Source organism: Podarcis muralis, chromosome 17, assembly GCF_964188315.1.
Source record: "Podarcis muralis chromosome 17, rPodMur119.hap1.1, whole genome shotgun sequence".
NCBI classification, from domain to species: Eukaryota; Metazoa; Chordata; class Lepidosauria; order Squamata; family Lacertidae; genus Podarcis; species Podarcis muralis.
Window position 1 is genome coordinate 11,891,562 of NC_135671.1, and position 71,892 is coordinate 11,963,453.

The following is a 71,892-nucleotide window of genomic DNA, read 5'->3' on the forward strand; positions in this document are numbered from 1 at the left end:
AAAAAATCAGCAAAGAGGATGGTGAGTTTCACATGGGGGAGAAAAATATTCACAAAACCTGCACCTTATTCTGACTCAGCACTCATCTTAATGTCTTTTGTTACTGTGTACACAATAATATTTGTAAGCCTGTTACCTCATCAGGACATTTATATGCCATAGGTAATAAATGGCTCTTGCTTTCAGAGCAGGTAGGCATGAATACTTGTTGAATCCCTGGTAAGCATGCAGTGAAGGGTCCATTTAGTGTTTTTCCTGGAGCAAGGGGAGCTAAACTGTCAGGGACTGGGCAAAGGAGGAATGGTAGAGACCGTCTCCTCATCCTGACCCTTCCAGGGAGGAAGAAGTGGAAGACAGTATAGATTTAAAATGGGAGTTTGCGGGAGGTCACAGTTCAGAGGCAGATGAGGGGGAAAGTTGGGAAATCATGGGAGATCCAGAGCAGCAGCTGGCTGACATGTTGTCATTAGAAAGCATCCCAGATCTTCCATCTCCCAAAACCCGGCGAGCGTTAAAAGTAGGAGAGCAAAGAGCTCAAAGACAGAGGACACGTAGCAGCACCTATAGAGGAAATGATGAGAATGATGGTGAATGAGGAAGTGGGAGAGATGGGGGGTGGAGATTCACTTGGGACAAAGCCATTATCCAAGAGGCTGAGTTCTATAACCTCTCTCTGTAAAGTCTGAAATAAAAAAGGATGGTAAGAAACTTTTCCTTGCTTTATACTTTCCTGGACAACCAGCCGGGAGCCACTGAGAGCATCCTGACATAAACCATGAAACACCATTCTTCAAATAATGTCATCAGGTTAGTGCTGCTGATATCACTCTTCAGAAACAATGCAAGAAAAATTTCACAACTGGTGGAATCTGAGCTACCTTTTAGGAAGATAGTAGGATCTAAAGGAGATGTAGCGCTAATTTCTAAACACAGAGAGAAAGGTAAAGTATTTGGGTCCAGATTCTCTTGAATTAATTCATGTTTTCAGTTCGCACAGCTGAAATAATTGGTGTCTGATTTGTTTGGGCAGATGGGACATTGCTGTTTCTTTCTTTTAACCAGCCAAAGAGGTGGCACTGTCTATCAGCTTCCTTCTCCTTAGTCTAATGTTGCACTTCTAGAACTCAGCAGAGAGGAGGAAGATGGGGACAAGACCAGAATTATTTGGCTCTGTCTAGCATTGGCTCCCACACTGGCTTTTTTTTTGTTTGTTTGTTCCCTGCCTTCTGCCCTATCCATCACAATGGGTACAGCCACCATTGGCTGCAATATTCTACCACCATAATTTTTCTTATATGAATTCTTCTTCCCACGGAAGTATCTGTAGCACAAGACAGAAATGCTAATACACCACAGGACTTTAAAGCTTGCTCTCTCTACCCAAGCTGTCAAAACTTAACTTGAATCTTTTGCACTTTGGCACCAGTGATGCTTTTTGTCCTGCTATAGTTTGGACTTACTGGAAGAAAAGCAAAATAAACAACAACACTGGCATCCACCAGTCTGTGCTAAACTCTTGGCAACAAACTGAGCTGTGATGAAGTAGCTACAGATGACATCACTGTTAAGTGGATCAAATGGGATGAATTCTTTCCAGATCCTTCTTGGCATATGTTTTATGAGATGGAATTGAAGGTTGTAGAGTTGTAGAGTATATCTGAGACAGGGCTAGTAGGTTTGCTATCAAAATGCTTGGTACACAGTGTCCAGGCTGGTGTGTTTCTATCTTTAGATGGTATGAAATAATCACCTTCATCATTCCACCTGTATTCCACCTGGCTTTAGCAGATGAAGGGATCGGAAGCACATCCCACTTGATAGGCTCTGCTGAAAGACATCAGAACTGTTTCCATTCAAGCAGGTCATTATAGGAACTGGGCAGCTTTAAGAGCTGGGGTCAAGCTTTGCTTTTCCCACCTTCCCTTTTGCATTGTATTTTTTAGTTTGTAAGCCTGAAAGCAGGGACTGTCTTGTTTGTACTGACCTTATTAAGCTGGGGTTTTTTTTCCAGCTGAAGAGCCTGGTAAAAATGCTTTTAAACAACAACAACAACAACAACAACAACAACAACAACAACAACAACAACAACAACACTATTGATGTAATGCTTTACAGAGTAACATAAGTTAATTATAGGTCCCTGCCTCGAGTTTGTACGCCTGAGCACAGGGACAATCTTTTTTGTACTTATTTGTACTATCTTATTATGGGACGTGGGTGGCACTGTGGTCTAAACCACTGAGCCTCTTGGGCTTGCTGATCAGAAGGTTGGTTCAAATCCCTGTGATGGGGTGAGCTCCCATTGCTCTGTCCCAGCTTCTACCAACCTAGCAGTCCAAAAGCATGCCAGTGCAAGTAGGTAAATAGGTACCAATGTGGGGAGGAAGGTAAATGGCATTTCCATGCTCTCTGGCTTCCGTCACCATGTCCCACTGTGGCAGAAGCAGTTTAGTCATGCTGGCCACATGACCTGGAAAGCTGTCTATGGACAAACACCGGCTCCCTCGGCCTGAAAGCAAGATGAGCGCTACAACCCCATAGTCATCTTTGACTGGACTTAACCATCCAGGGGTCCTTTACCTTTTTTTAAAAAAAAAACCTGATCTTATTAAGCTGGTCTCCAAGCCCTCTGTTTACACTTCATGAAAACTGTGGTGCAGTGGTTAGAGTGTCAGACTAGGACCTTGGAGACCCAGGTTCAAGTCCCCACTCAGCTATGAATCTCCCTGGGTGACCTTGGGTCAGCCACTGCCTCTTCATCTCAACTACCTCACAGCATTGTTGTGGGGATTAAACGAGGAAGTAGAGAACTGTGTTAGCCACCATGAGCCACCTTAAAGCGAAAGGTAGAGTATAAACGCAATAAATAAAAAATAAAAGAAATGAAGACATAAAGATTTTCAGTAATTCCATCCTGATTCTGGAACCTGATCCATTATTTAAATATGAAACTGCAGTTTCTCATATATGGCACATAATATTGTTATGATGTGCTTTTCCCCCTTTTTGGAGGGGTGTAAGCTGTATGCCTGAGCCCCCTTCTAATTCCTGGATACAGCATGGATCCAATTCCTGTAAAAAGCCAGGCTAGCTTCCTGGTGAGGTAATGGCCCTCGAATTATGAGCTATAAAGGCAACAACGGAAGTGGATCTTGGCAGTATGGCAAATGAGTGGACCCGCTTCCCTCAACTCATTGGTAGTTAGAAAGACAAATTAGCTGAAGTGTGTGTTACCTAGAAACCATTGAAACAGGACTGCAGGCTAGGCAGTTGGGAGAGACAGAACCATGCCTGATTTCTGCAGGAATCAAAGGCTATGGCTATGGGAGAAGCAAGGCCTTATTGAAGTGTTAATGCTGAGAGCCCTTCCTTTGTAGGCTCAGGTTGTATATCTGTGTAAATAAACCATATATCATAAAGACGCCACAGTCTCCACTGTCCCTATTTCGAGGAAACTCAATCCTGGTTAAGCACCTGGGACCCCTGGAATCTCACACATCTCAGAGTTTGGGGTATGTGTGCAACAATGTGCAATAAAGCAAGAACGATTGCATCAAATAGAGACAGGGGCAGAGAAATAGCTGCGGGCGCTCTGTTGCTTGTAATACAGCCATTATGTAGACCCATATAAACTTCTGTAACAACTGTAGAACCAATATGTTGGCCAGAAATATAGGTGTTCTGGAAACTGCGTATTGCAAATGTGGGAGGAGGCATACCCACCCTCACTAAATCATTCCTCTGGGAGCTAAGTGCCAAGCAGCAAAATCGCACAGCAGCTGATGGGTACACAACTCAGCAGCAAGGATTACAGCACCTTGGATAGCTCCATATGGGAGCTTTTAGCTGCAGTTCGGCTGCACTACTTGGCTGGCTCATATGCTCCCTGCAATCAGGATCAACCTGTCATACTACACAGACACAAACCCTATATGTCCTTACTACCAGGGCCCATAGAGCCATCCAGCCTTCATCCTGGGGTCCAAGTTTGCAAGCCTTTATCAAATTAATTTTCCTGGTGCCTCTCTTTCCTGATAAGCATTTTCAGTCCTTTTTAAATATAACATATCTTGATGGATGGCACACAGTACTGATAATGGCCTAGTTCTTATAAAGAGGTAAGGTGGTAATGGGAGGGTAAAGGGAGAAAACTTATTTGCAGCAGCTACTCTTTCTTGCTTTTACAAAGAGCTTCTTTTTCTTTCTCTCTGTATCTGCTCTGCATTCCATGCAATATTTTTTGGACACCTGGAGCAATGTGCCATATCTTTCCTCAGTTTTTACACATCTGGACAATCTGTCTGGTTTCACTTTGCCATTGCAAACCATCCTATGAATAAGTAGCATCATTTGAAGCTGTCAGAGAGGCTACTAGTGGGCGGCATATGAAATATGCTAGCAGATATTGACAAAACATTAAGACGGGGCTGGATCAATTTGGATGTGCATTGATTCATGCAAAAATATTTCTAAAGGTCCATATGACCTTTCCAAGCATCTCAGTATAAAGGAGATAACTGGCTTTAAATAGACTTTTATCGTTTTGTTTAAAGTAGACCTGCAGTGGCATAAGGAAAGGTGAGACGGCTCAATAACATTCCCTAGTTGTTCACCTGGACAGTTACAGTTAGTTACATTGTATTTTCCATTGAAAGAAAACTGAAATGGTCTCAATGCAAATACAGTCATACCTCTGGTTGCGAACATGATCCGTGTGGGAAGCACATTTGCAACACACAGCCTGAAGCGCATGTCTGCGCATGCGCGTGATGTCATTTTGTGCTTCTGCGCATGCGTGAGCGCCAAAACCCAGAAGTAACCTATTCCAGTACTTCCAGGTTCGGCGTGGTCCGCAACCCGAAAACGCACAACCCACAGCATTCATAACCCGAGGTATGACTGTATACTATTAAAACCATATATCAGAAAAGGCAGCTTACGCACTTCGTTGGTGAAAAATCTGTATACATGAAGCAGAGATGAAATGAACTAAGTGATATTGTCTGTTGGTAAAGACATCACTTATCCTATTTTGCACCATCTTCTTTTCTGGAGCACAAGAGGGGCAGGGAATGGCATGAACTGATTGTCTCCTGTGTAAACTCTGGCTAAATAAATTAGAGACCCAAAAGAGCACAGTAGACAATGCTCTTGGTTGTAATTACTGTATTCATAGCCTGCCTTTTCTCCAAAAAGCTCAAGGTGGTGTGTGTGATTCTCTCTCCACCCCCAATTTAATTCCCACAGTTATTAGCCAATTAGTAGCACAAAGTATGTCACTGCTCCCCAAGCCGGGTTTACTCTTCAAAATAACAGGTGGATGTAGGACTTGCAAAGCAGGTGTTGGCTCTCCACTCTCTGTGTCGCTGCCTGGGCTCCTGGCAAGAGGAGGGAAGGTAGCCAGTTCCAACTGGGATACTCACAGAGATTGCCTTCACCTGGCATTCTATTCCATTTTTATGACACTTGCCTAACCGTAAATTTCTGCATTACACTTGAGCTTTCACACAGCATAAAAACTGTTTTCATAAATATAGCAGAAGACAGTGCTAATTTAGCAGTCCTTTCTGTGTTCTTTGCTTCCAGAGGACAAAAACACTCACCAGTTTTCAAATAACATGGAAATGAGTATTAAAATTGTGCCATACCCTGCTTTTACTTCATATGAAAGCTCAAACAGAGCACAGAAATCAACGGTTAGGGAAACATCAGGAAAACAGAATAAAGTGCCGTGTGAATGCAGCCATAGCAGCCACGAATCCTCCTGACCTGTGGAGGCTGGTGGTACTGGAAAGCTAGCTTGGTGCCACCGGCTTCCAGATCAGCTTTTTCTTGGGGTGGCATTATTTATTTTTTATTTATAAAAGAATTTCTAAACCACCAAATCTATCTCTATCTATCTATCATCTATCTATCTATCTATCTATCTATCTATCTATCATCTATCTATCATCTATCTATCTATCTATCTATCTATCTATCTATCTATCTATCTATCATCTATCTATCTATCATCTATCTATCTATCTATCTATCTATCTATCTATCATCTATCTATCTATCTATCTATCTATCTATCTATCATCTATCTATCTATCATCATCTATCTATCTATCTATCATCTATCATCTATCTATCTATCTCTATCATCTATCTATCTATATCTATCTATCTATCTATCTATCTATCTATCATCTATCTATCTATCTATCTATCATCTATCTATCTATCTATCTATCTATCTATCAATCTATCTATCTATCATCTATCTATCTATCTATCTATCTATCTATCTCTATCATCTATCTATCTATATCTATCTATCTATCTATCTATCTATCTATCTATCTATCATCTATCTATCTATCTATCTATCAATCTATCTATCTATCATCTATCTATCTATCTATCTATCTATCTATCTATCTATCTATCATCTATCATCTATCTATCTATCATCTACCTACCTACCTACCTACCTACCTACCTACCTACCTACCTACCTATCTATCTACCTATCTATAATCATCATCTATCCAGAGCTTTTTTCAGCCAAAACTCACTGGAACGCAGTTCCGGCACCTCTCATTTGGGCGCCATTGCCATTCTAAGAGAACAAGGTAGTGTTCATTGTGAGTTCTGACACTTCTTTGTCTAGAGAAATAGCACTGTACTCTGTCTCTGCCTGCCTGCCTGCCTGCCTGCCTACCTACCTATCATTCACCCCAGTTTCCGATAACATGTTGATCTTCGGCCTGCCCCCTGTCTTACCAACTGCTGGTAGCCTGAACTTGGCAGGCTGCCTATCCAAAGTATTTTATCACCCTGGGTCTCAGCACCAGAAAACTGAGGAGCAAACCCAGTTTCCCAGCATCTCTGCTGGCAACAACACCCGTACTCACTGCTCTTCCCCCCTTTCCCCGCAGCATATTATTTAAGCATGTAGCAGCATGTTTGGTTCCCATTTGTCAGCTATATGTAAGAATAAGCCCTGAGTCGCAGTGTTTTGACTGATACTGCTATGATGTATTGCCATACCTATCAGTGTCAAACGGCTGCCTAGCTCGCCTTCCCTTCAAGCCACAGTCCCCCCCCCCCCTTACTGCAGTACACACAAGCCTAGTACAAGAGGAGCTGAATTTTAAAACAGAAGGCAGGCTGTGGTGCGGAGACCATACTGTGAAGTGGAAAAGGTTTTCCCCAAAACAAGCATACCAGAACAATGTGTTCCTCAAAGTAGCAAATAATTACTGTTCTATAACTCTCACAAAGTGCCCACCATTATGATGGCTGAAGTGCATATCTGACTTGTATACTGCAAGGACCCTGAGTGTGTGCAAAAGGCATTCTGCTCACAATTACAAGGTATACACACTCTGCAGAGTTCCCAACAATGAATTCCAGGCCACTCAGCTTCATGTTTGGAGGGTAGATTTTGCTCTCTCACTGCAACTGAGTGTCCAAGAGAGCCAGTGTGGTGTAAGAGCAGTAGACTTGTAATCTGGTGAACTGGGTTCACGTCTCCGCTCCTCCACATGCAGCTGCTGGGTGACCTTGGGCTAGTCACACTTCTTTGAAATGTCTCAGCCCCACTCACCTCACAGAGTGTTTGTTGTGGGGGAGGAAGGGAAAGGAGTTTGTGAGACACTTTGAGACTCCTTCAGGTAGTGATAAAGAGGGATATCAAATCCAAACTCTTCTTCTTCTTCCTCCGAGTGCTGTGTTTCTGCAGCCAATCAAAAGCAGCACCTTGGTTTTTGAACTGTTTCAGGAGTCAAACGGATTCCTGGAATGGATTAAGTTCGACAACCAAGGTATGACAATACCGTGAACTGAAATAAACAGAAAAGCTAAGGTTTTGCCAGATATCTTGTCATAAAGATAGAAGGCTGCTTAGAATAACTTATGATCAAATTTTGGAGCCTGTGGCCTTCTCCAGATGTTGTTGACTTCAGCTCCCATCAACTCCAGCCTGCATGGCCAATGGATGGTGGGAGTTGTAGTCTTTAAATCAGGGTTTGGGAACCTGTGTCCCAATGGTCAGGGAGAATGGGAATTGTAGTCTAACAAAATCTGGAGGGATACAGGTTTTCCAACCCTGCTTTAACCAAAAGATTTAAATCAATCTTTGGATCTTTCTTACAAAATATTTCCTTTCAAAATACATCACCGGCAAGAGTCCTGGATGAAATTGCTTGTGCCAGGTCTTCAAGCAGCTTGACATGAGTTGATAAAGTCTTTCAGAGCTTTGGTTTATGCACAGAAACATCATCATAAGAACACCTTCCATTTGAGGGAGGGGAAAAAGGGGGGAAAGCAAAACAGAAGTGCAGTCATGTGCAGCAAAACACAGACGTTTCATTAAAGAAAAGGCAGGCACATTATTACAATTTAGCTGTAATTTGTCATAGAGCTTAGAGAGCTAAGTTAATATTCTTAGCACAGAGCACATTTCTTTGTCACAGTAGTGTGGAGGGATGCTGATGTTCCTCTTTTCTTGCAAGAAGAAAAATGTTTCAGAGCTGTTTTCCTATATGTTATCACGGTTGTGTCCTAACCTTCCTCCAAGGGACTCATTTATCTGCCCAGCACTCCCAAAGGGTAGGTAAGTGTGAGAGATGTGGACTGGACCAGGACCACTGTTTCTAGACTGGAATTTGCACCTGAATCTTCCAAAGCACAGGTCTGCTACATCACAATTGCCGTTCCAAAGGTTCTCCTGCAAATCAAGTGAGGACATTGTGCTTGGAGATTCAGCTTACAGAGAGGGAAAGGGAATTTAAGGCAAATTGCAGGGTCAGTTCTAAATGGTGTGAGGCCAGGGCTTCAGGAACCCTGCCCCCCCCTGCAATGGAGCTATCAACCTTACTTTGCATGGAAAGCAGTGTGTGAGGATTCTGTTTGCTCACCATATTTTTTCCATATGAAGAGGATGTGGATGCCTGGCTCAAGGGCCAATCAAAATCCCGGAGCCAGCACTGGCCAATGAGAAAGTGGCCCCAAATTTGTCCCTGCTTTTGATGACAAGCTTATAAGAAGTAAGCCTTGAGATATAAGATCTATATATTATCAATAGGATAAGGTTTATAATTCAATTCATGAAAAAGAAATGACGCAGTCTTCAGCATAAACGGAGGTGAAAGTTACAGCAGTATTCTCTGTCCAGCTTCTGCTGCTGGCCTTGTAGAACGTCAACCAAATATATGAACAGATAAATCTGGGGAACATTGCAGCACTTTGTTTTCTCGTGGCAGGAGATGCAAAGCAAAGTAGCAAAAAGGGCAGGGTTGGGAGGGGGCGGGAAGATCATTTTATTGGCTTATAATTCAGCAAGGTTTTTTATAGTTCAAATCTAAGTGATACCAGAGAAAGAACAGAAGCCTCGCTCTCCCTCTCCCTCCCTCTCTCTCTCATTCATATATGTGTGTGTGTATCACAGAGTATATATACTGTAAAATAATAATGATGTTAATAATACTAATTCTGCAGAGGCATGTCTAACCTTCTGAAGTTAAAATATAATATATGTGTCAGCTTTCATTCTTAAAGTTTGCTAGAGGTAACACCAGTAAGTGTTTTACTAACCAAATGGTAAATTGGCATGGAGGCAGAACACTAGAACTGGTAAAGTATAAAAGCTCTATAATCAAATGCTGAATTCAGTACATACAAGGGCATTTAATTTTGAAATCTACAAAATCTAGATTTAATGATGCTTTGAATAGTGGGACACATGTTAATATCTTGCCACCAAATATATGAATTCTGAATCCACCCGTTTGTAAAGATTGTATGAATTCGACTTTTTGAGATATAAGAAATTGTGTGATGTATGCATCTATATCTCTAGACAGACGGACAGACAGACAGACAGACAGACACACACACACACACACACACACACACACACACACACACTACAGTGGTACCTCTAGATACGAACGGGATCCGTTCCAGAGCTCCGTTTGCATCTAGAGGTAAATGTAACTAGCGACGGCACGTCTGCGCACACTTGCGTCTCTTTTTGCCACTTCTGCACATGCGCATGACGTCATTTTGAGCGTCTGTGCATGTGCAAGCGCCGAAACCCGGAAGTAACGCGCTCCGTTACTTCCGGGTTGCTGAGGAGCACAACTCAAACACGCTCAACTCGAAGCATATTTAGCCCGAGGTATGACTGTATTCAACACTCATAAAATACAAAAATAGGTTTTCAACAACAGCAAACTAAATAAAACATAAATAAAAACCAACAACACTGTTGTTGTCTTCATTGTTCATCTAAAAGTTGAGAGAGAGAGCACTAAATGAGGGCATTCCAGCTGTCCTGCTCATCTACTGTCAGAGTCCAATGCTGAGCAGGACATCATGTCAGAGGCTACAGTGTCACTGGTTGGGTACTGAACCAGGTTTCTGCCTCTGACCCTGATGGTGGTGACCAGGGGACTTCAGAACCTGAACTGGGCAGAAACCTGCTGAACTGGATCCCATAACACCAGGGTCGATAGAACCAGAACCAGACTCATGAGTCTAAGAAAGTAGGTACCTCCCAAATACCTCACTGGTCCAATGATACAGGAAGCAGGCCATAGAATGAAGAAGCAGGTCATGTGCAGGCTAGATGTATGGCCCTTTCTCTAGTTCTCCAAAAAGAGGATGAAGCATTAGAGTGTTAGAGTCTTGAAAGACATCAGTTCAACTTCAGCGAGTTGCTCATAAGAGCTGTCCTTGGTGCTACTATATGCCTTGTCCCACGGGCTCCTCCTAGGAAGCAGCACAACATAGCCACAAAAAGGCCCTGTCTCATATACCCACTAACCTTGCTCCAGACAGAGGAGGAACACAGAACAGAGTCACCCCCAAAAATCTCAGTGGGTGGGGAGAATCATGCCGGAGCCAGCCGGCCTTTCAATTTTGGAGCCAAACCAATAACAGCTCAATAGGTGATGACCATCACTTTGAATTGGGCTCAGAAACAAATTGGAAAGCAGTAGAGGTTGAATAATATTGGAATAATATATGCTATGAATAATGGGCCCTCAACAAGGCTCTGACAGCAGCATCCTACACCAACCTCAGTTCCTGAATGTTCTTCAAATACAGTTTTTTGAATGGCAAGTTATAATTCCTGAGATTTCCTCTTCAATTAAAAGATACTTGCCCTGTCTGTCTATGCATTGGGCCCCTCTAGAGGAGGAATCCAGTACCAAATCTGGTCTTATTTTTACAGTGTAAAGTGTATGCAGTGTAAAGGGATTGTGCCAAGATTAATCAGACCTTTTGGGAATTGCTTTGCCAGATTTTGGCTGTTTCCTTCATCATCACCATAAGTTGCAATGATGTCATCCTTAAGCATACAGCACAAGGACACAAATGGGTTGCAAATATTTTGCAGCACCCTGTCCTGAGCATGCACAGCTATAACATCCCACCAACCTCTCTGCCTCTCTTAGCTATTCCAAGTCAACCACCTTGGTCTCAAGGAAACAAACTTGTTCCTGGAGAGCCAGGAGTTCATTGCACCTTGGACATACCCACGGCTTCTGTCCAACAGGGAGATAGTTGTACATGTGACAGACAGTGCAAAACAGTGAAAAGCATTTACCCTACCCCCCACTAGCATTCTACCTGCATAATTGTTTCTGTAGTTTAAGTTGCTTTATTGAGAGCTTGGTTGTGATGGCCTGGGATTCCGAGTCTGAGAGCGAACCGGAGGAATCCCAGCCGGCACAGGAGTCCCCGCCTCCAGGGCCGGCCGAACTGGGGCAAGGCCTAGATGCTGAGGAGCCTGCACCTGTGCCAGATCCTCAAGAGCAGGCACCAGGTGAAACCATTCTGGCCCCAGAGGTGCTGGAGGACTCAGTGCCTACAGGTGAGCCTCCCCCGGGACCCAGTAACCCTTCGGCCTCTCCTGAACTGCAGAGGCTTAGGGCAGAGAGGCGAAGGGAACTGGTTTCTCCCAGGAGGAGTGCTCGCCTTAAGGCCAAGAGAGGCGGGGCTTCTGGGGGCCGGGAACGCCCCCGGCCTTAGAAGAAGATAAAGGTCAGGCAGCCTGGTCCCAGGTTGCGGGAGCAACGTCGTTGTGGAGTACCTGCTTTACCCAGTCCTAGATCTGCACTCCCAGTGTGCCTGTTCCTCGCCCGGCTTCCTGTTTCTGACTCTCCGGTGTTCCTGTTCCTCGCCTGGCTTCCTGCTTCTGCCCTACCAGTGTTCCTGTTCCTCGCCTGGACTCCTGCTTCTGCCCTACCAGTGTTCCTGTTCCCCGCCTGGCTTCCTGCTTCTGCCCTACCAGCGTTCCTGTTTCCCCGCCCGGCTCCCTGCCTCGGACCTCGCGTCTCATCTAGTGATCGTCTACCCTGCTAGAGACTCTGGACTGAACTTGGGCTATGGTAATAGTACCTTTCCCCCCTGGGACCAGCACATTGGTTTTGCTTTAGGTCAAGGGAGAGTGGTGTGCCCCAGCTTTGTTGCCCTGCTGCTGAACTTGAACATCTGCTTAACTCTCCTTCACCCTTTGTCAGATGGAGCTAAGGCATTTCATCAGCTAAGACTCCCTATAGCTCATGGAGGAAGCTCCCCTTGCTAGGTTGCTCTAAATTTATTTGCCTGGCTAATTCCTCGCTAGGTCAGGACGTGTGGGGGAATGAGCAATGGGTGCTGATTGAATGGGGAATAGTCAATGATTTTTGAGTCACCTGGCAGTTGACTCCAAGGGGGGATAGGATTTCTTTCCTTACTGAGAAGGGCTCCTGTTTAAAAACTTTTAATACTGCTTCTATTTTGTTTACTGGCAACAATATTCTAGCTCGAATAGAGTAGGCTGAGTAGACTAGCTGTGGCCATGTGGCATTCTTGGATCAGACAGATATCTTTTGTGACACACACACACACACACACCCTCCAGTAACACCCTGAACTTCATAATTATGAGCATTCTACGGGACCATGAAAATAATGTAATGTACTCATACACAAATATTTTCAAAAAAGCTTTTGGTTTGCACATTGCTTGAGACCCAGAGCAATTTGCAGTCCTCTCGGTGATTGCAGCACAACATCCTTGTCAGCAGTTTAACAAAAGGAAGACTTCATACGGTCAGCAACACAATGCCTGCAGTTCACAGCATTTCTTGTGTGTAATGTCTGCTAATTAATTTCTTCAGTTAATTGAAAAGATTGTCAACATAAAGCCAAGAGTTCGTGTGTGAGTTGAAGATTGGTGCCAAGATCTGCCTTAAATCAATTACAAAACTCTCCACACCATTAGAATAAAAGGAAGAACAGAAATCGCTGTCACATAGGGTTTTTTTTTAATAAGACTCTTTCAATGCTGCATTTTAAAGTGTACGCTTGAAAGGTACAATGCAAGCTTATACGTATTTACTCAGAAATAAGCTCCATTGAGTTCAAAGAGTTTGAAGTGTGCCACAAACCCTCATGTGCTTACAAGGTAGTTCTAGAACATTAAGGGAGGGTTCACCCCTCCTTGTAGTGAAATACAGTTCAATTACAATCTTAGAGGTCAGCCAACCTCCCACTCAGACACCACGATGACTGATGGGTTCTTATTGCCTATAACTAGCCAATTGGAGTGTTTTATCATTAAGGTCCCATCTGGACTATATATTTAAAGCAGTATCATACCAGTTTAAAGAGTCATGGTGTCCATCAAATAATCCTGGGTGCTACAGTTGTTTGGAGAGTTGTTTGGAGACCACTATTTTCCCCAGAGAGCCACAGTTCCCAGAGTGGTTTAGCTGTCAACCCCTCTTTCCAGGGAACTCCTGAGAACTGTGGAGGGAATAGGGGTCTTAACACCATTAATAAACTACAGTCTCCAGGATTCTTCAAGGGAATCTGTAACTGTTTAAAGTGGTATGATACCGCTTTAAATGTATAGTGTGGAAAGAGCCTGCTGGTAAGTTATGATCCTGTTACGATCTCTCCTACAAAGATGTTCTTTTTGAGCAATACCAAATAAATGGTATGTTTCACTGTTAATTGCTTTACACTTTCAACATACATTGCTTGATCCCCATAAATGTTGTCAAGTCATGAAGCTATTGATCTTTAATAAGGACTTTATTAACATTTCCTATCTTTAACATCTCCTAGGGTGTTTAATAAAGACTGTAGCATCAGTTCTCATCAGCATCCATGCAGCCAGGGAAACTCAAGAGAAGAGAGTGCATGGATGCTGCAACACTGATGAGAATTTGTATTTGGGCCCAGACTAATTATGAAGGGAGTATACTTCTTCGTAGCAGGGATGCGGGTGGCGCTGTGGGTTAAACCACAGAGCCTAGGGCTTGCCGATCAGAAGGTTGGCGATTCGAATCCCCGCGACGGGGTGAGCTCCCGTTGCTTGGTCCCTGCTCCTGCCAACCTAGCAGTTCGAAAGCACGTCAAAGTGCAAGTAGATAAATAGGTACCGCTCTGGCGGGAAGGTAAACGGCGTTTCCGTGTGCTGCTCTGGTTCGCCAGAAGCGGCTTAGTCATGCTGGCCACATGACCCGGAAGCTGTATGCCAGCTCCCTCGGCCAATAAAGCGAGATGAGCGCCGCAACCCCAGAGTCAGCCACGACTGGACCTAATGGTCCTTTACCTTTATACTTCTTCGTAATTTTTGGACTCAGCTTCCAATTAGCCTGGAAGCTCCTTCCTGGTAAAATTTTGTACTCTAGACCTGCAAGTCCTGATCATTGACTGAATCACCAGTTGAATCTACACTTTAAAGAGAAAGGTGGGAATCTGCGCTTCTTAACAATATGAGCATACGTAACTCATGCTGTTATAGAATAGCACACTTTAGTTTTTAAGAGGTTTCCCCTTCACAGCAACCTAGGAGTGCAACCCCATAATGTTTTGTCCTTGGCAACAGATTCAGACCCTGGACCAGTTTGTACTAAGTTTGCCAAAAAAGTTTTTTTTGGGGGGGAGTTTAAAAGGAAGACTTGCATTAATTCAAGTCAATGATTTGGAAACATACAGGCCACAGTTTTTTGCTTGCTTGTTCTTTGCTGGCCGCCAGATATATTTTTAAATTATGACTGCCATGGTGGCTTGAAAGGCTTCTTAACTGAAGCTCACGCTGCCGCAGTTACTGTGTGCTGCGTCCTGCAAGTTGAAAGGAAAATGGAAAGCGTTGCTAGGTAGCTGCTTGGCATGCTTAGGTTTGTCCTTGGAATGGGTCTAGCCACTTGAAATTCAATCTGGAAGTAACTCTGAATGAAGAGCTGAGCAGCCCGAATGTTTTATGGATGCTCAACAAGCTGAATCCAGACTCCAGACTGGATCTCTGTTGGGTCCCTGGCAAGAGGTGCTAGGCTGAAAGGCTGAAAACTCTGTGGCATATTGAAGACAACTGGTGGCTCCAGGATCAAAACAAAAAACTCACTGACCTCCTAGACAGTTAGATATTATATGAATACCCCTAACAATTCTCCAGCAAGTTAAGGTTTTGCCAGGTTTTTCACTGGCTACTGCTCCTCTGCCTTGAATTGAATTATTTAATTGCAGGCATTCACAGGTGACGGTGCTTATATCCTTGCTGTGTGGAAGGCACTGTCTTCCAGTCAAAAGAGAAAGCCAGGCCACTTCTTTAGCTGGTAACCATAGTCAGCGGCGGAGCAAGGCGTTCGGGTGCCTGGGGTGGCATGTGTGCCCTGCACCTGGGGGCGGGGCCAACCAGGGTAGGACACTCTGTGGGGCCGCTGAGGAGTCTGCCTGCCTCATCCCATTCAGCTGCCCTACAGCTGAGGGGGAGGCAGCGGGAGGATCATTTGGGGAAGCACAGAGCCTGCGAGCACTCAAGCCATTGTGTCACTCCCAGGAGAGATGTGTGGCACGGGTGCACTGCAGGCCCCGTGATGAAGAAGAAGAAGAAGAAGAGGAGGAGGAGGAGGAGGAGGAGGAGGAGGAGGAGGAGGAGTTTGGATTTGATATCCCGCTTTATTACTACCCTAAGGAGTCTCAAAGTGGCTAACAATCTCCTTTCCCTCCCTCTCCCACAACAAACACTCTGTGAGGTGAGTGAGGCTGAGAGACTTTAGAGAAGTGTGACTAGCACAAGGTCACCCAGCAGCTGCATGTGGAGGAGCGGAGACGCGAACCCCGTTCCCCAGATTACGAGTCCACCGCTCTTAACCACTACACCACGTTGGCCACATTGGTGAGTGCTGCCCGGCATTTTGTCACCCCCCTCAGTGGTGACACCTGGGGCGGACTGCCCCCACCTCACCCCCTTCCTCCGCTCCTGATCATAGTGAAATAGGGAATATGTCCAAAGCAGAGCTCCATTGGTGCTGAGCCACTTCAGTTTCATCTCCTCCTGCTGCATGCTGGAATCAAATCTGCTAAGGGTCCCTCAACCCCTTTGAGCTGATTTTGAGATATAGAGGAGCTGCCAGGGAGAGTTCCATTCTGCTAGTGCAAGTCTCTTATGCTAGTGGAATAGGAGCATTGGAGACTGGCCTAGGGATGTTTGTATCCCCTTCTTACACCCCTGCCTCAAAAACATACTTACTTGACAGTAATTTGCATTGAAATCAACTATCTGCACAATCCTATGCACACCTACTTAGAAGTAAGTCCCACTGTGTCTCTAAGCAACTTTAGTATTTGAGGGGTGCAGACAGACATCCTATATCAGAGGACAGGGAAAGGAATAATCTCAGCTGGAAGGTGATGTAGGAGGTTGTGCTTTTGGTACAACATTTTTATTCTACTTCACATTATATCCTGGAAATCTAGGGCTGGCCCAACAGAAAGCAATTTAGGTAAAGCTTAAACTGTGACAGGAAAGACTGACATTTGCTTATAATTTCCATGGACAGTTCATATTTTGAAAACTCTCTCCATAATAAGGAGAAAGCAGAGCATGGGTGATGTTTGCTCACATGTTCAATGAGCAAACTGAATTGTGTGTCCAAAGTAAACATTCTTTGATCAGAGCTGCTTTCATTTGCAGGAACACATTTTTAAGGGCAAAGGGACAGAGTTCTTCTTCAAAAGCAGCAGAAATTTGCTAAAATGTGAGTGTAGGATAGAATTAGGGGGGAAAGGGGATGGGGTGCTGAGATTTTATTTATACTGGTGTTATCTTGTCTGTTAACCACACTCTGGAAAGCTGTACAGTGGTACCTCGGGTTAAGAACTTAATTTGTTCTGGAGGTCTGTTCTTAACCTGAAGCTGTTCTTAACATGAGGTACCACTTTAGCTAATGGGGCCTCCCACTGCCACTGCCGTGCAATTTCTGTTCTCATCCTGAAGCAAAGTTCTTAACCTGAGGTACTATTTCTGGGTTACTGGAGTCTGTAACCTGAAGCATTTGTAACCTGAAGTGTCTGTAACCTGAGGTACCACTGTAATTGCTTTATGGTAGCCTTTTCCAACCTTGTGCCCTCCATGTTTTTCAGGTTACAATACTGGTTGGGGATGCTGAGAATTATAGTCCAAAACTTCTGAAGGGCACCAGATTGCAGAAGGCATATTATGGGATAACAAGGAATTTGTGGCTAGATCTCAAGCTCTGTAGTTAATCACTAAAATAAAATGTCGCCAGGGTCCCAAGGATGATATTTTTCTTTTCTTTTTTATATATATAATTTTTATTAGTTTTTTTAACATATCATTTGCAACAGTAATTAAACATACTTTTACATCTTATTCAAATTTTTGACTTCCATCAATCCTGTCTGAAAATTTTCCAGTCTAATCTCTCAGTATGCATTTCTTATTTTCCCTATTACATTTCAAACTCATAACCAATAAATCTGTCTTTTTCTACTTTCTAACACTTTGCATATTTCTCCTTACAAAACGTCTTGTAGTCCTACTAGCATAATTTGTTGATTACAGTTGCTCTTCAAATAATTCATATACTTCTTCCAATCTTCTGTAAATCTCTAGTCCCGCAGGTTTCGAATCCTTCCTGTCATTTTGTCCAATCCAAGGACGATATTTTTCACCCTGAGATGTTGTACACTGCCACAGCGAGTGGCTGACTGAACTGTTCATAAGCTGGTAGGTTAAAAAGTCTCAGCTCTAAGTGTGAGAGTCTTCCAGATCTCAGTCCCAGAACTTGTTCTCAATGTCCTGTATAGCATACAAAATCATCCTAAGGGAGAGTTCACCTGAGCATGCTCAGAGGCCAGTTCTTGTGAGCTCTATGCATAGAAAGACTTTCAGGTGTGATGATGTGCTTAATAGGTAGAGATGGGTGAATGTGTCAGTTTTGGCTTCCCTCAGTTTCTCATTTTCCCATTTTTCAGTTCTCTACATTTTGGCATCAATTTGTGATGTATTAAAAATGTCCTTGTAAAAATTGGTCAGCATTTTAAAGTGAACTTCTACTAATAGACACCCATGTGTGCAATTTTGCCTAAGACAAACAGGTTTGCAGAGCAATTTCCCTAATATATTGCTTTTGTGTGTGTCATTTTTTATGAATACAGTATATGCATTCATATGCTCACTTTACCGTAGCAGATGGATTTTTCGTACACGTTACTTGGCTTGAGAACTGCATTGCAAAATTCACGTAAGGGCAAATGTCAAAGGATGCTTGTATTTCAGTTTGCATATTACTTGGGAAAGTGTGAATTGGGTAGGTTCACCTTTCAAAGTCAACTGCATCAAATTTCTCCTCCATCCCTACTTAGAGGGAAATCTTGAGCTCTCAACAGCAAGTTATTTATTCAATTTACAAATTGAACAATTTAATCTATTTAATTTACAAATAATTTGACTGCATTAATTGCTGCTCACAAGTTCCTCTTAGCAATAAATAAGGAGCAGAATTATTATTTTTTAAGCCTGGGTTGTTCCCTTAGGAAGCAACCACTTATTTTGTTTCCTTGTACAGTGAGGCATTCTCTCTCCTTGCTACATACAGACATCAAAGCCCTCCTCCAAGCTCAACCGAAGGCTCTGGTAGCTCTGGAAGAATGAGACGAAGGCCAGGCAACAGCGGGTTATGCTGTTGTGACTCTCTCCCCCCCTCCCCACTCCGCAGCCACTTGCCATGAGTGGAGAGCTTCTGGGCAAAGACAAGCCCTGAGAACTTCCACCCAATAACAAGATGAGGAGGCTTTTCCTGGATACAGTGCATTGTAGCAACCTGAAAAGGTGTGTTTGTGTATTGCAGAGAGAACAAACAAGCGAGGTGAGTGCATTGCTGCTCTTTTCGTCCCCGCTTCCCTGCTCAGTTGATCTTGAGACGTTTTCTAAATTATGCTTGATCTTTCCTTTCAAGGTGTAATATTATATGCGAGGCAGAGCTGTCAGTGTGGGGAGGACTGGCTTCAGAACTGCAACCTCCCTCTCTCCCTCTTTGTCGGAGTTCTTTCAAAAGGATTCATCAAACTTGTATGTGGGAAGAAGGGGGCAAGGGAGTCTTTTGTTTTGTTTCAGGAAAAGTGCCTGGGAGCAGCAAGACTGACATGTTCCTCAGCCATTTCTCTGTCTCTCACTTCAGGCAATAGCAACCCCAGGCATATCTGTAACTTCAACTGCTTAAACTAGTTTAAAGGAGCAGAGGCCCTTCTCTCTCTCTCTCTCTCTCTCTCTCTCTCTCTCTCTCTCTCTCTCTCTCTCTCTCTGCTTTCTTCCCTCCCTCCCCTTGCAAATCTGCTTTCCTGGAATAATTTAAAAACAACAACTCTTCAGCCATTTCCCCAACAGCATTGCCAGAGGTGAGAAGCAGCTCTTGTTCCACTGAAGTGGGAAGAAAGAACATGCCTCCACACTGCCCCATTTAGTTTCTGCAGGTGTTGCTTCTGCATAAGGAGGGGAACTAGGCAGTGGAACTATTTCAATGGGTCCAGGACAACAAGAAAGTGTTGGGCACTAAATTGGGGGTGGCAAATTTGTAACATCTAGCCCCCCTGCTCCAGTGGCTAGCAACCACTGCCATCACTACCAGTGTTTGAAGAGAGGCACATGGGTGTATGTGTGGATGCAAGGCCATCTAAGACCTTGTTTTTGGATATTAACAGCAGCTTGGTATCAGGCTACACAGTACCACTTCCAGGGTATGGCCTGCTGCAGGTACTGGGGTTATCTGCAAAGTATTGACTCAAAGTATTTCTCTTTCGGGTTACCCCTTCAGGGAGCCATAGGGCAAGACTACTCCCTAAAACTTTTGTTTCTTTTTGCCACAAACTCAGCAAAGCTGTGTCTCGAGTTAATTCAGATTGTGAATTAACATGATGACCTCCAAGTCAGAAGCACTTCTGCTGTAGTTTGTTACTAGTTTGGCTGGAGAAACACAGGTCCCTACCTACACCTCAAGCATTGAGGCATCATTGAGTATGGGGTGTATGTTCCTCATCCCATTCTATTCACATGTTTTGGTTTCAAAACAACAACAACATGTAAACTTGCTGGCTTGGAGACAGTGATTGGGTTTTTTCAAATGAGTATGCACACCTCAGGCAAGGATGCTTCTCTCAATTTCCATATCTATCTTCTGTAACTCCAGGCTCAAAATCCGTTACTGGCACATTTATTTATTTATGGAGGTGGGATGGGGGAGGGTGGCGCTTTCCAAATGAGTGTGATGGGAGATAACTTCTGAAATGTTAAATATCCTCAAAGAGTTTCTTAAAAACTATTGCCTTTGCATGGAGCTTGTTCCAATTTACCTATTTAGTAAATGATACTTTCTTCCTTTGGGACGCGGGTGGCGCTGTGGGTAAAAGCCTCAGCGCCTAGGGCTTGCCGATCAAAAGGTCGGCGGTTCGAATCCCCGCGGCAGGGTGTGCTCCCGTTGTTCGGTCCCAGCGCCTGCCAACCTAGCAGTTCGAAAGCACCCCCGGGTGCAAGTAGATAAATAGGGACCGCTTACTAGCGGGAAGGTAAACGGCATTTCCATGTGCGGCTCTGGCTTGCCAGAGCAGCGATGTCACGCTGGCCACGTGACCCGGAAGTGTCTCCGGACAGCGCTGGCCCCCGGCCTCTTGAGTGAGATGGGCGCACAACCCTAGAGTCTGTCAAGACTGGCCCGTACGGGCAGGGGTACCTTTACCTTACCTTTACCTTACTTTCTTCCTAGCATTAGAAAATAAGTAAGTAAGTAAGTAAGACTTGAAATAGAACCCTACTGGATCAGAACAAAGGACCATTTTGTGTAGCATCCTTACCCTATTCTCATAGTGGCCGATCATAGGCCTATGGGGAAGTCCACCAGAACAATTCCCAGAAACTGGTATATAGAGTCCTATCTGTTCCTGTACTGGAGATGGAATACAGCAGGGTTTCCCCAATGTGAGTTTCCAGCTGGTTTTGGACTACAACTCCCATCATCCCTAACTAGCAGGACCAGTGGTCAAGGATGATAGGAACTGTAGTCCAAAAACAGCTGGAGACCCGAGTTTGGGAAACCCTGTATACAGTCATCACGGCTACTAGCAAACTGTAGCTTCAGATGCCCTATGTTTAATGCACATAATATGAATAGGTCATGAAAAGATATATATCCAGTTCCATAGTATGCAAGGCCCAAAAAGTCAATGGAATTTTTTTCCTGGCAAGCAGTACAGCCAAATTATTCTGTGAACCGCCCTGAGACCCCCAGGTATAGGGTGGTATATAAATTTAATAAATAAATAAAATTAAAATAAATATACAAAATCTTACATATTTTCTCGGGAGGAAATTCCACTGATTTCACTGCAGCTTACTTCCAAGCACATCTGTTTAGGATTCCAAGCTTAGTTTTCCCCAAAGCTGGGAAGACTTGAAACAGGACTGTGAAGGAGCCCGTTCAAAATTAACAGTTAACAACGCAGGAAAAGGGACGCAGGTGGCGCTGTGGGTTAAACCACAGAGCCTAGGACTTGCTGATCAGAAGGTCAGCGGTTTGAATCCCCTGTGATGGGGTGAGCTCCTGTTGCTCGGTCCCTGCTCCTGCCAACCTAGCAGTTCGAAAGCACGTCAAAGTGCAAGTAGATAAATAGGTACCACTCTGGCGGGAAGGTAAACGGTGTTTCCGTGCGCTGCTCTGGTTCGCCAGAAGCGGCTTAGTCATGCTGGCCACATGACCCGGAAGCTGAATGCCGGCTCCCTCGGCCAATAAAGCGAGATGAGTGCCGCAACCCCAGAGTCGGTCACGACTGGACCTAATGGTCAGGGGTCCCTTTACCTTTAACGCAGGAAAGAGAGGAGGGTGTTTGTATAGAACCTAGCCTAGTGTACTTACTGTAGGTAAAATATACATTCCTCACTCTGCCCACACCCACCACAGGCCTTTTGTCCCTGAAGGCTTGCCCAGAAGGAAATGGAGCTATCACACTGAAAAAGTGTCCCTACTCTGCTCTAGAATAAAGTGAGGATTTCTAGTTCTCTGGTGTAGCAGAATCGAGTTCTCTTTACAGTTGTTTACTGCACTGCTTCAGGTTGTAGGATTTGTTTGGACTATGGGAATCTATGCCAGTCACTTCCAAAAGAACGATGGTCAGATCCTTACGGCAATTACAGATCCATCTCAAGCCAACTGGATTGCGATCCATGCCGAGACCTGCAATAGTAAGAGCACCCCTTTATTTTTTAAAAAAGCATCAGCCACTGCTGTGACTCACACCTTAATCTTCTCTCTTGGCCTCTGAAGGATAAAGTGCTATTTCTGTCCACACCAATAATTGCTGAACACATTCCTGTAATCCTTTTTACAGTACAGTATTTTACAGTACAGTACAGTATTTGCATGGGAAGGTTCAGAAAAAGGGGTTGGGGCTCCAACCATTCCTCCTCAGCCCAGTCCCTGACATCTAGTAATGAAGCAGTAACATTGCCTTTTGAAATTGTTCGGCTTTGCAACTAATTTTTAGATTAACACTTGGCTCCTCGTCTTGAACTCTCCACAAAGATAAGATAAGAGGAGAATATTGGCCAGGTATTAACATACAACCCTATACCTGTCTACTCAGAGTAAATGCTACTAAATTAAGTGCAATCCTATACAGGTCCACTCAAAAGTACTGGTGATTGTGCATAGGACTGAAGCCCAAGGTTCAAAGCACTCTCAGCCAAAAGGTTTGTTCTGTTGCCTTGGGCAAACCATTACAGTCTCTTTCAGGCATTGTGTTCTTGTTGTTGTTTAGTTGTTTAGTCATGTCCGACTCTTTGTGACCCCATGGACCAGAGCATGCCAGGCACTCCTGGATTCCACTGCCTCCCACAGTTTGGTCAAACTCATGCTGGTAGCTTCAAGAACACTGTCCAACCATCTCGTCTTCTGTCGTCCCCTTCTCCTTGTGCCCTACATCTTTCCCAGCATCAGGGTCTTTCCCAGGGAGTCTTCTCTTCTCATGAGGTGACCAAAGTATGGGAGCCTCAGCTTCAGGATCTATCCTTCCAGTGAGCACTCCTGGCTGATTTCCTTAAGAATGGAGAGGTTTGATCGTCTTGCAGTCCATGAGACTCTCAAGAGTCTCCTCCAGCACCATAATTCAAAAGCATCAATTCTTCGGCGATCAGCCTTCTTTATGCTCCAGCTCTCACTTCCATACATCACTACTGGGAAAACCATAGCTTTAATTATATGGACCTTCGTCGGCATTCAGGCATTGTACTCATATGTCAAAACAACATGTAAGTATTGATGAGCATGCTAAGCTCTGCCTGCTGTTGTCACCAGCCTCCCTAAGTTGGAGGATGAACTTCCAAAGTGGAGAGGTTATGGTACTTGTGGAAGGTCCCCTCACAATTGGAACCCTCTGCAAATACAACAAGCTCATAGAGGTGTAGAATTGAAAGGGACCTTGAGGTTCATTTAGTCCATCCCTGTGCAACACAGGGATCTTTTGTCCAATGTGGGGGTTGATTGCACAACCCTGAGATTAAGAGTCTCATGCTCTACTGACTGAGGAAATTCATCTTCCAGCTGACAGAGGACAACAGGAACGATGCTTGGCATACTTGGCCCCACTCTCCCAACTCACACGTTGCATTTCCACGTGAGTAGAATGCCCAATGCAGTATTTATTTATTTCATTCCACCTTTTGTCCATAGACCTTCATAGTGGCTCATGACATAAGCTAAAATAATTCACACTGTATGCTCAGTAATAATTAAAAATGAACCTTTTTAAAAAAAAATCTCATGAACCACTTTGAACTGCAGGTCTTTATTGATGATTTATTAATGAATCTGAATTTATGACAATAGTAATGCTTGCAATTGATACTGTTGCTTGATGTCTAGAAAAGCTCTATTTTTTCAGACGTGAAAAAATTAGCAGTTTTATTGATGCTGAAATGCATCTAAAAATGTGTGAATTAACTTGAAAGCCAAAAACAAAACCCCAAAAGATGCCCCTTCTTTAGGACAAAGTGTAAACCAACCTGCTGCCTCCCAGGTGTTGTTTAAATATAACTCCCAGCATCTCTGACCATTGGCCAAGTCGGCTGGTGCTGATGAGATTAGTAGCCCCAAACATATTGAGGTCTGGTGTAGACACACTTCTAATTCAACTTACTTGACTTTTTGTTACAAAAAACAAAGCAATCGTTCTTCAATCTGGAGAGAGGGGGTTGTTTAGCCTTGCTTAGATTCTTGTCTCTCCAGAAAGCCCTGCAAAGCCGTCTTCTACCGAGGCTGAATATCACATCAGCATTTCTTGATGCACATCTCCAGACAGAATTTAGTAATAAAATGAGCAATACGACTCCTGTAGCTGAGAAAGGGAAGACAACATCTGTCTTTCAAGCACATTCTTGTTGCACCAGAATTCTCTCAAGCAAATAACAGGTGAAGCTTCAGTGACTCAGAACCTCCTTTGAGAACTAGTGTTGCAGTGGGGGGAAAAAATCACTTTCTGTTTTTGCAGCTGAGTTGGAATCTGCCTTGACAAAAATGCCAGCACCCACCCAGCACTCGTGGGAAAATGTGGCATGATCTCTTAGTGTAATCAAATGAAACTTTAACACACGGCATGATAAAAGTCTGTAATTTTATCAGGACAAGTTAGTTGCTGATTACTGTTGTAACAATTGTTTTCTCAAAATTTATCTTCTGTACCATCAAAATAAATAAAAACATTTTTTTTTTAAAAAAAAGCCTATTTATTTTCTTTCTCAAACAATGCTATTTCAAAAATGTTGATGGTAGTGGTGGTCTGGGGGGCATTTTGCTATCCTCCTGGTTGTTCTTTGCAGTAGGGTGATGGTGGGAGCATCCAACTTGAATAAATAAGGGTCAAACTGGAGCTGACACCATGCGGTTAGCAATGGCACAAATAGCCTTTGAAAAGTAAATTGGAGTGGTGGCGGGCACTACCTTGGCATGGGTGGTGCCTCAATCTTTTGCCCGCTCCCTTGTGGTCCTGATGGCATCCCGATCCAAGCTTGGCCTTGAGAAGGCTTGCTACAAAAGACTACAGTCTTTTGGAGAGCCAGTGTGGTATAGTGGTTAAGAGCGGTGGACTCGTAATCTGGTGAACCGGGTTCGCTTCCCCGCTCCTCCACATGCAGCTGCTGGGTGACCTTGGGCCAGTCACACTTCTTTGAAGTCTCTCAGCCTCACTCACCTCACAAAGTGTTTGTTGTGGGGGAGGAAGAGAAAGGAGATTGTTAGCCGCTTTGAGACTCCTTAGGGTAGTGATAAAGCGGGATATCAAATCCAAACTCTTCTTCTTCAGTTGCAAGTAGATATATGTGGAAGTAGAAGAGGAGCAACCACCCATAGTTTGCCCATATCTGTATGATTGTAAATGAAGGAATACATGACCTAAAATCTGCTCTCGCTGGAGCTGGAGGAGCTTATCTCCAGTGGTGTCACTGGTATCCTTCCCTCCTGATAAAAATAGCAAGTGGGGTGGGGAATTTTCATTGACTATGGCAGGGGGGAAGGGGTTAAACTTACTCTCCCCCCCCCCCGTGTCCCCAGTGCTGATTGAGCTGCTATTTACATTCTTTAAAAATGTACACATTCACCACATCAAACATCTAGCCTGGCCTTAATCTAATATCACTCAATTCATTTGAGGGGGGTTTTTTTAGTGCAGGAGTGGGAAACTCATATTGGCCCCAGGGCCACATTCCCACATGAGCAAACTTTCAGGGGCCATATGCTAGGGATAAGTGGCAAAAGTGAGTGGACCTCTCCATCTAAGCTAGGAAGATGCATTGTCACAGTTAAGCACTTAAGGGAGGAGTTGAGCAGAACCTGTGATGGGTGTGGCTTGGGAAAATTTAATGGCCTAAGGAGAGCCTCAAAGGTCAAAGAGACCCAGAGACTCCTCTCCCTGCTTTTAGTGCAAATATGGTAAGCTTAGGGTTTTGAGATTTGAGGACATCCACCTCCCATACAGGGACGTGGGTGGCGCTGTGGTCTAAACCACAGAGCCTAGGGCTTGCCGATCAGAAGGTTGGTGGTTTGAATCCCAGTGACAGGGTGAGCTCCCGTTGCTCGTTCCCTGCTCCTGCCAACCTAGCAGTTCGAAGGAATGTCAAAGTGCAAGTAGATAAATAGGTACCACTCCGGCGGGAAGGTAAATGGCGTTTCTGTGCACTGCTCTGGTTCGCTAGAAGTGGCTTAGTCATGACCCAGATGACCCAGAAGCTGTCTGCAGACAAATGTCGGCTCCCTTGGGCAGTAAAGCGAGATGAGCGCCGCATCTCCAGAGTTGTCCGTGACTGGACTTAATGGTCAGGGGTCCCTTTACCTTTACCTCCCATACATAGTAGTAAATCTGGTTATTTTACATTCAACAGGGTGCTGCAGCCAATCCCAGCTACCTGAGCTACCAGCATACTTGTATAACACATATTTGGCATGTCTGCACAATGTTACACCTAACATGTAATTAAAAACAAATAAATTTCTGGGATGTACTCTTAAAAACGGTCAATATTTTATTTGCCTTCTTTCTCTGAACAGTGCCAGTGCCAGAGGTTCAAAGATGTTGGAGTAGGTTCCTTATGTTTCAGCCAGACCAGAAGGGGAACGTGCCTCGAATGCGCCTCCTGCAAACCAACAGTCCTTTTGCCCAGAAGGTACAACCAGCAACCGCTGGGTGAACTTTTCTGCTCTTTCTCTTAGATAAGGCCTGCCCAGCAATAAGCAAGGGGAGAAAGAAAAGTCGTCCAGACAATCATTAGGAATCTCACACTTTTGATGGAGATGTCACTGCAAAAGAGGTGCCCAGAAAACTTACATCACAGCTATACATGCATCCTTTCAGAACAACATTGGCTTCAGTTGGCTGCTCAGGTTTTTGGCTTCAGGCTTAACTGAGTAGCAACTGCAAATCTTTTTTTCTTGCATTCATTTTTCAGTTGTGGGTGTCCCTCTTCTAGAATGCTCTCCCAGGGGAGACATGCTTGGCAGCCTCCACGCCCTTTCAGTACCAGGCAAAAACCATCTTATTTTCCCTAGCATTTCCCTTGCGTGGCGAGTTCCCACCTCCCCCCATCAGAAACAAATCACACAACACAGTATTTTAGGTTAATGGGCAAAAATAGGCCACAACTTTATTGATTACAGGTAATGAGTGGTATTGGCTTAGGCATTGGTCCTATCGTCTAACCGGCTTCAGCCTGATTGCTTGAAGACCGGGAAGGGTTAACCACCAGTAGGGGGAGTCCTGAGATGCACATCAACTAGGACTTCCCCCGGGGTCACCGCTCGGGGGCGTGCCTTGGGCCCTCACCTCCATAGGCTTCGGACAGGGCCACGCCCCCCAGAATCCTTTACTGGACTACCCTTCGAACTGGGGGAGGTGATGGCGCTTCCTCCCCCCTCTCATCTACATAACAATACCCCTACCAATGCCTAGAAGTGGCTTTGTAATGATTTGTTCAACTGATAGTAGGTTATTGCTTTTATCCTACTGTTTCACTTGTTGTTGTTGTTGTTGTTGTGCATTGATTTGCCTTGAATGGTTTATATATATGTTTATTATTTTGTCAGCCTCCCTGGGAAAGTTTTGTATTTAAGGGCAGGGTATAATGGTAGAAAATGAAACGGAAAAGCTGTTTTTAATAAAGGGGGGTGGAAGAAGAAAACATTGAGTGATATTCAGTTAAGTTTTACTCAGAGTGGACTTATTGAAATGAATGGATCTAACTTAGTATTTTGCTTGATTATAGTATTATTATTATTTTGGAATGGCAATGCGAAGGGATCAAAATGTAAGCTAAGAGTTCATTTCTTCTTAGAGTGTTAAAGCCGCTAGTTGGTGCAATTGCAAGAGTCACTCATGGTGGTTGAGCTAATTGACAGCTAATTAAGAGCTCCTGGGGGGAGCCAAAGAAGTTTCCTTCAGCCTGAGTTTCTTGAGTATAAAAGAATGTCCAGTATGTTCTAGTTGCAGTAATACATTCATTTATTTTTAGCAAAGCAGAGCAGATTAGGCTTCTGTCTGACTGCTAACCAGACGACTCTGTACGTTCTTATTTATAGCAATCTTACAGCTAGAGTTTTGTTCAGCCTACCCGCTTATAAAGTTTGCCAACTTATTCACTTTCTGGATTCAGCCTATTTTATCCAAGCCACTTCTACGAACAATTACCCCTAGGGGTTCACAGTTTTACCTGGTCTTTTGTATTCGGATACTGCCCTTCCTTGGAAAGTTCTAGCAGAAATAGCCATTAGGTAAGGGTTATAGCTCAGTGGCGCAGTAGGTTCCTGGTTACATCTGAGCATTTTCCTGGGAACCCTGGAGATCTGCTGAGCTAGATGAGCCATGTCTCATTCTGTACAAGGCAAGCTTCCCATCTGTAAAATGTTGCAGTCTATGTTTTCCTGCCTCTGGCACCAGCAGCACTGGCTTCAGCAGATACTGAAGCAAAGCCAGGACATGGACATTGTAATGATGTTAGAAGAATGAATAAGCTCAACTAAACAGTTAGTGGGGTTGGGGAGCTCATCATGGGTTTGTTTTTGGGTTTTTTGCCCCCCTGCTCTTTGGAACTTTTGCTCTCCGAGCAACTTATGTGGGGCTCCCAGTGGTCTCCCATCCAGGCACTGATTAGGTCCACAGCTGCTCAGCTTCAATGACGCCACAGCCCTGCAACATGCTTTACAATGTTCTCTGACCATTCACTCGGCTCCAATAAAGTTCTATTGGCTGCAGAGAAGCTGCAGTCTAAAAAAAACAAGCTAGTTTAAAGCAGTGTGTTTTAAACCCAAGGGGCATCACTGTGCTGGCTTCGCTCCCCAGTAGACAATAGCCTTAAGAAAGAAGAGGCACTGGGTCATTTTAGCCAGGACAGCGAACATAATTTTATTAAGAGAGTTAAAAACCAAGCATGAATGTTTGTAGCCAGATGAAATAATAATCAGAGGCAGCGATTGCCAGTTGACCTACTCTGGATAGTTCCACTGCTATTAATAATTGACTATAAACAATAAAATCTCTCCCCTTATTAAAATGAGACAACTGCAGAATAGCCTGTTATTGCGTAACGTCTTAATTGTACTTAAGACATGAGAGCCTCAAAGGGAACATCATTTTATCAGCATCCCTTTAAAATATCTGGACTGGAATATTATGACACATACACACAAAATAATCTTTGTCCATTGTTAAAGGACTAGGAACTGCTTTTGAAAGCTGACTTAGCTGATCCATTGCAAATGTGTTGTCTGATTATAAAAGCACATATTTAAATTACAATTCTTTTAGAAACAGGCCAACAATTTTACCTTAACATCAGTGATTTGTTTGTAGAATCTACTGGTTTACCAGAGGTTTCCACCCAAGGTGAGCACTATAAGAAATATTTTTATTTGTTTGTTAAATTTGCTATTAAAAAATAAAGAAGGGAAAAGGAAAAGGAAAAATAACAAAAAACTTCAGCTCACATGAAATAACCACCAGCACATCCATCTTAAATTAAAACATATACATTTATATAATCCATCCAGATGTGTGAAGAGTAAGGGCAGTGAGGTCCTCAGACCATTATGTAATAGACAGTGGCTGTTTATCTTTATTAGCTCTTAGTATAAGTCTGGATCACAAACATTTTAAAATAATAAATAAATCTGATGTGAACTTTAAAGTGTGGAGCAGAGCCTCATAACCATGAGAAGGTCTTGACTCATCTCATTTTCATTTTTGGATGCGACCAGATAAATGGGGCAATTATCTTGAATATTTCAAGGTGGATGCAGTTCACTTACTAGCTGTAAGTGAGGCAGGAGTTGCTGAAGGAACAAGAAAATGTGGCATGATAATGTGGGGGTCTCTAGCTCATGCACAGTAAGGCAAGAGTATGCGATTTAGGATCCAAGCAAACTTAAGAGCATTCCCCATTGCCATAGCTGCTGTTCCTTCTGTTCCCCACCCACTTCCATAAGTTGACATGGTGGGCATCTGTGTCTCCTCAGGGGGAAAGATTTGACAGTTGCACATGCATAACCTACAGCAGCAATGTTCAACCAGTCAATGTTGTTTGTTGGTGTTTTGCGAATGAGGTGAGCTGTGTATGTTATTCCCCCTTAAAAATATATTGTCCTCCCGAAAAAAAGGTCAACAACTCTGTTCTCCCCCCAGAAAAGCTTAAGAACTCTTATTTTCCCCCAAAAGTTTAATAACTCTTCTCTCCCCAAGAAAAGCTCAACAACTCTGGTCAATTCTCAATGACAATAGGTAGATCACACTGCCAGTTTTTTTTTATACTGGGAGTAGATCACATTCTCTTGGGAGCTGGACGGGTCTGACTTACAGGATTTATCTTGGGAGGAGAGGGGCATTAATGAACTAGATAGTTACCAGTCAAATGGAATGAACAATTTTAAGGAGGTATCCAGTGTAAGAACTCGGCTCATAAATCAAAATTAATATGCATAGATTTTGAAAACATACAGCGAAAAAGATAAACCTAGACAAGATGCGACATGCCTGCCACTTGATTGCAGATTATAGTGTCTCCTAATGGGAAATATTTCTCATTAGTGCAGATTCATTTACTGTAGATATATTTCAGTGGAAAGAAGGCACAAATTGCAAAACACCATTTTCTTGTTGAGGTACATTTTTTTTACCATTGTTAAACAGAATGCTTTGCCTATGGAACATTTACTCTTCACTGCTTTGCAGCTAATAAGGAAACGAGCTTGATATTCATGACAATAAATTGAAATCCTTATTCCCCTAGTGTGTCTTTAATAGTGTTTTGGAAACCTATCTGGTTTTTAATTAGAGTCTGAGGAATTTATAATTGCTTTGCTGTCTGTGAAGCCAAGAAGTTGTTTCTTTCTAGAGATACAGAAAAGCTCCAGAGCCAATCAGCCTACAGATCCACCCTGCAACTGAAAACAAAGATATCGGAAATAACATAGTTGAACTTTTCCACAGGTTCATAATTCCATAAACCTGCCCCAAATCAAGGTCATGCAGAAGAGCAACAGCGTTTCAAAGCTGTTGGATCAATTGTATATTTATAAGATGTTCCAGCCTCAAGGGGTTTCAACAGGATTCCGTCTGCTGTGAAAGAACAAAGTCCAAAAATCGGTACACAGAGAATTTGTTTACTAGGGAAAGGACCATTCTTATTTCTGCCATGCAGAAATTGTAAATTTCACTTTGCGATAGTGAACAGTTGCTTGGATTGCAACGGAGAATAAGCCAAGCCACACATGAACTACAAGGACATGAGGCGAGACTTACCTCTTTACCTCCTTCAAATAGTATTAGATTAGAAAGGGTATATGACCTGCTTGTCATAGTTACTATAGAGCTCAACAGCCAGTTTGGGCGTCAGGAAATTGTGTGCATCCTTCTTCTCATTTGTGTTCTGTTGTCACCTAGACAACCTTAGGAAGATGTAAGCCTTCCTGACTTAACTAATGGCTCAACATTTTACCATATTTCATTCAAACCAAATGCGTGTAATACGGAGAATGGAATCCTTATCTTTGAATAAGCTTCCCTTGTTCGCTTTGCACAAGCTTCCCTTCTCGCCATCTCTACAGACTTGCAAGATTAGCTCCTGCCATAAGAGGTGGGCGGTCACCTTTTCCCAAAGGCTTTCGTTCTTCCAGGGCTGGATTCTTCATTCCAGGGGAATTCAGATTCAAGCTTCTACTTGGAATTCTGTGGTCGCAGTCCTATTCCCGCTTTTTGTTCTCTGGTCATGTCCTTGAAAAAGATGGAGAATTGTTGTCCGCCTCCTAGAGACTTTTAGACTCTATTAAACTGTTATTCAGGCAGGCATGTGGTACTCATACCTCCTCCACTCGCCTCCAACAGGGTGGAGTTTAGGGTTTTTTTAAATATAAAAAAGTATTGTTTTCTTTTATGTTTTGAATGAAGAGATCATACAGCTTGAATGCTTGCATCTATTGGACTAAATGCCTTGATAACACTTCCACTTCCTGCTTTTTAAAGAAAGTTTTTTTGGGGATTTTAAACAGGGATTTGTCCAAGGATGGGGAAAACCTTGCTTGACGCTGGATGCCCCACAGGAGAACATTTGCAGTGGAAGCCAAGAAAAATATGATATTTATTATATTTCTTACCCACCCTTCACCATAAGGTTCCAGGGTGGGTTACAATATTATAATTTTTATTTAAAAAAACCACTGTAAAATAGACAATGTTCTATGAAAATAAACATATATCTCTATATAAAGGTAAAGGTAAAGGTACCCCTGCCCGTACAGGCCAGTCTTGCCAGACTCTGGGGTTGTGCGCCCATCTCACTCAAGAGGCCGGGGGCCAGCGCTGTCCGCAGACACTTCCGGGTCACGTGGCCAGCGTGACATCGCTGCCCTGGCAAGCCAGAGCCGCACACGGAAACGCCGTTTACCTTCCCGCTAGTAAGCGGTCCCTATTTATCTACTTGCACCCGGAGGTGCTTTCGAACTGCTAGGTTGGCAGGCGCTGGGACCGAACAATGGGAGCGCACCCCGCCGCAGGGATTCGAACCGCCGACCTTTCGATCAGCAAGCCCTAGGCACTGAGGCTTTTACCCACAGCGCCACCCGTGTCCCATATCTCTATATAGAAGAAGGTTTATTTATGAGTCAATAAACGATATGCTTGCACTTCACAAGTGGTATTTCTGCAACAGATAGAATGTCTTTTGGGAGAACCTAATTGCAATGAAAGTATGAAAATGGTACATTTTTTTATTACAGCCAGCCTGATATTTTTGGTCAAACTACAGTGGTACCTCGGGTTAAGTACTTAATTCGTTCCGGAGGTCCGTTCTTAACCTGAAACTGTTCTTAACCTGAAGCACCACTTTAGCTAATGGGGCCTCCTGCTGCTGCCACGCCGCCGTAGAACGATTTCTGTTCTCATCCTGAAGCAAAGTTCTTAACCCGAGGTACTATTTCTGGGTTAGCAGAGTCTGTAACCTGAAGTGTATGCAACCTGAAGCGTATGTAACCCGAGGTACCACTGTAATAGCAAAATGGAAAGAAAACCCATCTCCAAACTGTGACCGAGCAGGAGAATTTTCTAAGAATTTCAGGGACTGAGGTGGGGGATTAGCTTACTTCACAGACAGTGAAGACTGTCAAGGACAGTATTCCCCCTCCTTAAAAGAATAATAAAAATGTGGAAAAGTCTTGCTGGTTGCTCATCACAGCCATCAAGACTCATCAACCTCACTGCCTTCTGGAGTTTCTTCCAGCCATGGTTTCTCTTCCTTTGCCAGTCTGGTCCTTGTGCAGTGGAGTTTCCATGGAGATTCCCGGCCCTCTGAAGGTACAGTAAGTCAGCCCTTATCCCTGAACATTCCTTAGAAATTTGCTCGCTACTCACAGAACTAGCTGTTCACAGAACCCAGTTGCAGGAATGTGTGCGATGCAAAAGGTCTTGCAAGTATGAGAAGAACCTCCAGTAATCGTTACGCATCGTTAAAAACTTGGAACTGTAAGGCTACTATATATTGGCAGCCAGGACAAAACACATGTGGCCAAAGGCATAAAAGTTTTTGCCTTCATTCCACAGATTAAGAAGGGGAAGTTTTGTGGTTGGCGGTTGAAAGTGGAACAAAAGAAACAGGAAAACTGCTGATTAATGATAAGGAATATTTATTCTATATATTGGAGACTTTAAACTCGAGTTCTCTCTCAGGGGCAATTTCTGAAGAATAGTTACAGCACATCATCCAGATGATATACTATAAGTATTTTTCAGCAGTGACCCCCCAAGGAAGGGAGTGTTAGAAATGTGCATAGCAACCAATCTATAGAATCAATATTTTATATGAGAAAGCAGTGATTCTCTCTCCCCTGTTCCTATGTGCCTGCTGCTGTAGAAACAACACTTTTGTTTTGGTTTTTATCCTCTCAGCTTAACCAACCTTGGAGGGTTGTTGTGAAGATTAAATATTGGGGGGGGGGCGCAAGAAAATAATGCAAGGTTCCTGCATTGCACAGGGTTGGACTAGATGACTCTCAATGACCCTTCCAATTCTACAATTTTTGGAATCCTTGGAAGAAAGGTGGGATGAAAAATTAAGGCGTATAAGTAACCATATTTTTATATTCTGCAACATGATGAGTCTTTAAGAGAACAAAGAGCTGTTAATTGGAAAGTAATATAAATAATTATGTTTTGAAGTCAGTTACAGTTGACTGCCTGGTGATTTTTAATATATTTGGTTAACCTATTTAATGAAAGGAAGCAAAGAGGCAGGAAATGTTGCTTGCTTAAAATTTGATTCTAGTGCTCCCTCCTGTGGCAAGGGGAATGCACGTGCTGTACTCTTAAAATAGATATGTGCAAGGCATAATTGGTGCAACAGTCAAAGCTGCTGCCAGTCACTTCACATAGTAGAAATTGGCAGATATTGTTTTCCTTCTCAAGCTTACATAGTGATGATGCTATAAATCTCCAAAATAAGGAGCTTAATTGTTAGTTATATGTGTACTATAGCAAAAACTGGGTTCATCAATCCTGAGCATGTAGCCAATGGAGAATGCAGATATTTGCATTGCGATGAGTGTCTTGCTCTGCATGGAAAACAATGTCATCAATACACAATGGATCGCTCAGTACTAATCTCCACTTTTGCTAATATTTGGGGGTTCAGGAAGGTAGACAGTCTGTGTGGCACACATAGCTGTGTCTTCTGACAGAGGAGAACAAATAGGAGGCTCAGGTGGAGTGGCTGGATGGCTGCTGCTGCTGCTCCATAACACCTGTCATTTGAGGCGATTGCCTCACTATGCCTAATGTTATGGCTGGCCCTGCATGGAAATTTAGGAGAAAAATACAGTGGTACCCCGGGTTAAGTACTTAATTCGTTCCGGAGGTCTGTTCTTAACCTGAAACTATTCTTAACCTGAAGCACCGCTTTAGCTAATGGGGCCTCCTGCTGCTGCCGTGCTGCCGGAGCCCGATTTCTGTTGTCATCCTGAAGCAAAGTTCTTAACCCGAGGTAATATTTCTGGGTTAGCAAAGTCTGTAACCTGAAGCGTATGTAACCTGAACCGTATGGAATCCAAGGTACCACTGTATTTAAGATAGAGAAATCATTTATCTCCTTGGTTTTGAATAAGTTTGTCTGTTTGTTTCAGTTGTTAAAGCAAATTCCTGTCACGGATGGTGACCAGTTAACGTTCCAGACTTACTGTAATGCTTTGTCCTGGCTATCTAAAAGCAGCTTGGAGACCAAAGTAAAAGGTAAGACATAATTCCAGGATTTATATTAGTCCTCTCTGTTTATTCAATTGCTCTTAAGCATTCCGTTAGTTTCAGTGTTAAATCTTGCAGTAGACACTATCTGCTGACACATTCGACAGAGGCCTCGCACGGCACAGTATTATCCTTGTAGAGTATGGTGGCATCTGATCTTGAGCTCTTATTTGCTGTCACAACAAATGTTAAGATACTGTCCCTAGCTGGGTAAGATAACAGCTGGAATATACTTAAGAAGCAGATATGCCTTTAGACTTTTTCCTTTCCTTCTTACCGCTGTTAAACATATAATAAGGTAAGGCTACTGAGAGATCCATTCATGTCATATCTAAGGAGGGAGGAGAAATCCATTTCAATTTGCATTTTAAGGGGAACCTGCCATATTCACACTTTCTGAAACGGTGCATGAACCAAAATGGAGCCATCCTTTGAACTTTGCACATCTCTGAATTTTGTACACAAAGTAATGTGCACAAATATGCATTTACTAGGGGAAAGCTTGCATAAAAATGCAGAAATAGATGAAAATAACACAAAATGCATTACATTATGCACTTTGCAAAAAATACGTATATTAGGCAGAACTACATCAAACCTGTGTACATAAGGAAAAAATTCACACTAAAACGCTGGTAAATTTTCAAGAGTTTTAAAAACAAATCACAATTGAATGTGGAAATATGGAGAACTGAACAAGACTGGGAAAATAAGAAACCGAGAGAAGCTTAAATTGACAGATTTATCCAACAGTCATTATGATGAATCTATATGATACCCAATCAAGGGTTAACGTTCTTGAGGAAATAATAACTGAGGAAATGATTAAGACTGATATTTCACTCACAAAACTAGTTTTTTTAAAAAAATAAAATAAAAGCCACCTATTGTATTCTCTGCATTGATTAGGAATGCAATTGCAGAACGTGCTATTAATGTATAAAACTCTGTCTGATGTGTGTTATCTCACAAGTCCTTACTGTTATCAGAACACCAGTAAAGAAGGTTGAAAACAATCTAAATATTTCAAGAGATTCATCTTGAAGCATCTTCCAGAATTGTGGCTTTAGCCATGACACCATCACAACTCAAATAAATGTGTTTGTCACCCATCAAAGGCAGCTAGCTATGATGGCTATGGTCCATCTCTACAAGAAGCAGGAAGTCTCAGTTGCTGTTGTGCCCAGATCCTTCTTACTGGCTTCCTATAGACATCTAGCTGGCTACTGTGAGAGCTGGATGCTAGGCTTGATGGGCCATTGGCCTGATCCAGTAGGCTCTTCTTATGTTCTAAGTACTTAAAGAATCTTCTACAGGGTTATCCTCTGGCCCAAACAAAAAAGCCAGATCAGAGACCATGCAGAATAGACCAAGCAAGCACTATATTATGACAAAAAAAATAAAGGAATGAATCGAATACACAGCAAGGCAGAGCCTTGGAAGAAAGAGCAAAGGAAAAAAGACCTATCTATTCAACAATGAAGATTTGTATAGGTGGTTGCACCCACATTGGTTGTAGCCCAATTCCCACCTCATTGTGGACACGTTTATGGCTTGGGACATCAAATCAGCAAATGCCCTGTGCTGCAAATGAGAATGAATGTATGGCTATTTCAGTACTGCAGTCTGTAACCTATTGGCAGACTAAGAGTCTGGGTAAGATATGGGCTTTGCCTTTGTAAATCAGCCGAACTCCAGTCAAGTCCAGGGAGGTTTGCTTGCTTGTGTGGGATGATTATACAGAAGCAGTCGTGTGTGGTAGTTTTGTCGTGTTGTCGGGGGATATTCTTCTACCCAGTATTTTGTTCTCCAGGGATCACTATCAATTTTCTCTGTAGTTTAGTATTCATGAAAAGTTGTGTCTTGTGTCTCTTGGAATGGAAAATGCCATTTACTTTTTGATGGCATCTGCATGTTTTCAGACACGGGCCCCATTTATTTCAATGGGACTTGCTTCCAGATGAGTGAGTAGAGATTGAAGCCACATGATTTTCTAGTTTACTTGCTTTTTGCATACTAATTCATTACTGGCTTGTAGTTCAGGGTTTACTCACTTTCTTATGTGTATTGCATTAGGTTGTTTTAGTCCATTCTGCTGTAGATTTAGATCAGGACTTTTATCAGAATGATTTTATACATCAACTATCTTTCCTGGGCATGGGGCTGGATCCTAAAATGGTATTCTTAGTTCATGAAATTATCTTCCTCTCTTCTCCCCTGTTGCCCTGTAAGGTGACTATATGTTCTACTTTACAGAGTTCCTCTTCAAGCTCCATGGAGGGTCTCCTCCTGTAGTTGGTTAATGATAAATTCTATTGGATTAGCCTTCTTGGGAAATCCAAGAAACAGGTTGAATAACATTATACTCAGGCATCACATTGCTGTAGGTATAAATCTGTTGCCCACGTTCAGCTGCTCTGCATTCAAAATGAAATTATTGATTCATTACCCAGGCTTGGAAGGAGTGAAGAAGTGCTGAAAGGTTTTGCTTTTGAAATACCTGATGGGATTAGCTGTCTCAATTGAAAAACCCAGGAATACCAGTTTTGAAGTGCAGAGTTCATTTGATTAATTAAAGCAATTACAGCACACAGTGCATTTCCTGCAGATTAATGGCCAGATGGGGGAAACTGATATTCTGGAATTTTGCTTTGTTTTGGGCTATTACCTCCAGCTGGCTGCTGGACAATCCTTTGCTGGAACGACTATTATTGCTATTAAATCATTTTGTTTAAAAACAACCAAACAGGAATAACTGCTCCTTTCTTCTCAAAACCCCAGCCCCAGGCACACACCCAATGCTTTACAGAAATGATATAGCTCTAGGGGCTTGGCCTTCTCTGTGAAACAAAAGACTGTAATCCAGTTCTTATCTCACAGCATTTTCTAAAATTATTTCGCCTACAGTCATGGGAGAAAGGAGCTTTGATTGAAAAATATGGATGTGAATTTCTTGAGAGTAACTTCAGTTGTGTGATTTCTATAGGTTATGACATGTAAAGCCCTAAGTGGCTTAGAACCGGGATATCTGAAGGATCATGTCTTTCCTTATAAGCCTACCCATCAAACTTCATTTGAGAGCCAGTGTGGTCCAATGACTACTTAGTGTGTTGGACTAGATGCTGGAAGACCAAATCCCCACTCAGCTACAAAGCTCATTGGGTGACCATGGGCCCACAATTGCTTCTCCACCTAACCTACCTTACAGAGTTGTTGTGAGTAGAAAGGGGTGGCTCTGTCATTAAAAAAAAAAAAGATTCAACAGATATACATCTTAGAAAAAGAGGAAAAACAAACAAACAAAACACACAGACTTATGGACATGGTAGGTATATGAGAGGAAAATAGCATAAATATAGATTTTACAGTACTCAGTATATAAATACTGTATTTTTCACTCCATAAGACTGACCATAAGACGCACCTAGTTTTTAGAGGAGGAAAGGGGGAAAACCCCGTTTTTGGGGGGATCAGCTCACAGTTCTGCAGCTTCTTTTGCAAAGGGGAAAAGCCGTTTTTTTGAGGATCAGTTCAAAGCTGTTGAGCTTACTTTGCAAACGGAAAAAATCCTGTTTTTATGGGGTTCAGCTCACAGTTCTGCAGCTTCTGTAGGAAAGGAAAGGGAGCCATTTCTACAATTTCCAGACAGATAATTTAATCAGCCAGTCACATGTCACTGGGGAAAGAAACAGCCTCCATCTGCAGAACATTCAACAGTGGAGGCCTGGGCAAGGGGGCGGGGCCAGAAACGGAGCCAGCGATCAACCACACATTCACTCCATAAGACGCACAGACATTTCCCCTTACTTTTTAGGTGGGGGAAAAGTGCATCTTATGGAGCAAAAAATACGGTAATTTGTGGGCATCCATCTGTCTTGGGAGACAGTGGAGGAGTGTGCCTTTTGGGGTGAGTTCAAGCTGTTGGACAGTTGCAGCGCCTGCTGTGGCTGTAGAGACTGATGTGGGAGAGATGTTTTGTTGCAGCTGGGGCAGATGAAGGTGTCCAGTTGTGCTGCTGCAGATGCATCACGGCGTTCCTTCTCTCTGCTCTCCTCCCAGCGGTCCTTTCTGCTCTGGCCACTACTTTGTTTACACAACTTTGCTGCCTGTCTCCAGGCACTGTTGTCATCTGCAAGGGATTCCCACATGGCAGGGTTGATGTTGCCAGCAATGCCACTGGGACTAGATGACCCTCGGGGTCCTTTTCAACTCTATGACTCGATGAGATGAGATATTCTAGCCAGACAAAAACCATCAAGGAGCAAAGCAGGGCCAACCAGGAGTGTGGCCTGGGAAGAGTCATGAGTGGCAGATACAAAGGGCATTTGACTCGTGAGCCTGAGGTTCCCCACTCCTGCCCAAGTAAATATGCCTAGTACAGTGGTACCTCGGGTTACAGACGCTTCAGGTTACAGACTCCGCTAACCCAGAAATAGTTGTTTAGTCATTTAGTCGTGTCCGACTCTTCGTGACCCCATGGACCAGAGCACGCCAGGCACTCCTGTCTTCCACTGCCTCCCGCAGTTTGGTCAGACTCATACTGGTAGCTTCGAGAACACTGCCCAACCATCTCGTCCTCTGCTGTCCCCTTCTCCTTGTGCCCTCAATCTTTCCCAACATCAGGGTCTTTTCCAGGGAGTCTTCTCTTCTCATGAGGTGGCCAAAGTATTGGAGCCTCAGCTTCAGGATCTGTCCTTCCAGTGACCAGAAATAGTACCTCGGGTTAAGAACTTTGCTTCAGGATGAGAACAGAAATCGCATGGCGGTGGTGCGGCGGCAGTGGGAGGCCCCATTAGCTAAAGTGGTACCTCAGGTTAAGAACAGTTTCAGGTTAAGAACGGACCTCCAGAACGAATTAAGTTCTTAACCCGAGGTACCACTATACTAGTTCCTCCTATACCATATATTCACTCAATTTTGGTGCATTTCTCCTCATATATTATATAATAAGAAGACACCTGGATCTTCCTAGCTAGGTCAGCGTTAGAGACTTATGAGTGGTTCACTTCATTCTAGAACATGTCTGTAGGGCTTTAAACTTTTGTGTACTAAAGCAGTGAGTCTGAAGGTATGAATGATATATTAAGGACCCCACATCACCATCATTGACAGGAAAACATATTAGTGAAGGAATGGTAGGGACTAGAATTCAGGATTTCTACTGTTTTCTTTTTAGCAAGGGTCGTTGCTGTGGGGCTTGCATGCTTTAGGGACCCATGACTGTGTTTGAAGCTGTTTGCTGCAGCTATTGATCCAGACGTGGCTGATAGATCAGACTAGGATGTTCTTAGTTATCAAATTGTTAACAGCCGCACTAGATGCTTGCTGGGAAAACATTAAGGGGAAGCGAGGATCCACCTCCATAATAACACTTTTGTAGTTTTGGGGGGCTGGATTCCGTGATTGTTTTCTTTTCTCTTGGAATAAGATGAAGCTTGCTTGGATTCTTGCAAATCTGTGACAATGAAATAGCAACAAAAACAGATAGCTACAGAGCCCCCAAGGGCCACGACAGATACTAATGAATCTTTCCTGCAGGCTGAAGAAGTATTCAGATGTGTAGCTAGCAGCTGACGTCCGAATAAAAATTCATCAGTCCGACTGTACTAACTCTGGTCACAGAATAATAGCATCAAAAATAGATTCATCAGTCACTGTTAGGCATTGCTTGATTCTATAGGGTGGCTATTTGAGAATCCCTGATAAGGTTCGTTGGCAAGGCCCAGCATTTCTGAGTAGGGCAGAGCATTAGTCCGCAGTATTTGCGACACAGCCTGGTATCTCTGACCAGCGTTGAAACGTGGGCTTGCATCATGAGACTTAAACCATGAAATTGACTCTTATATTCCAAATTAATAGGAATTTTGGATTACTGCCAGGCTTGCAAGGAGATTCACACTTCAATAATCTAGATATCCTCTGCTGAAGGCTGTTTTTCAATGAAGAAAACTGAGCTGTGGGGGAGAGAAAACGAAAAGAGAAGCTTGGGAGTATGGCAACATTTTAGCAATGTTGAAAGATTCGGGCAGCTGAATAAAGCAATTAATAGAAAGGATAGAATATTCCCGAGTAAACAGAGGGCTGATCGCACTGCATTTTAATTTCTCTTAGTTTCCATTGAAATCAATGGAGCTTACTTACACCATGGCTCACTTGGCCCAATGATCTCAATGGGAATGAAGTACAGTTTCCTTAGTTTGGATCCACCATTGTGTGTTAAAGTTACTTGCAAACCATTTTAAAATAAAATTTAAAAAAATGAATTCCTTTCTATCATGCTAGGGCCTTTGTTTCCCCAACCACTCTGGGCGGCTTTCAACAGAACATTAAAAACAGAATAAAACTTCAAACATTAAAAACTTCCCTAAACAGGGCTGCCTTCAGATATCTTCTAAAAGTTGGATAGTTGTTTATTTCCTTGACATCTGATGGGAGGGTGTTCCATAGGGTGGGTGCCACCACCGAAAAGGCCCTCTGCCTGGTTCCCTGTAACCTCACTTCTTGCAGTGAGGGAACCGCCAGAAGGCCCTCAGCGCTAGTCCTCAGTGTCCAGGCTGAATGATGGGGGTGGAGATGCTCCTTCAGGTACAGTATACTGGACCGAGGCCATTTAGGGTTTAAAGATCAGCTTGTCACCTTGCCAATATCAGCAATGCCATGCCTAGGGTGTGTTTTTTTCAGCCAGAACTCAGTTCTGGCAGCTCTCAGGTGGGTGCCTTTGCCATTCTAAGAGAATGAAGGAGATGTTCATTGTGAGTTCTGGCACCTCTTTTTCTAGTAAAATAGCACTGGTCGTGCCCACAGAAAAAGTGCCAGGTTTGAGCTCAAGAATAATCATAAACAGTTCTTGTATCTTTCGAGATCCTGCCCCTTAGCTCAATTAACTTGCTCCAACATGGGAAACTTGAGAAAAACCCCTTTGCAGATTGGCTTTGCTTAAGAACAAATCAATGGTTCTTAGAAACATCAGTTATTGACAGGATTTTGGGGCACATCTGGCTTTTAAAGCAGCCAATACCTTTTTGTTTGTTTTTACCACATGAGTGGTAAGCCCTTTTGTACAAATCAATAAATTACCGTCATTCCACTCTAATTCCCGTGATGCATGCAAACAATGCAATTATCCCAAATGAAGAGGATACAGCATCTGTGATTTCACCGAACTCATAAAAATGATAATGACGCACATCTAAAGATTTATTGATTTCCCAAGTGCACGCTTTTCTTTTTTTTCCTTAACAAAATTGGTGGGGCAGAGGGTGCTCCGGATTGTAAGTGTCATTGGTACACAGGAGTTTAGCTTTATAAAAGTGGCATTCTGATATTGTCACCAGAGAACAATATTGTGAATGCTAAGCTTGTATTTGCCTTGAGGCCAAAGTCAATTGTTCTTGAACCCTTTTTGGCTAAATCTCCTTTCTTCTGTCTGTGCGGTATTGGATAAATATACTTAAGAGAAGATTGTTTTCCTTGCTTCCTCAGACCAAAGTCCCATTAAATCCATGATTGAAGCCACTACCACAGAGGAGGGAGGAGATGCAGAGAGTGTCTGTGGGCTAGACCCAGGGCCAGCCCACCCATGAGGCAAGGTGAGGTGACCACCTCAGGCAGCAGGATCCATATGGGCAGTAGATCCAGTCTCCAAGAAATTATTCACCCACTGCCACTGCTGTACCTCCTTGTCCTGCTCCCAAAGCTGTGTCTACAGTGGCGTCTTGGTGAATAGGCAATTCCTGCTTAAACTGGTTACTTGCAGTTTCTGTGGTGGTGCTGTTTGGTTGCTTCAGATTCCATAGTGTGACGTGGAAAGGTCTTCAGAACCTGACTGCTGATGCCAGGTTGCTGGCTAACATCATTGTGCCCCATCTATGACTTCCTGCCCCATCTAAAACATGGGTAGGCAAACTATGGCCCGGAGGCCGAATCCGGCCCAATCACCTTCTAAATCCAGCCCGCGGATGGTCCAGGAATCAGCATGTTTTTACATGAGTAGAATGTGTCCTTTTATTTAAAATGCATCTTTGAGTTATTTGTGGGGCATAGGAATTCGTTCATTTCCTCCCACCCCAAAATATAGTCCGCCCCCCACCCCAAGGTCTGAGGGACAGTGGACCGGCCCCTTGCTGAAAAAGTTCGCTGACCCCTGATCTAAAATGTTCAGAGATCTAGACGGGCTTTTTAATCTGACCCAAGATTTCAGTCCTGTACCCACAAGATTTTGGCCTCCACTACTGCCTAGCAACTTGTTAGATGGAATCCGTGGCACAAAATCATCCTGTTCACTCTGTGATCCATGACTGGTTGGAATTCCCCATGTGCATAATCTTGGAAGGTGGAAGTATCAGTAATTTTGGGGAGAGGGGGACAACGATGGCAGGATTTTTTACTTCTCCAAAATGGCCAGTAATTCTAACTAATAATAAAAACGGGAGAAATATTTGGAGCAGATTTAGAAAATAACCTCCAGTTTGTTTTTCATCTCCCTTGCTTAGGACTATACCAAACATTATTATCTGGCATTGTTGGCAAGGAACAACTCAGGGGTTTGCTGCATGACTTATATCCTATGCAAAGTTGCAGTGCCGTTGATGAACTTTCTGCTACTTTCCTCAATGAAGTGGATAAAGACAATCAAGGTAATTTGCTGACTTTTTGAGAATATTGATTGAAGAAATGCGCATTCCAGGCTCCATGATGTGTAGGATACCATGTTAACAGAAAACTTAAATTGACTGAAAGAAGATCAAAAACAATGCATTTCTTTCATAAAGGATGTGACACAGCACCATCTTGTGGATTCTTCGTTATGTGGCAAACAGAAATGAGGGGGAGTTTGCAAAGAGAGACGTGGTTTCCAGGATTATTTTGCTTTTACATGACTCAACTGAAGTCAAGCTGTTCCTGTTAATTCCAATGAGACAATTAAGAATGTACTCACTTTCTCCCAACTGAAACCAATGGGGCTTAAAAGTGCTTAACTATGGCTAGATCGTGTTTATTATTTTAAAACCAAAGCATCGTATACCGTCACTGCTGGTTCTTTACATACATAAATTTGCAGTAAGTATTTATGTATGTAAATAAGGTAAAGGTACCCCTGCCCGTACGGGCCAGTCTTGACAGACTCTAGGGTTGTGCGCCCATCTCACTTAAGAGGCCGGGGTCCAGCGCTGTCCGGAGACACTTCCGGGTCACGTGGCCAGCGTGACAAAGCCGCATCTGGCGAGCCAGCGCAGCACACGGAAACGCCGTTTACCTTCCCGCTAGTAAGCGGTCCCTATTTATCTACTTGCACCCGAAGGTGCTTTCGAACTGCTGGGTTGGCAGGCGCTGGGACTGAGCAACGGGAGCGCACCCCGCTGCGGGGATTCGAACCGCCGACCTTTCGATCGGCAAGCCCTAGGCGCTGAGGCTTTTACCCACAGCGCCACCCGCGTCCCATGTATGTAAATACATACCTGGAAATTACTCTGTGATCCAGAGACTATTTTCTACGCAGAAACCCAGTGTGCAAACAGCTTTTCTGCATCCACAAGGACTTTCCTATTCATGACAATTCCAGATAGAAATATGTAACCATCCTCATTGCACTCATGTGCAGCTATTGCCCCTGGCAATTCAGTGAATAGGGAGTCCTGCTCTTCCTAGGAGTCGTTTCTCCAGCTCTGAATATCTGAAGAGCTTTGGATCAGAGCACATTTTAAAACCAACCTTCCCTAGTAGTAGAATATCCATGCTTTGGGAACTTCCAGACTGGGCTACAGTAATGTGCTCTGTGTGGGGCTGCCACTGACGAGTATTTAGTAACTTTAGTTACAGGATAGCACCCATTATCTTGCAGATAAATAGCATTAATGTAAGAAGAACATTTTCTCCTTAGGGTATATCTCTGAAGATATGTTTGTTGCCTGGGTTCTATCCTTTTCAGAAGAAATAGTCAAATCTACACTAGATTTTCCAATAATACCTCCAAATCTGACACAAACTGAGCATCCTACTTCTTATCTGAGTGTAAGTAGACATTATGATTTATTTTTAAGATTTCCCTTTTTTTAAAAAAAGTTGTCACTTTTCACTAATAATAATTTGTGGGAGTAAAGAAAGTGGTTACCAATCTATATTAAAGAATATGCACATGACATATTATACGTAACACGTAACAAGATTATATCTGTTGGACTTTTAATATTTCTGCATCTAACCAGCAATATGAGTACAGTCAACATCTCTTTCCAGAATTCTAATAAGTCCACATATTTGCAAAGCTCGTATCTGTTAAATACAGAGAACTGCAAAATGCCAAGGCTTAGCAGCCTTCTGAATGGCATTCTTATTGGTCTGGCTTTTGAAAGATCAAATTAATTCAGAAGGATGTGCGTGAGAGAGAGTGCAATTCTAAATCGTCTGCTTTTGATTTGTGTATCTATTTGAAGTACACTTAATCTGACCCAAGGGCTTGAGATGCAGTAGTCTAGAAATTGCAGGTAGGGCTATTTGCATGGAGAGCATATGGAACATGCCTCAAATCTTGTGGAAATCCCAGTACTATATCCATGTAGACTCTTGACCTGTTCCTAAGGAATCATAGCTTTTAAAGAGAACTCAGCGGAACATTCTGAAATAGCATTTTGGATACCATCTTGTTTTGTGATCCAAAGTGAGATGTTGCCAACCGTTTTGCCAAAAGCAGCCAACAGTTACTTCCATGAAGGGACAAAGTGCTTAGAAAGCTGCAGTGAGCCCACACATCTGGACCTGCCCAGACACACACCTGTTTCTCTCTTTGTCCCCATCATCTACTGTGTGAGGTTCCAGGAGCTGAGGAAGCCAGTAACTACATGCAGAGGCACCCATGCAATTTCATGAATGGGAGGAGCTGCACATTGTTTGGGCGGGGCCAGAAGCACAGCCCTTTTACAGTGGTACCTCAGGTTACAAACACTTTGGGTTACAAACACTTTGGGTTACAGACTCCGCTAACCCCGAAGTAGTACCTCAGGTAGGGCTGTCCTAAGCACATGCGGCGCTGGGGTGCAAAGATCCTCCCATCCCCCCCCCCAGCCCAGTGCAACAAACCAGTCCGAAGCGTCAGTATTGACGGCTGAGCAAAGCTGTGTGCCTCGTGGTGTGAACAGCATGCTCTCCACGGCTCTACACCAATCCCAGGCACGCAGGAGGGTGGAGCTGGCCGGCCAACCACCTCAGCAATTTGCTGGCTCCCTTGCCCCTGAACTCGTGGTGCAGAGCCACCAGCAGCAGAAGAACCTGCTGCGGTGCTCCAACGGGCAGGATCTTCCCCAGACTCCAACCCTCGGGCCCCAGACTCTCGGCCTGGCACCCCTGGGAGCCTGGCACCCGAGTGCTCTGCACTCCTGGTGCCAATGGTTAAGGCGGCCCCGACCTCAGGTTAAGAACTTTACCTCAGGATGAGAATGGAAATCATGCACCAGCAGCAGGAGGCCCCATTAACTTAAGTGGTACCTCAGGTTAAGAACGGTTTCAGGTTAAGAACAGACCTCCAGAACGAATTAAGTTTGTAACTGGAAGTACCACTGTACATCATTCTACATGCTCTGTCTTTTCACAGAGTGTGAAGGGAGCAAAAGAGAAATATACAAGGCTGTTAGATGCAAACCTGATAACTCCTCAGAAGTTTTTATAATATGGCTACTGTTTAGTTTAATGTGTTTCCGCTTAGCAAGGTCATTTAAAATATAACTTTATGTTGTTAACCAATCAGAATAAAGTTCTAACCAGAAGCTGAGTCCATCGAAGACCATGTGGCTCACCCATGGAATGCAGTTCTCTAATAATCCACTTTGTTTTTGCAGTTCACTGCAGATATTCAGGATAAAGAAGGACTGAGTGACCTGCAACTTGTTAAGGTGGCCACAGAGATAGCCACAAGAAAAAGAAACTGGAGGCTTCTGGCTAGTAAGCTTGGCATTACAGAGAAGGACAACTTCCATTTGGGGAATGAGCATGGGAAAACAAAGGAGCAAGTAAGTCAGATTAGGTGTATGGTGTGGATGGGTGTGGAATCTTTTGCAAGTGTCAAAACCAAATTGAGTCAGGAGTTGGGGAACATGCAGTAATTATAATAAAAATGCAACAGCCATATTGAAAGACAAAGAGTGGCATACCTGTTAGGTTGGTGGAGAAAGCCATGTATTGAATTGATAAAGAAGTTGCCTGTTCCAGTGGCAGGATACTTGGGCACTAAGCATAATCCAGAAGGGCATAGCTGGCAGCAAGGTGTCCAATACAGCCCATGTTGTTTCAAGAGAGTGTGGCATTCAGATGAGGTCTCCTAGAAGAGATGGAGAACCTGTGGCCCTCCAGATATTCTTAGACCCTATCAGCCCAGACCAGCATTGTCAGGGACAAGAGTTGTAGAGCAGTAACATCTGGAAGACCATGGGTTCTACATTTCTACCTCCTGTCCTGATGGAGAACCTGTGGCCCTCCAGATATTCTTAGACCCCATCAGCCCAGACCAGCATTGTCAGGGACAACAAGAGTTGGAGAGCAGTAACACCTGGAGGTCCATGGGTTCCACATCTCTACCTCCTGTCCTGATGGACGAGTTGATGACTTCTGAAGCTGTACGCCCCTTAACAAAGAGTGGAGTGGACTCAAAAGGGCTGTGCGCTAGCTTGGAAATGTGTGCATCTCTGACATTCAGCATCCTCCTTGTGTGCCTCTTGGTATTTCCAGTGCGGGATTACACGAGGGAGCTTGGATGTTTGGGGAGCTAACTCATGAGGAGGGGCTCATGCTGCATGCTTAGTTGTCCCCAACCACAAGACTGAAGTCCTTTCCTGAGTCATCTTCCCTAGAAAAGCAGAAAGGCTTGCCTTTGCATGGTTACTATGACAAGATTGGAAGCAACTGGGATTTCCAGTCCATAGCTCTGGTCTTATGAACTTCCTATAGGAAGCTCACAAGGGGTATCTGAGAATCTTCCAAATGTTTCTGTGAAAGACTGCTTGGTTTTGTAATGTAATGAACATAGGGAAACTGCCTCAGATAGAGTCAGCCCATTGGTCCACCTAACTCAGTACAGATGTGGGAAACCTGGGTCTTCCAGCCATAGTTGAACTGCAACTCCCATCATCCCTTGCCATTGGGCATGGACTACCAGATACTAGGACTGCCCCTAGGGCTGATGGGAGTTGTAGTACAGCAACAGCTGGCAGGCCAAAGGGTCTGAACCCAATCTATACTAGCTGGTGAAGTTTCTCCAGGGTTTCCAACAGGAGATATTCTCAACTCTGCTGGGAGATGCCAAGGACTAAAATTAGGGGCTTCTGCATACAAAGAAAGTGTCACTGAGCAGCAAGGCTCCCTCACAAGCCCATCAGTTTGTAGCTTACAGGAAGTGCCCCTCACTTTCTCGCAAACCAGCAGGCTTGAGGCCAATTGAAGTGAAATGAACAGATACAGTACTGATATATGAGATGGTATATGGTAGTTATATGGTAAAACCAACCATATGACTGTCATAAGATTTTACTGCTTTTCTATAGCTGTTGAGAAAGGTTCAGGGTAATATTTTGCTCCCCTCTTGTTTTTATGTGCAGATCCTGAAAATGTTACTGAGCTGGCACAGAGCATGTCAAGGAGCTCCTCTTCCTATACTTCAAGCAGCCCTGCGAGAAAGTGGCAATGTAGACATTTGTAATGAAGTGTTCCACTTGAGCTTTTAATATATATATATTTGCTAGGAGAGGATAGTTGCTTTAAGCCAGGGTGGGTTAGCTTTCCCAGCCTAAGGGTGATGTTCTCTTTTGTGCAATGCTATTGTTATATATTTGTGTAAACCCCTCCTTTTCCCCTGATATGGACTCAAGACTGTGAGAAGCCAAGTTACAGGGAACCAGGCAGAGGGCCTTCTGGGTAGTGGCACCTGCCCTGTGGAATGCCCTCCCACCAGATGTCAAGGAAATAAACAACTATCTGACTTTTAGAAGACATCTGAAGGCAGCCCTGTTTAGAGAAGCTTTTAATGTTTGATGCATTACTGTATTTTAATATTGTGTTGGAAGCCGCCCAGTGGCAGGGGAAACCCAGCCAGATGGGTGTGGTATAAATAATAATATATTATTATTATTATTATTATTATTATTATTATTATTATTATTATTATTGAGCCATGGACTCAAAAAGGTTGAAAACCTCTGCCGTAGTGGGGGGATGACAAGAGGCAAAAGTAGGTGGAGCAATGGATGTGAATAATACTTTTGTAGAGTTCCATTCTAGAATGGCAAAAGTCAGAGTTGTCTACACACACCTCTTTCCATCCTCAATTTCACCATTTGGCCATCCAGCCCAGTGTCGTCCATACTGGAAATGTCAGGGATTGATCTCCTGCACGCTTAGCGGATGGTCTGCCCCTAAGCTCCTGCTTCTTCCCAAGAGTCAGATGGAGAGATGTCAAGGGTTGCATCCAGCCCACAGGCCTTGCCTGAGCTAGAGGTGACTGGAACCTTGGCATTTAATGAGTTGCAAAAGGGAAAACGGCACTGGCCACTTTCACAGTTGTGTAGTAGATGGAACCTGAGCAGGTACAGCTTTTCATGCAAGCTACACCTGCTAAAATCATCTCATTCACTCAATGATTAAAGCTACAGAAGCCTGACCCTCTTTTTCACTTCATCAACCAACATCTTCATTACCCGGGAGTGTGTGTCCAAGTACTACAAATGGCCCCCTGCCACACAAAGGATTGCAGAAAGTTGATGCACGTTGTCATTCAAATGGTATCAGTGCATCACCCCATGTGATCAATTATGCAGGGCAGGGCTTACCTCCCCCCCATATTGTATTCAAGTTGGCACCCCTGGGCATAAGTCTCATTAAACCCATTGAGACACGCAGAGAAGCAGGCAGCAGCCACCCAGTTTTCAGACACAAAACCCACCTTTAGTCCAAACATCCATTTGGGGACATGTGTCAGAAGCCCAGGCTGCCATCTTGATAACACAGTGCACAAGTCATAATTAGCTAGAAGATTTATTGCAATGCAAACAATTAGCCTCGGACATCTAAGCAAACATCCATGGCTTATGAATCAGTTGACCCTTCTGAAGAATGCCTCCTGTTTCTGCAGAATATCCTGAACCTATGACCCTTACGTTTCTGGATTTGCTTCCTGTCTAATACCTTTCCAATATGTCGACTCTTTGGGCTCAGATGATCAATTGCCTCTGCTTCCGATGAAGAAATGCTGTTCCTCCTGCTTTGCAAGTCTGCTTGTGCTTCTTGAGCGAGCTGACCTCTCACCCTCCCACTCTCTGCTAACTCCTTATCAACATTCCATTCTGTGTCGGGGGGGGGGGGAGGGCTGCTCCCAGCTATCTGACTGCTTACTAACACATGCTGTGTTTCTCTACTTGCGGCAGGTGTGTTCATGACCACATGTATCAAAAGGACAATGCCTTAATGCAAGACATCCAAGGCAGAATAGGCTAGACCTGTCCACCTTTAGGTTTAACTAAGTCCATTGAAATCAGCTCAGTGTGTGGATTGTTGTTACCGTGTGCAAGACTGCAGCCCATCCTGTTTGTGTACACATAGCTCGGGGGCAAAGCACACACTTGGTATGTCCAATATCCCAGGTTCAGTCCCCAACATCTGCTGAGAAATACACCTGCCCAGGACTCTGGAGATATGCTACCAGTCACTGTAGCAGACAATAGCAAGGTAGAAGGGCCAGCTCCCTGACTATGTATTAGGCAGTTTTCTGTGTTCCTGTGCATTTAGTGTCCCGTGTGCTTAAATAACATTTTAATTGCTTTCTGAAGGACAGAGAGGACCATTATCCCCATGTAACCTGACATCCTGGTACTTCTATTGTTGGATTAAATCAGCACCTCTTACATTTAATTGGCTTTAAGGTAGTACTAAACCACTTTGCTGTCTCCGGGACTATATTACATCATATCACCGGTGAAGCGATGGAGACTGCTGTTTTCCTTGGAAGCTGGTTAATTATGCTATTTTAAGAGCACCATTAAACCCTGCCAGTTTTGAATTCTGAACTTCTTTAAACTTGTGACAGTTTAATTGGCATCTTCTGCGATGAGAGACGGAGCAAAATGGAACCAGGAAAATGTGCCACACAGACATGAAGGGAGGAAAAGTGTCCATAATAAATGCACTTTAATGTCAAGTAAACGTTCAGAAAAGAAGGGGAAGATTACATTTGTTTCAAACAAGTAATTTGTGCCCCAGTAAGGAAAAGCCGTGCCGATGTTTCCATAATGTTGATGGTGTTGCCGTTTTGAAAAGCATTGTGCAAAGTGAAACCAGCAGGGAAGGAAAAGGCTTAGTGCATATACATAAGGCCCTATTCAGAGAGCCAGCAGGATTGCACACACTCAACATGGGCATATTGTGACATCTCAGACCAGTCCCACACTACTAACATGTTGAGGGAAGGTCTGAAGGGGAGAAGCTTGCCAAAAGTACATAGTCCATCTCTCTCTCTCTCCCTCCCCCCCCCCTCTCTCTCTCCCCATTTGAATTCTGCATGCTTCCAAGAGAATATTTAGGGAAATAACTTCCCCACCCTCACCTATCCCTATGGCCGTAATTTGTTTTAAATTGTTTTTAATATTGAATTTTAAATTATTGTAACCCGCCCTGGGACCTGATGGTGAAGGCAGATAATAAATCAAAATATATTAATAAGAATTTCACCATCCTCCACAAACTGGTTATAGTAAGGTTACCAGACATCCCCGTTTCCCGGGGACAGTCCTTTGATTTACAAATCAGTCCCCTGACAAAATCCATCCCTGGAATGGGGAAGTTGAAAAGTGTCCCTGGATTTATTGGGGGGGGGCGGAAGGTTTTAGAGAGTTTCGGGAGCCCATTTTGGTTGAGTCCTACAGAAAACCAGAAGAAAGGTTGAAGGTTAGAATGTTGAAGGGTGAAATGCCAGCCGAGGTTTGAAAAACCAAATACCAAATGACCTACATTATGCACATGCACAAACTAGCTACACAATTCAGCTGTTATTTCCCCCTCTTTGTAATTATGCAATTATGTACGTTCCATTTTCCTGCATCTGTGCTCTGAATGAGCATGTCGTTGTCATTTTTTTGAGATGCTGTTTTCCAAACTTGAAAAAAAGGAGGTTCTTTAGCATTTCATTTGTTTGGGAACAGTAAACAGTCCGGTGTCCTTTCCTTTGCTTGCTCAGCCAATTCTTCTCCCAGGGATCCGAATTTCAATGGTGCTTCTTCTATATCATGAGGTGGATCAGTACTAGAGATTGGCTGTGGTACAGGTGGCACCATGATGTTTGGCTTCCTAGTGGGCAATGGGTTATCTGGATAAAACTGATCGTGCTGCTGATCACCAGATGGAGCTCCTGTGCTGGATAAATACTGCTTTAACCAGCTTCCAAAGCATGGAGTCCTCTTGAACCCAAGTGCTGAGCGTTCTCCATTCCTAACATCTTCACCATCATGAGCTGCACTTCTGATCCCTTGAGGTGGCGGTGGTACATTTTCAGGAACAAACTTCATGGAAGCTGCCCTTTCAGATTCTCTTTTGGACTGATTTTCCCCCACGATCCAAGCAAGGACATTGTGTCCATCACCTCGGATGCTGCTTCCATAACAAGGTGTGTTCCTAGGTGCAGGTAGACCAGTTTCATAGTTGGCTTCAGGTTCATTCTGTTTTCTTAGGTGTGATTTGGAGCACGGTGGACCATTCTGTAGGCCTGCTGTTTCCTCTCCAAATGCACCCAAGTTTTCTCTCTGTGATTTTGTTTCCCCAGTCTTTAGAGAAATATCCCTGTGATTAGACTGAATGCCGGCTGGGTAGGGGGCATGCCTGGCATGCTTTGCATGGTTGCTCTCTGGATATGTCAAGCTTCCTTTTTGCTCCCATGAAGCAAACTGGAAACGAGGAGCACTTTGCAGTGGTGCCAGTAAGTTCTCTCTTGGCACTGGGGAGTCACCTGCACAGCACAGGTGGCTGTCAGTTGTGTGTAAGGTAACAGTTCTGGGTTCTCTTGGGTAATCACCTGGGTATCTCAGTGCGTCAGAATGATGTCTTCTTTCTGCAATATCAATACTGGAGATTGGTGCTCTCCCATGCATAGCTCCCTCTGTGTCTTCAGCATGTGCTGGGTTTTTCCTGAAGTCTGTGGGGTAGGTATCAAAGTAGGGAGAAGTTTCTTTTGGAGCAGATGGGCCCACCATTTGGGGGACCCAAACATCTCTTTCAGGATACTGTGGTCTGCTTTGGAGGAGAGTGCCACTTTGTAATGGAGAATGCTGTGCTTGGTTCTCCAGATTCCTTTCTCTGGGTCCAAATGCATTGTTCACGCGATATGGGGTGTTTTCTGTATGTCCCAATCTTTCTGCGCCACGAACTGGAGAATGTTCTTCTGGAGTCCACTGGTTAATTTCCTCATATGGCAAATTACTTCTTTGATTGGCTGGATTCTCCACAGAATATTTTGGATATGCATGGTGTTGAGTTGGATTGTATGAAGGGTTTCTGTACTCTCTGTCGAGATCAAGCACCTGTTTTTCTTGAGTCCATGGGTTTTGCCTGGGATAGGGTTCACGCTCCTGCAGAACGTTTCTGTGATAGGTGTTTCTTTGCATCGGATTTGAAGGCAAATCTGGAGAATATGGTGGACTTTCTCTTTGGTTTGCTGGGCTCATTGTGGGTGAATGTTCTCTATCCTCCCATCCTCTGGGATAAAAGGAATGGGATTGTTGGCCATTGAGATCCCTTTCAGAGTAAGCGGCATGTCCCGTTCGTTGAAAAGAACCAGATGAATACATCGAGTTATACCTGGGAGGAGCATCTCGGAAGACCTGTGGATCTTCTTGGTTGTTCCACCTCCGGTTTTGTGAAGATTGAAATTGTTCTCTTTCACGATCTGGATGAATAAAGGGCTTCTCCTTCCACTCATACCGCCGGGATTCTGTTTCAAATGGAGTTCTGCTTGTGGCTGAGAATGCTTCCTGATGGGAAAATGCGCTTGTTCGGTGCATTCCAGAAGGCTGATGCCGTTCAGTGTATTCTCTTTCATTATAGACATCCTCAACTCGTCCTGCTGTATTAAACTGCGAATCCAGGGAACGGCCTTCAGATGGGGAAGGATTTAGACCATTAGCCCTGTAGACTGGAACTTTATTCCACTGGCCTTGTGGATTAGAACTAGGAAAAGGCACTCTTTCTCTTTGACCTGATGGGTTCCTCTCAAGATAATGGGGTTGCCCTTGTTGCTCATATAAGTTAGGTCTATTGTTTACTGAGGGAGGGTTGCTGTTTGTATTCTGGAGATTGCCTCTGTGGTTAGAGTACTCTCCATAAGTCAAGGAATTTTTTGGGTTTTCAGTTTGGGTAGAGGGGTTTCCTCTAGAAATCAAAGCATTGTGCCTTGTATCTCCCATATCTGGTTGGGGCTTATAGACATGTGCACCATACCCTGGGGGTTGTTGGCCCCCTGAAGGAAAGCTTTGAATGGCATTGACATCTGGAGATGGCGGCCTTTGACTTGAGGGATCAATGCCATTCCATGTTGCTCCGTTCCTTGCTGACACATGAGCCGTGGGTGACGGTGTTGGGATCCCGTTTCCACTGAGCAAGTTCCTCTCAAGGCCTGGCGAATTAGCCCCATTGCCTGCTGTACTGAGCCCAGAAGAAGTGCCATTCGCTGCCTGGCTTGGTTGATTAGAGATGGTTGAATTTGTTTCCAAGACTGTCGAGTTGGTTGCGGGATCAGCTGTTGGGGTTTCTTTTTCTTTTGCCTCTTCAAAGTCTTGCTCAAGCATTTCTTCAGAATACGGAGGTCTGCCTCCCATCCCAAGGTAGCCATATCCATAATAGGGGGCCTGCAAATATAATTAAGAGAGTAAAATAGTTTGATACCACCCAATACAATAAAATTACTAGCAATTGTGAATGAAATGTTATTGTTAATAGAATTATAAAAGTTATTTTAACTGTGGGTTGAAGCCCTTGACCTCAGAGCTGCATTTATCACTCAGCAGTTCTGAGCACTAGAATCAGGAAATATTAAAGCCATGTGGTCTGTGCATCTTGACCTTCCTGAAGGTCAAGGGGAGGGAGGGCTCCCAAGTGAACATTATAGCAGGAGAATGTAGAAGGATGCCTCTGAAGTCCTCCTTCCTGCATCTTCATATATAGTTTAGCTCACACCATCCCAATTATATAAAATTGTATTTACCCCTTCTTCATTGCTGGCAGGTGGCTGTCCAAATGGCATACGCTGGAGAAAAAGAAAACCGAGTAAGTTTGGATAGACTTTGCGGGGAGGGCATAGAAATTAGATTGCTTAACTATTCTAAAATATAAAGACCAGTGTCTAAGCACACATGATGTGTTGAAATTTGCAAGGTTCTCCTTCGCTTCTCAGACACGAGCTATCTAACGAATAATGAGGGACACCCACCACACTACAAAAAGTGTTTAACTTCTTCCCCCTTTGTTCTACTGAATTTGTTTCTTTATATTTCTAATCAAAGAATCAACAGCATTTTGGATTCACTGTTTGGATCTACATTAGTTTCACAGGGCTTGTTTATTTATTTTTATAACTTTTTCAGAACCACAACAACACACAGCCCATGGTGATACTAATAGAATTTAGACAAAGGCATTGTCAATCAATCATTCCTGATTAAACAAGCCACTTTAGCTATGGGATAGAGCTAAGTGGTCCCCAAAATTGTTCCCCACTACCCCCGAAGCCTTTAAATGGAATATCTTACTCCCTGATATGGACCAAATGGTTGCTGTTGGAAGCCTCCATGACCAAACATCTACAATGCAGAAGAAAAACAGCCAGGTTAGCATAATTGTAATTTAACGAGGAAGTGACACCAATTCCATTCATCATCCATCCTTTTATTTGTATGCCTCCTTTCCATAATTAAATCAGTGCTCAAGGCGGCTTACAACATGACAAGATTTATGTAATTAGAGTGACCAAGAAGATAAGAGAGAACGCAGAGAGATATAGGAGACACAACGATACAGAAAAATGCAGCCCCCTGATACTGCTTAAGTTTTTCATGGATTCTTCCTTCCACCCCTAATCACATGACAGATCATTTTGGCACCTGTTGACTCTACATAAGAACTACAGATCTGATGTTTCCCAGTGTTTTCATGGTACAAAAACATGGATTATAATGGAACTGCATAATTTTTACAAGGAATCTCCTCAAAATCACCCGACCGCAGGCGTGGTTTCTGATTTATTGGTGGTTCGCTTGTCTTCCTATGTAAACAAAAATCACAAAGATCTGTGTGGAAGCATGCATTGGACCAATGTTGTCGTGGTGCTGGCAACAAATCCACTGAAGAAATCTTAGTAGATTAACCATGTGAATTTTCAGTGATCAGCTCAATCTGCATACAGTACTGACTCAACGACAGTGTTGAGGGGGTAGGCATTCTTCCAGATAAGGTACATACGTGTTACAATGGGGATCATTTTCAAAAGTATGATTATTGGCAGTTAATGATATTAATGAATCCATCAATATGCTGCTTAATGCCAAAATGTTTGAGAGGAGAAAGCTTTGGCTGTCCTGAGAAAGCATCTTCCACCTGTGAATTTAGAATAATTTAACTTAGAAGCATTTTTATTTTAAGGAGAGATCTGCTGGCCTTTTTAATCAAAAACAAAAAACCCCCCACAACTGTAGCCCTTAAAATGATTGTAAAATTTATCTCTGTGTGTTAAACAAGGAACATCCGTTCACCTGAGCGAAGTGCCAAGGATATTGTTGCTGTGGTGGGAATGCCTGGAGGAGGAAAGAGAAGGTGTCATTATGACAAAATCTAACACTCCCTGCAAAAAAAAGTCACTATGTAATGATTACAATAAGAAAGAATAGTGTGATTCCACCTATATTTCCAGCTGTCATTGTTTTGCCTAAAATGATCACTGAGAGTAGCTTCTGTTCTGTTGGTTTGCCTGACACCACATAACACATCCCCCCCTTTAACATGGAAAATGTCCAAAACTAAAGTTGTGTTCACAGCATACATTTAAGACATGCGCCCTTCCAGAAAGAAACATGAGAACTGTAGTTTACCCCCACACTGCGCCCTTAACAAACTACATTTCCTTAACAAACTACATTTTGGGGGGGGGGGGGATGTGCTTGAAATGTATGGTGTGTACAGTTCAGTGCTGGCACATGTGCAATACGTCACATGCTCTCATTTTTTTCCCCCTCATACCCCTCCTTTCTGATGTGTATAATCGTAGTCTAAAAATGAAAACTAGGGTCGCCACCTGTGTCCTTTTCCTGTGTCTTTAGGGTGGCCACTTGCGCATGGGCAAAAGAGGGCACAATTTAGACATAATTGTTGTAATTTGCAAAGAAAGAAAGTGAATCTCCCCATAGCGGGAAGACTGTAACCAAGTGACATTGGTGCCAGCTCAGTCTGCCATCCAAATACTAATTTCAAGGCCACAGCTCTCCCATCTTGGGGTTCTTTATTTTTAACCCATATACGGGCAGAGCAGTCCTTCAAATAGAGAATGCCTTCAAATATAGGATGCCCCCCCCCCGTAACGTAGGCCAAGGGGTCACCCTTCTATTTTGTGACAAGTAGAAAATTTGCAGCTTCTTTCCCTGACCTGCAAATGGAGCGATGGGAGTAAGGGTTGAAGGCCAGGACTGACCCAAGACATATTGTTGCCTGAGGCAAAGGTCAATATGGCACCTCCTCTCAGCCCTGGTCCATGTACAGAAGCTGACTGGACTGGCAGCCGGCTCTTGCTTCAATGGGACAGCATGATCCGCCACCCACCTGAGCAAAACAAATTATATTAGGAGCTTCAGGAAAGGTTGTGTGGAACTCACAGCTCTGTCCTCCAACAGAGGGAAGCGGTGTGTGTGTGTGTGTGTGTGTGTGTGTGTGTGTATGGCTTCCACTGCTGCCCTACAACATCTGCTGCCTGAAGCAGATCCCTCATTCTGGCTAATAATGGGGCCGTCCCTGCTGATCCCTTGCGCTGGTAGACGGTGAGATGCCAGGGACACTGGAGCAATTCCCCCCCAGATCAAACTTGCTTGTTTACCTGAGGCTGTTGCTGCTTCCCCCTTTGGGGTTGATGAACCAGCACTTGTTGGTGAGTCTGAGAAGGGTAGGTATTTTGAGGCTGCTTTGGTGGTGGCTGTAATCGTGGTTGTGGCTGCGGACGCCTTGGAAGTTGTGGTTTTAACTGCGGCCTTGGCTGCGGCCTGATGTTTGGCTGCCTGGCCACTGGAGTTTGGTGAGGTTTGCGTGGAGGCAGCCTGGCGACTTGATGCACTGGTGTCTGCTGTGGCCAGATGAGAAATCTCTGCTGGGGCAATATAGGCTGCTGGGGGAACATCTGCGGGAAACCCGAGCGGTAGCCATATAAAGAAGCTGCCAAATGAGCCAGCTGAAATGTGATTAAAAGAGAAATAAAAGCAGCACATGGTGAGAAAGCATTTCTGACTGGAGTGTTGATCTAAGACTAGTGAAACCCAGGTTCAGATACCTTCTCTGCCATGAAGTTCGCTGGATGGCCTTGGGTCTCCCTCAACCCTACTTCACAGGGTTGTCATGAGGATAAATTGAAGGAGAGCCATATACACCGCATTGAGATCCTTAGTGGCAAGGCAGGATATACATGTTTTTAAATACCGTATTTTTTGCTCTATAAGACTCACTTTTTCCCTCCTAAAAAGTAAGGGGAAATGTGTGTGCGTCTTATGGAGCGAATGCAGACTGTGCAGCTATCACAGAAGCCAGAACAGCAAGAGGGATTGCTGCTTTCACTGCGTAGCGATCCCTCTTGCTGTTCTGGCTTCTGAGATCCAGAATATTTTTTTCCTTGTTTTCCTCCTCCAAAAATTAGGTGTGTCTTGTGGTCTGGTGCATCTTATAGAGCGAAAAATGCGGTATGTGTTGGAAGCTGCCCAGAGTGGCTGGGGCAATCCAGTCAGATGGGTGCGGTACAAATTATAAAGAAATAATAATAAAAAGATGTAATAAAATCATAGAATAATAGAGTTGAAAGTGATCATCTATTCCAACTCTCTGCAATGCAGGAATCTTTTGTCCAATGTGGGGCTTGAACCCACGGCTTTAAGATTAAGAGCCTCATGGTCTACTGACTGAGCTATCCTCTGATGTATAGAAAGTGTATGTTTCAAGAACCAAGAAACGAGTGAACTTACTTGTGGGGAATTCATGTAGCCATATGGGCCAAACTGCATCATCTGTGAAGAAATATACCTGTCAGAATGTGTTTCATTTGAATCTGGCTCTCCATGAACAACAGTATTTAAACAGAACCGGTTTTCAATTGAATCAACTTGATTCTAGTCCCATTGGCTTCACTAGCACTGTGGGAGGGTAAATTATCCCTGGCCCGCATCCTGTCAGTCATTTTAAAATGCTGGAAGTGATAAATTATTTTCTAAGCCTGCCGAACCTCAGCTGTTTTCAGAGCTGCCTAGACCATGGGCCCAAGCGCCTTCAAAATCCGGCCCACGGATGGTCCAGGAATCAGCATGTTTTTACATGAGTAGAATGTGTCCTTTTATTTAAAATGCATCTCTGGGTTATTTGTGGGGCATAGGAATTCGTTCATCCCCCCCCCAAATAGTTTGGCCCCCACAAAGTCTGAGGGACAGTGGACTGGCCCCCTGCTGAAAAAGTTTGCTGACCCCTGGGCCCTAGACAATAAGCTGAGAACTACAGCTGTACACAAACAAACTTGAAATGGGCAAATTTGAACCCAGGCATGGAGGAATTCTGCCTAGGGTGGACAGGGGTAAAGGAAGGCAGGGCTCAAAACCCCACCACCACCACCACCACCTGACAAGCTACACCTGCTGGGTTTCAGTCTTCTACACAACAAATAAAGGTGCAAGAGTCCTGTCCTGTTCTGTTTTCACCTGGCCACTCTATGCTGCCAGATGTTGAGTTCCTCAAGGGAAAATGTTTGCATAAGAGAGTGTGTGAGACTGTTGCTTCTCTTTGGGGATGGGGTGTATATACGTATGTACCTGGGGTTACATACGCTTCAGGTTACAGACTCCGCTAACCCATAAATAGTGCTTCAGGTTAAGAACTTTGCTTCAGGATGAGAACAGAAATCGTGCTCTGGCGGTGCGGTGGCAGCGGGAGCCCCCATTAGCTAAAGTGGTGCTTCAGGTTAAGAACAGTTTCAGGTTAAGTACGGACCTCCGGAACCAATTAAGTACTTAACCCGAGGTACCACTGTACAATGCTTCAGAACAGAGGTGAGTTGGACTCTCCAGAATTTCAGGCAGGGGCTTTTCCTAGCCATACTTAGGACTCATCTATAATGTTTTAAGTGCATTATACAAATGTAACCTTAGGTGGCGCTGGTGAGCTAATGGCAAATTCCACATATATTTTACGTTTCTTTAAAAAGCAGCATATTTTCTAATATCTGTGTAGATTCAGCCCTGGATATGCCAATGATTGAATCTCAGACTTTCTCTGCCACTATGGTCCTTCTCCTATATTCACCTCTGGCTTTGGCCATCTGTGAGTCAGGGTGCTCCTTTACTATGAAGCAGTGTTTACTAGCTGAAACAGACTAAACCACCTGTGAGGGGCTTGGATTATTGGGGGACAGAGTAGCCCCTGGAAATACGGAGCTGGATAAATCTGGGTGAATGAGAAAAACGGAAGGAAATTTACTTACTTCTTCACTCTTGCTTCCAAATCCCGCCTTACGGGGTTTGCGCAGCTACGGTAGAAAGAGAGAAAAAGTGGTCCTGAGTGATCACACAGAGGAAAATTAAAAAGGGGGGAGGCCTAGCAAATTGGCTGGGTCTGAAATGCTCACCGACGTGGCAAAAGCTGTGCCCATGAGGCAAAGATACAGGAGGGTTAGCTTCATCCTTCACCTTTTCCGGCCTATAAAAAAACATACACACAATCAACAGTGCATCACATATATTGGGCCATTCATTTTAGCACACTGCCTTGATTATAGGTAAAGGTAAAGGGACCCCTGACCATTAGGTCCAGTCGTGACCAACTCTGGGGTTGCGACGCTCATCTTGCTTTATTGGCAGAGGGAGCCGGCATACAGCTACCAGGTCATGTGGCCAGCATGACTAAGCTGCTCATGGCGAACCAGAGCAGCGCACGGAAACGCTGTTTACCTTCCCGCCGGAGCGGTACCTATTTATCTACTTGCACTTTGATGTGCTTTCAAACTGCTAGGTTGGCAGGAGCAGGGACCGAGCAACGGGAGCTCACCCCGTCGCAGCGATTTGAACTGCCAACCTTCTGACCGGCAAGCCCTAGGCTCTGTGGTTTAACCCACAGCGCCACCCGCGTCCCACCTTGATTACATAATGCAATAATTTTAAGAGTGGGCATCTTCAGGCCTTCTTTACTGCAAATCCGCAGCCCAGTCTTCATTCTGGTTACATGACCAGGGGTGGAGGAGACATTTGTGTGGCCTGCATGTTAATACTAACCTACCTAAAAGGCAGATGGAAAGACACCAGGTTATGGAAGACTGACATAGCCTAGTTCTAAGATACGTAGAATAGTTGGAAGTGAAGCAGGAACAGATTTTGGCATACCTCAGCAAACAGATCCCGGCATACCTGATGTTGACTATGTCTTGAAAACGTCGTCTCCTTTACCATGGAGCCTCAGAACTGCACTGCGTAAGTAGACACCCCACAAACGACACCTGAGAGAAACGCAGGACAGTTATTTTTTATAATTGCCAAGCACAGGGGTGGGGAAGCTGTGAACCTCCAGGTGATGATGGACTCCAACTCCTGTCACCCCTAATTATTACATACACCTCAACGGGACATCTCAGAATTACAGAAGCCATCCCAGCCTCTGACTGGATCCTGGGATGTCCTGTTTTAGCGCTCATGAGAGCACGGCCCCAAAAAAACGCTCGTTAGAGCCACCTGCGAGACCCCGAGAGTTATGTGTTCCAAATTTCCTCTGCAGCATGTAATCGGCCATGCAAGCTGGGGCTGCAACAACATCTGGAGGGCCAGCTGTTCCCCCACCACTGCAACAAAAAGGTAAAGGGGACCCCTGACCATTAGGTCCAGTCGTGACCGGCGTACAGCTTGAGGGTTGCGGCGCTCATCTCACTTTATTGGCTGAGGGAGCCGGCGTACAGCTTACGGGTCATGTGGCCAGCATGACTAAGCCGCTTCTGGCGAACCAGAGCAGTGCACGAAAACACCGTTTACCCGCTGGAGTGGTACCTATTTATCTACTTGCACTTTGATGTGCTTTCGAACTGCTAGGTTGGCAGGAGCAGGGACTGAGCAACAGGAGCTCACCCCGTCGCGGGGATTCAAACTGCCGACTTTCTGATCAGCAAGTCATAGGCTCTGTGGTTTAACCCACAGCGCCACCACCACTGCACCACCCTATGTTCTGCTAAATGATGCTTTAGGGAGCAGCTGTATCTTTCCAGCCTGTCTGCTGTGGGGCTGCTTGATCTTGTGAATTTTCCTCCCCGTTAGTGGAAAGTGCCTCATTGGGGTAGCAGAAAGTTCCATCACCATTACTCCTCTGGCTTGCAGCTGGCATGGGCATTTTCCTCCTGCTGAAAGCAACAGGAGGGTGGGGATCAAGAAAGTTATACTGGGAAGGAAGGGGGAAAAGAAGACACCCAACTCTTTCCCCACTGACTGTCCTGGACCTGGCAGGCTGTAGGAAGTTCTGTCTCCTTCCCTATGTGTGTGGAATCCCTCCTGAATTAACTTTATTGTATGTCCCACATATAAGACATTCTCTCTCTCTCATGCGTGTGTGTGCATGCGTGCACACATTCTAGAGTGCGGGCTGAGTTGCCCCATACAATTTTGTTTTTTTAATTTAACTGTTTTCACATAACAAATTATTCCAACAAATCATCTTCATTATATTTCCCCCCATTTTCCCCTCCCTCCCCCACATACCCTCCCCCCTCCCCCCTACGACTTCCCTCAGCTCCTCTCTCTGATTTTTTAATACATATTATTCTCTGCATGTTGCAAAAATGTAAAGATCCTTCAGTTATCCATCTATTATATTAGCAACAATAAATTTGTGTATGTTTATTCAAAACCTGCCAAGGAGTCCAGTTCATTTTGGGGTTTATTAAAGTACTTTGTAAAAGGTTCCCATTCTTCTTTAAAGCCACAGTTGTCCTTGTCACGCAGTTTGTACGTCAATTTCGCCAATTCCGCATAGTCCATCAATTTCCCTTGCCACTGATCTTTTGTCGGGGTTTCTTCGTTTTTCCATCCTTGTGCGATTAAAACTCTGGCCGGAGTTGCCCCATACACTTTTAAGCTGCTCTGAACTCAGAGACAGTGCTGCTGTTATATATGTGTAGCATAATAACCCATTTCAACCATGGTTGTTCATTTACTTTTTCCTTAGTCATTTAGTCTTGTCCAACTCTTCGTGACCCCCTGGACCAGAGCACGCCAGGCACTCCTGTCTTCCACTGCCTCCCGCAGTTTGGTCAAACTCATGTTGGTAGCTTTGAGAACACTATCCAACCATCTCATCCTTTGTCATCCCCTTCTCCTTGTGCCCTCCATCTTTCCCAACATCAGGGTCTTTTCCAGGGAGTCTTCTCTTCTCATGAGGTGGCCAAAGTATTGGAGCATCAGCTTCACGATCTGTCCTTCCAGTGAGCACTCAGGGCTGATTTCCTTAAGAATTGAGAGGTTTGATCTTCTTGCAGTCCATGGGACTCTCAAGAGTCTCCTCCAGCACCATAATTCAAAAGCATAAATTCTTTGGCGATCAGCCTTCTTTATGGTCCAGCTCTCACTTCCATACATCACTACTGGGAAAACCATAGCTTTAACTATACGGACCTTTGTTGGCAAGGTGATGTCTCTGCTTTTTAAGATGCTGTCTAGGTTTGTCATTGCTTTTCTCCCAAGAAACAGCCGTCTTTTAATTTCATGGCTGCTGTCACCATCTGCAGTGATCATGGAGCCCAAGAAAGTAAAATCTCTCACCGCCTCCATTTCTTCCCCTTCTATTTGCCAGGAGGTGATGGGACCAGGGGCCAGTTCATTTACTAGTTATACAATAATTTACGAATTTCTTTTCTGTCCCCAAGGTGGTATACTGTTTAAAAAATGTGCAGCATAATAGTATAAAGCAACAATACAGCTTATAAAAAACCCCCAGTAATTACAGAAGTGAGCCATGACTTCAATAGGAAGCAGGGCTGAGGGTGGTGGCCCCCAAGTCCCTCCCCCATTCCATAAAGTGGACTGCCAGAAAGCTCAATCTCCACAGCGGCCAGTCTGTCACCACACCCTTCTCTTGCCTTGGAGTTGACATCTGGAGGACCAACTGAATCTCTCTCACCCAGGCGCCTTCAGTGGCTGACACCCAGTTCATAATTCCATAACTTGTTTAATTTATTGTCTTTTTACCCTTTCTGAAATGGCATTTACAGCCAATTGATGGTTGCCTCCTTTAAATAATGGTTATTATTTGTACCCCATCCATCTGACTGGGTTGCCCCAGCCACTCTGGGCACACTGAGTCTATTGATGACATGGATTTGAGTATGTGTCATCTGATCCATGTGTTTTCATTGGTTTGATTCCATTCAGGTTAAATGTACTTGTTACCTGGATGTAGTAGGTATATAAGACTATACAGTGTTTGATAAATATATTCCCAGAAGAGGCACAGGAAGATATGATGCCTCTGCTATTTCACACCCAGGGTCAGATTTAGGTTTGATGAGGCCCTAAGCTACTGAAGGTAATGGGGCCTTTTATATGTCCAGCTGTCCTTTGTCAACAACAAATTGTCGCTGTTTTTTGTGTTGCGTATATGCTATATGGTAATTTATGGACCTACAGCGGTACCTTGGTTTGCAACCGTTTTGGATTACAACCACGTCAAACCCGGAAGTGCGTGTCCCCTTTTTTGGATTACAACCCATTTTTTTTTTAAATTACAACCCCCCCTTTTTTTGAGGACCAATTGGTGAAAGCACTCCTTGGGTTACAACCTGTTTTGGTTTACAACCGGACCTCTGGAATGGATTATGGTTGTAAACCAAGGTACCACTGTAATAGGTATCTAAAGCCATTTGTACATAACATAATATGTATTTTATCAAAGTAATTGTTGAACTGAAATGCAATTAAGAAGAAGTATATTCATCTGAAGGAGCGTCTCCACCCCCATCGTTCTACCCGGACACTGAGGTCCAGCACCGAGGGCCTTCTGGCGGTTCCCTCACTGCGAGAAGCCAAGTTACAGGGAACCAGGCAGAGGGCCTTCTCGGTAGTGGCACCTTCCCTGTGGAACACCCTCCCACCAGATGTCAAAGAGAACAACAACTACCAGGCTTTTAGAAGACATCTGAAGGCAGCCCTGTTTCGGGAAGCTTTTAATGTTTGATGTATTATAGTATTTTAATATTCTTTTGGAAGCCGCCCAGAGTGGCTGGGGAAGCCCAGCCAGATGGGCGGGATATAAATAATAAATATTATTATTATTATTATTATTATTAGATACAATTAAGAAGAAGTATACAGTGGTACCTCAGGTTACATACGCTTCAGGTTACAGACGCCTCAGGTTACAGACGCCTCAGGTTACAGACGCTTCAGGTTACAGACTCTGCTAACCCAGAAATAGTACCTTGGGTTAAGAACTTTGCTTCAGGATGAGAACAGAAATCGCGCAGTGGCAGCGCGGCAGCAGCGGGAAGCCCCATTAGCTAAAGTGCTGCTTCAGGTTAAGAATAGTTTCAGGTTAAGAACGGACCTCCAGAACGAATTAAGTTCTTAACCCTAGGTACCACTGTATGGGGGACAGGCAAGAGAGTGGGGCCCTAAGTTATAGTCTGTTTAGCTTATACATAAATCTGGCACTGTTCACACCCCACACCCTGCCCCAAGGAGAAAATAAGTCCATAGCTGGAGTAGAAGTTTCGCCTCTCTGGTCTGCGAGCCTAAAAGATCTTGCAAAAGTAGAACATTGCAAAATCTGCAGATCACACAGAAAAGATTAACACATGCCCCTAGGGACGTTTATGCACATTTACCCCCAGCTGATGTTCCACATCAGATCTGCTACTGTGAACAACTCCATCTTTTAGGTTCAAAAATGAACACATTACAGTGGTACCTCTGGTTACGAACTTAATTCGTTCCAGAGGTCCATTCTTAACCTGAAACCGTTCTTATCCTGAGGTACCACTTTAGCTAATGGGGCGGCCAATTTCTGTTCTCACCCTGAGGTAAAGTTCTTAACCCGAGGTACTACTTCTGGGTTAGCGGAGTCTGTAACCTGAAGTGTTTGTAACCCAAGGTGTTTGTAACCCGAGGTACCACTGTACCATATAGATAGAAGTAACGAGCTTTATTAATATTTTAAAATAGAATTGGGTTGCAAATCTCAAAACGCAGTGAAAAAATCTAAATATTTTGTATCATACACAATAGACATTGGGAAGATCAGGCAATACAGTGGTACCTTGGGTTACATACGCTTCAGGTTACACATGCTTCAGGTTACAGACTCCGCTAACCCAGAAATAGTGCTTCAGGTTAAGAACTTTGCTTCAGGATGAGAACAGAAATTGGGCTCCGGCGGCGCAGCGGCAGCAGGAGGCCCCATTAGCTAAAGTGGTGCTTCAGGTTAAGAACAGTTTCAGGTTAAGAACGGACCTCCGGAACGAATTAAGTACTTACCGGTAACCCAAGGTACCACTGTATAGTAAAGGTAAAGGTACCCCTGCCCGTATGGGCCAGTCTTGCCAGACTCTAGGGTTGTGCGCCCATCTCACTCAAGAGGCCGGGGGCCAGCGCTGTCCGCAGACACTTCCGGGTCACGTGGCCAGCGTGACAAGTTGCATCTGGCGAGCCAGCGCAGCACATGGAAACGCCATTTACCTTCCCGCTGGTAAGCGGTCCCTATTTATCTACTTGCACCCAGGGGTGCTTTCGAACTGCTAGGTTGGCAGGCGCTGGGACCGAACGACGGGAGCTCACCCCGCCCCGGGGATTCGAACCGACGACCTGATGATCGGCAAGTCCTAGGCGCTGAGGTTTTACCCACAGTGCCACCCGCGTCCCCGTACCACTGTATACATGCATTACAACAATAAACATCACATCACCAACCACCCTTGTTTTCAAACAGTTTAAATAAAAAAGGCAAATTACTGACATTTACAAAGTTGATACAGCAAAGGAAGCATGGCAAAAGCCACACCTAAGAATTTTCGCTTTTAGATAGCCCCAATTGCATCTTGGATTGGGTCCCCACTGCCTTTTTTAACATCGATTTACAATGCAAACCTATACCTGTCTACACAGAAGTATGCCCCACTGAGTTTGATTGGATTTATTCCTAAATTAGTAGGTGCCATGGATGAATGTTTAAATCTCTCCTGTGGGAATCAGTGAGGCTTGTCACATAACTCTGATTGGACTGTGCTGTTGTTGTTATTATTATGATTTTAAATCTAAAGCAATATCTATCTTGCTGCACAGTATTTGCAAAGTAATGAAAAAAATGACACATCAATTAATACATAACGCGGTCACTGATTGCTTGTTGTTCCTTTTTCAATTAATCATCCATTATGCTCTTTAGCAAAGTAAAATGCAAATTTCAAAAATCAGAATGAAGGGGAAATCATACGAAATAGAATTACCTCTTAAATGTGGGGAAGCATTCTTGGGATCCTGAGATGGGATGAGGGGGGAAAACAACTTAAGACTGAAAATCGAAGCAATTTGCTCTCCATTCTAAAATCATCTTCAGGGCAACATTTAAATGTTGTTTTTGCAAGGTTGGAGCCAATCAGGGCTCGTGAGACATTTGACGTCACTCTAGGCTACAGCCAGGCAGTTGATACTGTATGTAAGGTCTTGCATATGTTATTACAGGAGCTGCCAAATCTCAAAGTCTCTTATTATGTTTAATAACAAGTCATGGGGAGGAAAAGCTTACAGTGCAATCCTATACATGTCTTCTCAGCAGTAAGTCCCTTTGGGTTCAGTGGAGCTTATTCCTGAATAGGGATGGACAAAGCTGTCATTTCTGCTTTCTCTCATTTTCCTAATCTTAAACTGAGTTCTTCATATTTCTGCAGTACTTCTGCAGGTTTTATTTTTCAGATCCTTGTGAAAAATTCCCAGCATTTTAGTCTGAATTTCTCCTAATAGACACAGTTTTGTATGTAGTTTTGTTTTGTGCATATTTTTGCAACCAATTTCCCCTTGCACAATGCATTTTTGTATGTTATTTTCTAATATAAGTATTTTATGCACACATTATCCTCATGTGTACATTTTGGTGTGTACACATTACTTGACCGGAGAACTGCATTGCAAACTTCACAGAAGTACAAATTTCAAAGGATGGCTAAAATCTGGGGGACGGGTGCATTTTGGTTCATGTGTTGCCTTGAGAAATGCAAATTAGGTACAATGCAAACAAAATTTAATTTCTCCTCCATCCCTACTCCCAGGTAAATGGAGATAGAAGTGTAGCCTTGGAACAGCAACTTCAAGAAACTACATGACCATATTCAAATAATAGTTAAACTTGCATCGAAAGAGGGTTCGTGAATTGCATTGGGAAAAAGAAGCTTTGAGAAAGCACTGTTTTACAGAAATCAAATAATTTACATATCAAGCTAGTAAGGCATAGTAAATAATATGCACTGCTATATGTGCATCCATCTATATAAGCATATGCAGCCCAATGGCCTTATTCACGCATCACTTTAAACTGTAGTTATACTAAACTATGGTTTAAATGAAAACCTCTAGCATGGTGGCATAAGCTGCTGAAATCGTGGGCACTATCTTCTTGCCCCATTCCTGCTGCTACCACACTTCTGGGAAACAAACCATGGTCTGGCTGGGTGGTATGTCCAAACCCAGGTTCATGGTTTGTTTTTCCTGAATGAAAAACAAGTGATTTTCGCCAGTGCTGTATGCAATTACAGATGGATGCTGAATGTACTCTTTGGAATAGTCCCTGTTCACAATGGGTAAATAATGCATTCAGCCCTACGGTATTCAATTGATTAGTTCATTGGATTAAAAACACTTTAATCTACTAAAAACATACCTCTGATGAATTGGTCAGCAGGTTTTTGTTTTTTTAATGCAATTATTTTTAAAGCTCACACTTTCAAAAACTGCAGGCACAGCCAGTCAGGGCCGGCGCAAGACGTTTTGGCACCTGAGGCGAAGCACAAAATGGCATCCCTCCTCTCTCGCCAAGGAAGAAGGAGCGAGTAAAGATCTAGATCAGGAGCAAACGGGGAATGAAGATCTACATCGGAATCTGCTGGCCCTGTGGATCCTGTCATCCAGAGGTGCCAGGGCGATGGGGGGGGGGGGTTTCAATGTCACACGTGTGATGTCCCAATGTCCCAGTGTTTTGTGTGTGATGTCAGGACATTGGGGGGAGCTGGAGGGGGGAGCCAAATGTGGTGGCTGCGTGGCTTCAGTGGCCAGTGACACTTCCTCCTGGTGTCAATCCTCTTTTCCCTCTGCTGCAAGAGGAGGAGGAGGAGGAGAAGGAGCTGGCCACTGGAGCCCTGTCATGGTTGCTGTGCGCTATGCCTCCCTGCTTTTTGGGCATTAGGGCCCCCCTGGAGTCTACCCCAAAAATATAGGGGGGTTAAAAGGGAGCTGGTGTCCCCAGGAGTTGGTGCTCCTACTGTCATCTGAGGCAGTGACCTCACCTTGCCTCATGAGTGGGCTGGCCCTGCCACCAGTGTTATCCTGCCCTCTTCTATTTCAACCAGGAGGCAATTGCTCTTCTAAGAAGATGCCTCCTGCGAGCTGGTGCGCATCACCTTAAAAACAAAGAAGAGATGTTTTTCTTTGTAGAACTGTTGGTTTTGTCTCGCCTGCAAGACTTCATGGAGACTTAATTGATTCATCAGCTTAAACCTGTAATCAAACACAATGCAAAACCTATACAGAAGTAATCCTCAATGGGGTCAAATAGATTTATTCCCGGGTATAATGGGTTATACCCTAAGATTTCGGGTTCTGATGGTGATGTGCAGCCATACCCTATGTGCTCTGTGCATGCCCCTGATAATATTCTGTCGCATGCTGTACACTATTGCATTCCAGCAGTGCTCAGTACTGTCAAATATAATAAACTAATGTATCGTGTGGCACCTTAAAGCACTGAGATTTACTATGGCATTTTTGCAAAATACAGCCATCTGATCTATAAAGGTGCATTCCATAAGAAATTACCGTATTTTTCTGTGTATAAGGCTAGGTTTTACTTTTTAAAATATTTTTAAAATTGGGGGTCATCTTATACACGGATACAATCTCTCCCCCCCATTTTCTTAATTTTGAGTTCCCAAAAACAGGGGGCATCTTATACATGGGGGCGTCTTATACATGAAAAAATACGGTGTTTGGTTTTTAAAGTGCTGAGGCATGAATCTTTGTTGCCTTTGCTTCAACAGACTAACATATGCCTCTGGGGATTGCCAAATACCATTATTACACTTTATGTTAGTTTTCCAATACTATAAAAAAAAAAACAACCAGCTGTCAATAACAAATTCTAGTATGACTATGGGTGGATCTACTCTATACATTTAAAGCCCATGGCTGCCCCAAAGAATTCTGGGAACTGTAGTTTTTTCAGCAGTGTTGGGAGCTGTAGCTCTATGAGAGGGCAACTACAGCTCCCAGGATTCTTTGAGTGTGTGTGTGTGGGGGGGGAATCATAGAATTGTAGAGTTAGAAGGCACCCTGAGGATCATCTAGTCCAACCCCCTGCAATACAAGAATATGCAGCTGTCCCATATGGGGATTGAACCTGCAACCTTTGCAATCATTTGCTTTAAATCTGCACTGAATGTGCTTTAAACGCATAGTGTGGATCTGCCCTGGGTGTCGAACAGAAGCACCCAGCAAATAATCAGAGACTACAATGCAAACATTTGTCATCGAAATTTGCAAATGACCATTTTGAGGTGATTTTATGTGCGCAAATCTCTCTCTCTCCCCCCGCCCCCAGCTCTTTCTCAAAGCTAACTTAGTTAACTCTTTCTTGAAGGTCCGTATAGTTAAAGCCATGGTTTTCCCAGTAGTGATGTATGGAAGTGAGAGCTGGACAATAAAGAAGGCTGATCGCCAAAGAATTGATACTTTTGAATTATGGTGCTGGAGAAGACTCTTGAGAGTCCCATGGACTGCAAGAAGATCAAACCTCTCCATTCTGTAGGAAATC

At 43.9% G+C, this 71,892-nt stretch overlaps 2 protein-coding genes across 2 annotated transcripts; one reads left to right on the forward strand and one right to left on the reverse strand.

Moving 5' to 3' along the window:
* The first annotated feature begins 18,939 nt into the window (after positions 1-18,939).
* LOC114587817 (uncharacterized) lies at positions 18,940-49,719 on the forward strand. Its single transcript, XM_077921212.1, has 8 exons — positions 18,940-19,166; positions 22,399-22,528; positions 26,883-26,998; positions 35,487-35,592; positions 44,097-44,240; positions 45,485-45,615; positions 47,436-47,606; positions 49,188-49,719. Exons 1-8 carry the CDS (start codon positions 19,083-19,085, stop codon positions 49,311-49,313), a joined length of 1,008 nt encoding a protein of 335 aa, XP_077777338.1. The 5' UTR covers positions 18,940-19,082; the 3' UTR covers positions 49,314-49,719.
* Positions 49,720-52,709: 2,990 nt separating this feature from the next.
* Positions 52,710-62,294, reverse strand: ENAM (enamelin). Its single transcript, XM_077921624.1, has 8 exons — positions 62,229-62,294; positions 61,334-61,378; positions 59,832-59,873; positions 58,703-59,050; positions 57,372-57,413; positions 56,373-56,423; positions 55,829-55,870; positions 52,710-55,472 (listed from the first exon to the last, which is right to left on the reverse strand). The coding sequence occupies exons 1-8, from the start codon at positions 62,292-62,294 to the stop codon at positions 52,761-52,763; spliced, it is 3,348 nt and encodes a 1,115-aa protein (XP_077777750.1). The 3' UTR covers positions 52,710-52,760.
* Between the last annotated feature and the right edge of the window lie 9,598 nt (positions 62,295-71,892).

Excerpts from the sequence above, each read along its gene's own strand:
- ENAM (XM_077921624.1), bottom strand. The coding sequence starts at position 62,294 with ATGGTAAAGGAGACGACGTTTTCAAGACATAGTCAACATCAGGTATGC. Across the intron at positions 59,051-59,831 it reads GCTACATGAATTCCCCACAA|CTGGCTCATTTGGCAGCTTC; the intron begins GTAAGTTCACTC and ends ATCACATTTCAG. Across the intron at positions 55,473-55,828 it reads CTGCCAGCAATGAAGAAGGG|GCCCCCTATTATGGATATGG; the intron begins GTAAATACAATT and ends TTATATTTGCAG.
- LOC114587817 (XM_077921212.1), top strand. The coding sequence starts at position 19,083 with ATGAGGAGGCTTTTCCTGGATACAGTGCATTGTAGCAACCTGAAAAGG. Across the intron at positions 35,593-44,096 it reads CTTGGAGACCAAAGTAAAAG|GACTATACCAAACATTATTA; the intron begins GTAAGACATAAT and ends TCCCTTGCTTAG. Across the intron at positions 44,241-45,484 it reads AGTGGATAAAGACAATCAAG|GGTATATCTCTGAAGATATG; the intron begins GTAATTTGCTGA and ends TTTTCTCCTTAG.